Source organism: Haliotis rubra, unplaced genomic scaffold, assembly GCF_003918875.1.
Source record: "Haliotis rubra isolate DU_JTF1 unplaced genomic scaffold, ASM391887v1 Scf912, whole genome shotgun sequence".
Classification (NCBI taxonomy): domain Eukaryota; kingdom Metazoa; phylum Mollusca; class Gastropoda; order Lepetellida; family Haliotidae; genus Haliotis; species Haliotis rubra.
The window spans coordinates 16,483-88,571 of NW_025767649.1; the positions used below are offsets into that span (position 1 = coordinate 16,483).

At 41.1% G+C, this 72,089-nt stretch overlaps 4 protein-coding genes across 4 annotated transcripts in view; 1 reads left to right on the forward strand and 3 right to left on the reverse strand.

The window, feature by feature from the left end:
- LOC124264182 overlaps positions 1-896 on the reverse strand; it is a 3,909-nt gene extending 3,013 nt beyond the window's left edge. The window contains 1 exon segment of the mRNA XM_046698924.1: positions 741-896. Coding sequence (XP_046554880.1) covers positions 741-896 — 156 coding nt within the window.
- An 8,882-nt stretch (positions 897-9,778) lies between these two features.
- LOC124264200 (L-proline trans-4-hydroxylase-like) lies at positions 9,779-27,751 on the reverse strand. Its single transcript, XM_046698938.1, has 10 exons — positions 27,660-27,751; positions 25,546-25,575; positions 24,930-25,008; positions 16,453-16,534; positions 15,331-15,441; positions 13,541-13,632; positions 12,882-12,972; positions 12,291-12,420; positions 11,686-11,837; positions 9,779-11,346 (listed from the first exon to the last, which is right to left on the reverse strand). Exons 2-10 carry the CDS (start codon positions 25,556-25,558, stop codon positions 11,242-11,244), a joined length of 855 nt encoding a protein of 284 aa, XP_046554894.1. The 5' UTR covers positions 25,559-25,575; positions 27,660-27,751; the 3' UTR covers positions 9,779-11,241.
- Positions 27,752-35,307: 7,556 nt separating this feature from the next.
- Positions 35,308-47,467, reverse strand: LOC124264201 (L-proline trans-4-hydroxylase-like). The gene is made up of 10 exons (XM_046698939.1): positions 47,241-47,467; positions 46,328-46,357; positions 44,927-45,005; positions 41,981-42,062; positions 40,720-40,830; positions 39,092-39,183; positions 38,478-38,568; positions 37,528-37,657; positions 36,333-36,484; positions 35,308-35,535 (listed from the first exon to the last, which is right to left on the reverse strand). The coding sequence occupies exons 2-10, from the start codon at positions 46,338-46,340 to the stop codon at positions 35,431-35,433; spliced, it is 855 nt and encodes a 284-aa protein (XP_046554895.1). The 5' UTR covers positions 46,341-46,357; positions 47,241-47,467; the 3' UTR covers positions 35,308-35,430.
- A 2,541-nt stretch (positions 47,468-50,008) lies between these two features.
- LOC124264184 (cyclin-dependent kinase 9-like) lies at positions 50,009-58,788 on the forward strand. Its single transcript, XM_046698925.1, has 5 exons — positions 50,009-50,164; positions 50,976-51,057; positions 53,032-53,122; positions 55,013-55,025; positions 57,987-58,788. Exons 1-5 carry the CDS (start codon positions 50,058-50,060, stop codon positions 58,786-58,788), a joined length of 1,095 nt encoding a protein of 364 aa, XP_046554881.1. The 5' UTR covers positions 50,009-50,057.
- Positions 58,789-72,089: the final 13,301 nt, after the last annotated feature.

Sequence of the window (72,089 nt, forward strand, 5' to 3'; positions counted from 1 at the left end):
AGTAGGGTTGGTCTAATTAACTCTCATTACGTACCGCACGTGCATTTGTTTCACTGTTCCATCTACTGCGCTTTCCCTCGTAATACAAAGCAATAATAGCGATTTGAATCTATGATAGTTTGTTAAACAACTTTTATCCTAAGTTGAATAAAATTCTGAGATTTAAATGATTATTTGGCAAGGTCAAATTATGAGGATTCGCAATCTTAATTTCAGTTAATTTGATTTACTTTTTGTTAGAGTGAAATTCATCGGTACGTTTTCACTACAACAGACTATAGGACTTCTGTCCTGCTCCACAACGAAGCAAGTGTGTGATCACACCATCAGGACATAAAGACACGCATTTGGGATATGACGCCACACCTTAGGCAAATGAGTGTGTTCAATATCGCCTCAGTTCACCCAGCAGAAAAATGGGCACACGGTGAAATAACACTGGGAAAAGTCCACATTTACAAGCTTGGAAATGTCTTGGAAAGATGATGTTTCCAAGACATTTCCAATTTTGAAACATGATGTTTCCAATTTGGAATTTTTTTGAAATATGATATTTCCAAATTGGAAATTTTGAAATCACTCATTGTTTTTCTTGTGTAAGTCGTGCCTGACAGGCAGCTTGGGTAAAAATAATCAGACTGTGCGCTTTGAGCAGGATATCCGGGTTACAAAAGGCCAGCTATAATAGATATAATTCATATCACGGCCAGGTACACCAAAAAAATGGGCTTCAGACATACCATCCCTTTGGGAGATCGAACTCGGGTCGATTTGGCGTAACAAGCGAATACTTTAACCACTAAGCTACCCCCACGGTCCCGTCTCTGTGGTTTTAGCTGATACAGTGTCTGCCTGGAGGAGCGGAATACCAAGGGTTCAATCCCGACCCGCGTCATTCCAAACAGAAGATGGTACTTTGATCGGTTCGATTCCCCACATGGGTACAATTTGTGAAGCCCATGGTGGTGTTCTGGCTGTGATATTACCGGAATATTATACAAAACGGCGTAAAAACCAAATTCCTTCACTCACTCTGGACATGACGTCATCGGATTGCCAATACATTGTTTAACATACGGGTGAGTACACTAACATTGCGCACCGATGCATTTCGCAAGACGAGATATATTACCTTGTCACTGAACTCCCGCCACTTTGTCACAGCGAGTTACCATTCCCGTGACGTCATTTCCAGGATGGCGCCATATGGCCAGTTTGGACCTCGTCGTCACCGTCTGAGACCTGGAAACATTCAGTTAACGAAGAGTTATCAGATGCATAACGATGGATGTCGCCAGGGGGGCAATTAGGGTAGCCTGGTGGTTAAAGCGTTCGCTTGTCACGCCGAAGACCCGGGTTCGATTCCCCTACATGGGCATACAATGTAGCGAAGCCCATTTCTGGTGTCCCCGCCGTGATATTGCTGCCTTGAATATTTAGAAGCGGCGTAAAACAATACTCACTGACTGACTGACTCGTTTAACGTTAGGGGAGGCATAGCGTAAACGTAATGATAGTATATTACGTTCGGGTTAAAACAATGCAGAACTTGGGTTTAAACCGGTAACGGCGAACTTTCCATCAATCGATTGATCGGTCAGTCACGTATTCAAACGATCGATCGATCACTCCGCGATATAAAAACGATCGTTGAGTCGCGTAATCAAACGATCGATCAGTCACGTAATCAATCAATTTCCATCAAACAATCTGAATGCTGGGAATTCATTCTTTTACAAACTTTTCGGATTAATTACATCTGAATTTCAAATTGCCATGTCAGTTGAATATGTTTTCAAACATTTTCGCTGCCAGAATTCTTTAAAATCCTTTGAGAATGTTTTTTTAAATTCATCTGATTCCTCCAGTGACTTCTTCACGTGTGCTGCTTCCTCCGGATCCAACAGCCCCTGAAATCAGGTTTTTAGTGTTTCCTCTAAACATAAAAGTCTAGTATAGCCTTATTAATTGGGTGCAATAATGTTTACATCACTTGCAGTGGGTCGTATATAGGCATTCGTAACAACTCGTGTTATTCGTTTGACAAGCCGAAAGCTGATAGCTTCGGTATAGGTTACGGAATGTATGACGAATGATGGCATTCGTAACCACTGACCCTTTCCGTAACCTCTACGACATTCGTGACCAACTTCGTGTTATTCCGAGCCAGAATAGCGACTCGTGCCCCACTGGAAGGTTTTATATTGGCGCTCTGAACATCAGAACTACTTTAAACAAGAACGATAACTCTATTCCTGTTTGATCCCACTGGTACTTAACATCACCGAAGCTAATTTGTACGTTGTATTGTTATTTTGGTATTTTTACCTTTTCATTTAAAGGGAATTAAACGTATTTTGATGGACAACTAAAGAAGGGAGAAAAGACATATTTGTTCAAGACATATTCTAACGTAATTATTACCAGCTGTTCACCATATATTTCCCAATTATATTTCTGTAAATAAGGCTTAATTGTTACAAACAGGATTTTTTTTACTGAATGTGCAAATAAGAGTTTTAAAAGTTCAGCTAAATCAAATTCCAAAGCAGATACTCAAAATTACTTTTAAAATATTTCTCACACTGAACATTGGTGTAACCTTTGCTGTCATAGCCCAAGTCGAATTTTAAATGATTTCACTGGAAAAATATATGAAAGACCAAAAAGTCAGACTAAAAATATTCCCAGAGATGTGGAAATATGTGCCCAATGTTAAAGATTAAAGTTTATTAGTTACATACAGATATAATATACATGTAGAGTTTTTGAAAACTGTAAGCGATTTATAATTACATTTCCTAAAACCGTTGGAAGTGCAAGCACAAATCCACAACAAGCCCACAAGATCGTCAGAAATACACTCAATTGGGCCCATGAGAGCTGTTACGTAAACAAACGCACGTGCGTGGATTTGAATCTCTCACCTTCCATGGCAAATATCTTTACTAAAAACTACACATAAGCTAAAACAAATTATGTTACCTACATTCCTTGTACTTTCAATATGATGATACATATTTTTCAAGATTTTTTTAAAACAATGACATAATGCCATAAACGATTTAAGTATTCGGGATTATTTTTATCAAAGCACCGCCTTCATTACGCGCATTCTGATTGGTTTTGTCGTATTTTCGCACATAACAAGCATCGAGATGGGGACGAGTCTTCTTGGAGGTTACGGAAAGGGGCGAGTGGTGACGAATGCCTCTACGAACCATTCGTAACAACTGGCCTCTTCCCGTGACCTACAAGAAGACTTTGGTACCTGTATGGTTCGCCATTATTGCCAAGAATCGTGGCAAACCAATCAAACCGCGCGTAGTAAAATGTGAAATGAGGGTCAAATAGTTTCTTTGCGATTATTATTTCCGTGATAATATATTTATCTTGTTACTGATATTTGTTAACGAAAAAGAAACTTACTTAAAGTGACTTTCATGTTGTATTATATAAATTTCTAGGTGTCGCTATGTTTGGAAATTCAGAGTTATCTTTCCTTGGAAATAGTACTAGACTATTTTCATCTCCGTACCCGTTTGCGCTTAGACAAGGCCCAGTCATGAACATGGCCACAAAGAGGGATATAAGTCGCCATCCGGCTTGCCGGAATGACACGAGTAGTTACGAATGCTCCACGAACATCGCTATTCGGCTTGTCCAGGAATAACATGAGTTGGTTGCCGAATGGAATGGTGTTAATCGTCGTCCCGAGAGTTAACGAGCATTGTTGCCATCACATGACCTGACGTCATCACGGAAAGTTGACTTGGAGTCGGTAGATACTTCCAGTATTGAGTCCAGCGTTCTCCATGGCATCAACAAATAATTACACCAATAATAATCTTGAATATATTTCTGGAGTGTGTCTACAACCAAAACGAACCCAAAATTCCTACCTGATCAGAATGTAGCCATTTTCATCGTAGGCCTTCTTCATGTCTTCAGTGATGTCAAACGCTTCGTGGTACTGGAATTCTAACGAAATATATATATGCGTTGAATAAATTCTGTCATGCAATTTTACAATTTCCGATTTTTCATGTAGGATATTTATTGAACTGACATGTTGTGTATAGTTTTCTCACTCTGTCGTGACAGGATGTGAAGAACAATCATACTATTCCCCTATTCTCACTACAAACTGAGAAAATGTCTCACCTTGTTTCAAGCTTAGCTGTCCTGAAACGTTGATGGAATCCATCCCTCAGTCAAATCTCTTCAAAAGAGCGGCCTTCACTTCCCTCATATTTCTCCGCATCATTTTGAGAGTAAACTTCTAACGCCTTACCTTCCAGGAGTGTACTGCGATAAGCTACCCACTGTGACTCTGGCCATGCTTGTGTCTTAGCTATACGCTCAAATCTTTGCAAATAGGCATCAATGTTATCTTTTGATCTTCGAAGGGGCATTTTAGGCATTTTGGGGCTTACCTGGGAGAGAAGGGGTACCGTTCTCGTGAGGCCTCAATCATACTATTTTCTTTCATTAATTTCTCCAATTCTACTCTTTCAGTCATTTCTAACTGGGTTTTTTCTTTCTCTAACTCCAACTCCAACCTTCTCTTTCTCTGCTTCTATCCTTGCCTTCTCTAAGTCCATTCTCTCGTTTACTTCCCTCCTAACTCTTGCTCAAACGTTTTAGCTTCCTTTGCATTCGCACTCTCCTCTCTTTCTCATTCTGCCTGCTCTTTAGCTAGCTGCATGTCAATCTACTTTGATCAAAATCTGAAATCTTCTGTAGATCCAGGTGACTAGAAAACAAATAATAACAAAACAACAACCCCCAACAAAGCTCTGACTTCCCATCTACCAATCCTTAACACGTCCTTAAAAAGTGAATACAATACACTACTGCACGCTTCCCTGCTATGTCCCCCACTACCATCTAATGTCCTCTACTATCATCCAATGTCCCCCACTACCATCTTATGTCCCCCACTATCATCCAATGTCCCCCACTACCATCTAATAACCTCTACTATCATCTAATGTCCCCAACTACCATCTGTTGTCCTCTACCATCATCTAATGTCCCCACTACCATCTAATGTCCTCTACTATCATCTAATGTCCCCCACTACCATCTAATGTCCTCTACTATCATCTAATGTCCCCCACTACCATCTAATGTCCTCTACTATCATCTAATGTCCCCCACTACCATCTAATGTCCTCTACTATCATCTAATGTCACCCACTATGATCTTATGTCCCCTACTATCATCTAATGTCCCCCACTACCATCTAATGTCCTCTACTATCATCTAATGTCCCCACTACCATCTAATGTCCTCTACTATCATCTAATGTCCCCAACTACCATCTAATGTCCTCTACCATCATCTAATGTCCCCACTACCATCTAATGTCCTCTACTATCATCTAATGTCCCCACTATGATCTTATGTCCTCTACTATCATCTAATGTTCTCCGATATTATCTAATGGCCTCTACTGTCATTAATGTCCTCTACTATCACCTACTGTCCTCCACTAGAATCCAATGTCCCCCACTATCATATAATGTCCCCTACTATCATCTAATGTCCACACTATCATCTAATGTACTCTACTAGTAGTAGCGTCGGACCTCTAATAAGAGCCTGGAACTCCGTTGAAACATAGTTAGAGGAAATACGGTCCTTACAATGTCCTCTCATACCACACACCTCCAACAGTCGCTCACTGCTAGCAGCACTGCTCTAGCTTGCAACTCCTCACTCCAAACCTTATCACACCTCAAATATAAAATATACAACATACTTTATGCTAATTGTGATCTTGACAACCATATTACTAGGCAACAAAACCGTGTCCCTCGTTGTCCCGCTCAATAGGCGTTTGACCGAGTTCCTAACATCGCTAAAGCCAATGACCGCATTTCCCCAACATAAATCAAGATATCCTATGACATGGAGCTATATATAGAACTTAACTTACGCCCCATTGCACATCAATGTTTGAAATAATTCAACATACACAGTTCATGAATCTAAAGATTCAATAAAAGCTTCACGTACCGGACAACATGGTGAATGCACGCTGAAAGACACTCAACGGCGAAATGATCCGCCTGTTTGGGGTCAAGGACAAGGTCAGGCCACATAAAGATACACTGGGGTTTTTTTTCACGTACTGTTTCTTACAGCCCTGTTTTTGTTGCATATTTTGTTTGCGAAAAATATATATGTTTCATTGACACTATTATGGGTTTCGTCTGTATCATGAATATGTGTTTATGAATCACTGTTTCACAGAAACAAAACTCGTAATGGGCAAGCTTTCTGCTCTGAAGGGCGATAACTCTCCTTTTGAAAATGTTGTAAGCGATGGTCCAACTTCTCTCTTCCGGTCTGGTTCCACACTACAGGTTACACACCACCAAATGTTTTCCCATAGACTTCTGTAGTAACCTTATATTTTTTGGTTAAAAATATCCAGGCTATCAACAGCCATTCCATGTACACATGGGTACACTCTGGCCTTTAAACTACAATAAAACAAAATATCAGGCCAACTTGTCCGGCTCATTTTGCGAGCACAGGAAGCGGAACACATCAACCCTAGTTCCGCACAAAATGTCACCTACTGGAAAATATCTGTACACACAATAAGTATGAGTGATGGTGATAAAAATGACAGCACTAAATACTTAAAATTGTGGTCAGTTTTAATTACTGGTTGGATGTCCTTTTAAAAAACAAACATCTTACACTATTTCATCCAATCACAGCTGTCACATGTCTCTGTCTCTCTTCACTTGTTTACATACGGCTCTCGCGCAGGAGCATGTGATACTGATTTAGTGTAGGGAACCTCAATGTGCGCTGCGACAACTTGCTACATGTAAAGACAGAGCCCAGCTCAGGAGTTGTCCTTCAGTACATTGAAAAACGATTGTGTACGACGAAAAACCTTAAACTGACACATGTGTCGAGGTAATTATTAGTTAATAGGTCGGGTTGGTTCTGAGTTCCCGTTACGAATTCGTTTCTATTTGAAAGCTGTACTTTTGACGAAACCTCAATGACGACAGTAAAGTCATTCTTAATTAATATTTAATAAAGGTTACTATCTACTATTTAATAAAGGTTATATATCTAAATGTAATAATGAAAAAGTAAAATTTTACCTACATCCAATTGTACTTTTAATAAATGATGAAAAATATGATTTTTTATGCGACCTTATAAAGACAGTGAGATAATTCACATATGTTACTTTATCTCATTAAAGGCTGTCTTTGTACAGTTCGACCACTGTATGATGTACTACATGTCATCACGACAACTACCCTTTTTGTGGTCTTACAGGTTTAGTTGAACTGTATATGCATGCCATGTTTATCTGACCTTGGCTTTTACAACACTATTTGGTATACATAGATAGGGACGGATTACAGTTTCTAACAAGCCTACGACTGTTCATGTTGTTCTCGATAAAATCCATATGTGTCAAAAGACATATGATATGTTTAATCACTCTCATGAAAACCACCTTGGCTAGAATTAATCTCCAGCAACCCATACTTGTACAAATATTTAATCGACCCGTGAAATCCGGTGTAGAATAGGTCTTCAGCAACCCATTCTTGTCATAAAGGCGACTATGCTTGTCGTATAATGGGTACAATGTGTGAAGCCCATTTCTGGTGTCCCCGCCGTGATATTGCTGGAATATTGCTAAAAGCGGCGTAAAACTAAACTCAGTCAGTCAGTTGTCGTAAAAGGCGACTAACGGGATCGGGTGGTTAGGCTCGCTAACTTGGTTGACACATGTCATCGGTTCTCAGTTGCGCAGATCGATGCTCATGCTGTTGATCACTGGATTGTCTGGTCCAGACTCGATTATTTACAGACCGCCGCCATATAGCTGGAATATTGCTAAGTGCGGCGTAAAACCAAACTCACTCACTCACAAATATTTAATCACTCTCAGGAATCCCACCATGCAAACATCCTGGTTAAAATTAGTCTTCAGCAACCCATGCTTGTCGATAGTTTTAATCACTCTCATGAAAATAACTCTGCAAAGATTCTTGTTAGAACTACTCTTCAGCAAACCCATGCTTTTCGTTGCTTTTAGCAATATTCCAGCAATATCACAGCGGGGACACCAGAATTTGACTTAACACATTGTACCCATGCGGTAATCAAACCCTAGTCTTCGGCGCCCCTGGTAAAAAGGGATTAACGGGATCTGGTGGTCAGGTTCGCTGACTTGGTGAATCCATTTCGTCGTAGACAGATACTCATGATGTCAGTCACTGGATGTTCTGGTCCAGACTTAAATTTACATTTGATAGGTTTAAAACTTTATATTTCTTCTCAAAGTGGTGTTAACACACGTAGATCGAAGCTCATGCTGTTGATCACTGGTCTGGTCCAGACTCGATTATTTACAGACCATCGCCATATAGCTGGAATATTGCTGGGTATGGCGTTAAACAGGCGTCAAACAGACAAAGAACCAAAAAAGTCTAATAAAGTACCCGTCTTTGTCAATAATCTGTCTGGGATGTATTACTGGGGGTGGGATAACCTTTTGGGTAAAGCGTTCGCCCGTCACGCCGAAGACCTGGGTTCGATTCCCCATATGGGTACAATGTATGAAGCTGGAATATTTCTAAAAGTGACGCTCACTCACTCATTCACTCACTCACTCACAGCAGTGGTGATCTAAGCAGTGGTGTGGAAGTTAAAGAAATATCGACGGGATCAAGCGCATATCTCTGTCATCCTACACAACATCGATTCAAGTCAAAACATTGATTACAAGGCAGTCTCGTTTCCTGCCGACTGGGTTCCGTCCTATTGCGCAAGTCAGCACAATAAGTTCAATAACAAGTACAGAATTTTGAGACCAACTCATTCAACTGGATACGTAAATATTCATCAGTATTATTTGATACATCTAATCACTTGTTTGTTGCAACACTACGCTCCTTCTACTCCTTGCAAACACGCCGTGCAGCGCGCTCTGTCGAACAGCGAGCTCTGACAAACGGAAATCTGGAAATCATGGAAAACTCAAAACGAGGCTCTGCCGCTAGAAAAGTTTGGCGGTCTGGTGCGGACTTGATATTATATCAATCACATTGTACGTTACAAAAACACATGTAATAAGCGCAAAGAACACATAACAGGTGTAACCAGTGAGCCAGATGAATTGTGAATCATTGTACGACCAATCAAACAGGGGGCAGTCTGTGACGTCTTAGTTAAAGACATGCTGCCTAAACCTCGACATAAAATATAGAAATATGATTGTTTAAAACTTTAAAATTAAAATTAATTTATAAATATCATTTTCTTATGAAACAAGGAACTGGAATTCAGTGTAACCCTCGTTGTTTGTAGTGTCTCTTTTCACTTTCATACGAGAAAATTCGGACCGGCTGAAAAGTAAGTTATTGTCTGAATTAGTAATGAGACTCAAGTTTCGGTTTTTGTGAAGATCATACTCTCACCCTGGATGTCCAGCCTGAATAAAGGCTCGCTGTCTTGGTTGACGCATGTCATCGTATCCCAATTGCGCAGATTGATGCGCATGCTGTTGATCACTGGATTGTTTGGACCAGACTCGATCATTGACAGACCGCCCCATATAGCTGGAATATTTCTGTCTGCGGCGTAAAACTAAACTCACTCACTCATCTCCAGTGAGGTATCCGCCTGAGCTGGGACATTAAGGAAACCAGGGATATTGCATTGTCTATCAAATGACATATCTCTGAATAAAGTTTCACAAGACAAGATGTTTGACAAGGTGACTTCAATTTTCAAAGTGTTTATTTTCCCTGTACATCAAGCAATATTCCAACACTTCAATCTTTGGCGTTTACATTTCACAAGTACATTTTGAACTACAATCAGATTCAATAGAGGTTCATTCGGCTCTTTCCCAAAAGCTGTTTGATCACGGTTACGATATCGTAGGCCTCAGTATCTGTTTGAAAAGGCTTCATGTAACATGGGAAGGACGGTTTCAATCTTGACGCATTTGCGACACCTATTTTAGCCTGTACCATATACCCGTTTGTTTCAGGTAAACAGCAGGTTGCCTTTGCATCTGTTTGTTAGTTAGGAAAGGCTCACTCCCCTCCGAACACCTGGTGTCATAACTGTTCGACTCTTATTCATAAACGTTTGCTCTTGATATAGACAGAATTAAGGATTAAGCAGCGTTTGGAATAAGCGCTTGATGATTACCATTCACAAAATGCACATTTCCTCACTACATCCGACATGACGCCAAAGAGAAAGACGTCCGCCATATCCAGCGTGACACCCCATATTTCTGAACCGGAACAAAGAATAGGTTCAACCATACCATCAAATATTTTGAAATCTACACATGACAAATTACCTTCTCCTTTTTGGTATTTATAGATAGCCTTAAGGGTTTTACTGGCCTGAAGAAGTCTGAGCTTTTAGTCCATACTAGCCTAGGAGTGAACACAATACCCAAATACCTGCAGTATAATACCTAGATACCTGTAGTATGAAACAGCTTCCAGCCTTTTGATCATAATGACACCACTTTTCATGCTGTCTAAGGGGCCCAGTATCGGAGACTGAGGACACATCATCCGCAAACATTAGAGCATATAGATTATTACATCAGGTAAATAAATATACCACAGCCACCAAATTGATCCATACTTCCCACAAGCTGATTAATAAAGAAATAATCAAAATTACAAAACAACTGAGGACTGGAGATACAGCCCTGGCAAGTACCAATACTACAATCACAATGACTTGAAAGACCATGAGGTTTCTGACACAAGCCGATAACCTATCATACATTGGTACAAGAATGTTATAGAATTTATCACCAACACCGACTTTTCAGACTTGACAGAAGAATTTTGTGATTAACTGTATCAAAGGCCTTTGAAAATCTATAATAGACAATAAAACCTTCCTTTCTTCTTACACGAATGTGCCATAGCTTGAAGTGAGAGCTTATTCATGAATAATATTCATGTATCTGAGATATCGGGTATGTCTGGGATACGACGTCAATGACCGAGGTTCTGGGCACCCAAATGTGAATCTTCAAAAACCGTATAATATATTTCTCATCACTATCATGCCTTTGGGGCAACGAAAATTGCAATGTATCAGTAACTCAATCATCATTAATGAGATGAAGCAGCAAGCAGCAAATCAGTCATGAAGCACTATTGAAGCAGTCACGAATCAGCGGCGAGGAAGCTTCAGGGAAATCCCTATCCTCTGGAAGCCTCGATCGTCTTGTTGTCTGAAGGATCCAGGAAGGCTTTGCCATCCATGTCGGTGACATTTGTGCACTCACGAATGGCTTTGTCGTCCACCTGTCAGAGTGAGTGAGTGGGTGAGTATGGTTTTACGCCACTATTACCAGTATCACGGCGGGGGACACCAGAAATGGGCTTCACACATTGTACCCCTTTTAGGAATCGACCAAGGTCTTGGGCGTGACGAGCGAACGCTTTAACCACTAGACTACCCACACCGCCCCATACCTGTCGGTAGACACGTGACGTCCTAGCATGTTTCTTGCAGTTACTGACTACCGTCATTACTTAGATACACAGTCTTAGTTTGACAAACGCTATTAATATAAGTCAAGGCATATCGCGGAGATGATCTATAATCTGTTAAACGTGATTTATATTGAAATTATTTCTTACGATATCCAGCTTGTTATAACGAGGGTAGTGGTGCTCAATAACGGGGTCATTGCTGGCTTTATTATAGCAGGCGATGAACACCCAGCGTCTTTTGTCGCTCACGTTGGCGGCGTTGGTGTGGAGAACGTTGCAGTGAAAGAAGAGGGCGTCACCTGTGAAAGAGTTGTAGCTGGTGAAAGAAGATGGTACTATCTGTGATGTAGTGATAAGTTAAAAGCGTGTGTCATCTTGTAACCTTGCTGATGTGAATGAAATTAATGCGTTTGTAGTTAGTGAAAGGTGTTACCTTGTAACCTTGCTACTATCAGTGAAATTCATGCGCTTGAAGTCAATAAATGGTGTCACCTTGTAACCTTTCTGATGTCAGTGAAATTAATGCCTTTGTAGTCAGTGAAAGGTGTCACCTTGTAACCTTTCTGATGTCAGTGGAATTAATGCCTTCGTAGTCAGTGAAAGGTGTCACCTTGTAACCTTGCCGATGGAAATGAATGTGTTTATAGTCAGTGGGTCACCTGTAAATGTCGTAGGTAAAATGCTTCATGAAGAATAGTCGTTTCTGAAGCGTTATTTTCTGAAACTGGAATTCAGCCGTTGTGTAGCTATACCTGGATTCATCTCCATATATTTATGAGGCAGTCTTGATCTCAGCTGTTCCACCCTGTCCATGTCTGCCCCCATCTGACCTCCGACCCTGCTGTGTTCAATACGACCGCATTTGTGAGAACCTTCCAGAACCTAAAATGAAAACGTACGTTCGGTAACTGACCATTCTCCCATGGCAAGGGAGATGACATGGACTTATTGAGGTCTGTCTCAGTTTTATCACAACCGCGTAACAAAATCCACATCCAGTTGAAAAACGACAACATGGATATACAAGGGACATAAGTGATAGTGGCTACGGATGGGTTTTTTCGATCAGCCTACCAGTTCCAAATTTGACTTTTACAATGAGTTAACTCCCTTGCTTTGAGAACATGCTGATTCACTTGTGATGTTAACGGTAAATAAATCACTTATGTAGAGAACAGTTCCGCCAGTGAGAATATGTCCGGGTAATCCGTCTCAGAGTCTTGATTGACCATCATCGGAAATCGTGGTACCAGACTCGATCATTTATCGGCAACGACTGTGACGCAACTGCAGCATTGCTGGCGATGACGTAAACAAGATAGGACAATGGTGTTGGTGTTTACCTGTAGACATCCGTTAGCCTTCTCACACTTGTCGATGGCAACAAACACACTCAACATGTCAGGATACAGGTTCCCGTTGTTGTACCAATACCTGTAACAGTATCTGATACAGTAGTAGTGATACACCACACATGGTACATATGTACCGTACACGTATCCTAAGTGTACAGCATAGTTATTAGTTGACATCCTCACGCGTGTGGCAAGAACTAGCAGGTGACTTTCTGTTGAACAAAGGAGAGGGCATGGTGTGTTCATGATGCACATTTCACGAAAATATAAAAACAAACAAACATTTGTTTTAATTTGCTAATAACACTGCTAATAATATGTTCTGAAACATCAAAGGCATAACTTATACACACTAGTCCTATTTTCATTTGATGTTATGTGTTAGGGTTCGAATCCATGTGCATCTGGAAACTGTTGATCGCAACCATTTCACAATTACTCCAGTAGAGATACGAGTTAAATTTGGTCTTCGGTAACAAATGCATATTCATGAAGCGACTAACGGGATTCATGTAATCGTATTCCAAATCCGTAGATCATGTTCTTGAGACTGAACACTCGATGTTCTGATCCAGACGCAAGAATGGATGGAATGTTGCTCAACGCCAAGTAAACAAACAAGCAAACAAACAAACAAGCAAACAAACCCATAATCCTGATGCCACACAAATCGTCCGCCAGTCCGGGCCTCCTTCATCATCAGCTTCGTGTAGTAGTGATACACCTCTCCCCCAAGCAGCTGAAAGTCACAACCCAGCAAAGGTAAAAATCAAAGTGACGCTGCCACCGAGGCCTGGGTAGTACAGTCCCGTGGAGCGCTGAAAGCTTTGTGTCTTTCCCTCTGTCTGTGTCTACTAACGAACGTTTAACGTCGGTGCCAGCTGCCTCGCCTAGCGCTCGGCATTGAGAGGATAAAATAAGGACTACTGGTATGTCATGGCCTGCGTCGGTTTTAATATCTGTGGCATTATTTTTATCATTTGCCCCTAAGGCACAAAGTCATTTTAAACCAAATGAAGCGTACATTCTAACAGATGATGAGTTGATCATGCCGAAAGTCAAATTCTGTACGTTGTTTACGTGCGGCTGACAAACCATCGTAACACTCCAATAGGGATTCGAATCCAAGAGCAAGGGGCGTAACTCTAATTATTTAGCATGGTTCCTGGGGGTGCATATAGGGCTTTTAAGGCCCAAGGTCGCCCTAAAACCTTACCTACATACCTACCTACCTACCATGGTTCCTGGGACCCTAATTTCCCTCTACAAATAGAACAGCATCAATGCCACATGCGCACATTGAGTATGAAATTGGATTTTCAAAGGTCCATCCTCGGTAGTGCAGTGTATAATATCCCCAGGTTGTTACAATAAATACCCTGGACCCAGTCGTCACCAAACGTGACGTCACTAACACATCACAAACACATGACGAAGTGGGTTAATAACAACGTACAGCGACGATGATCCGGTTTACATTCAATAAATATATATTCAGTAAATATCTAAAATCTAAAAAAGCACCTTTGATACGATAGTTTTCTATTAAAGATTCCATTGATAGTAATCCATTTTCATCACTTATATCCCTAATATTCATAATCCCTTGTTCTGCCCAATTCTTTATAAAATGTGTAGAGCTTTTGAAATTGTGATTCAACCATAGTGGCTGCGATGGAATTTCATTGATGTTATTTGGGTCAACATAACTTTGTTTGTGAAATAGTTTCAATGCTTTTAGCACATCATGTAAAAGAAAGTTTTCACTCTCAATAAAAGTTTCAGAATTTGCTCCAAAATTAAATATATCTTTGAAAGGTATATTGCATGGATTTCTTTTCACATTTTTTAAAATAAAGTCTTAAGGTGGATAATTTCAAAGCATCAATCAATCTATTTGCATCCATCACTCTCAGTCCTCCTTCTTGTTCGTTTTTTATTACACCCTCTCACTTTTATCATTTTCATCATTTTACATGAATTATAAAAATAGTTTTTCAAGCGAAGTAATACATTCTGCTGGTGGGTTGGGCAAAGAATTGAAAATATGAGCTAGTTTGGAGATTGCTAGGGATTGTATCACTGTTATTTTACCAATATGTGTTAATCATCTTCTTCTCAAAGCTGCTAAGCGTCTATTAATTTCTCCCAGTCTCTTTCTGGTGTTGAATACCCATAATCTTTTAAGATCTGGTGTAAAAATACCAAGTACATCAAATTCACCAGTTACCCATTGAATTTTCAGGTCATTACATATCTTATCAGTAGATTTAGCTTTTGATACAATCTAGATTGCTTTTGATTTACCTAAATTGATTTTCAAACCTGACATTTTGACATCAAGAAATAGTTCAGTATCTTCAACGTATACAGCTGAAAGAGTTAATTATCTTGAGGAATTACAAGACTTTTATCAATGTATTTAATGATTTCTTACTTCGGCGGAGGTTCCAGCAACTCTTTGACTCCGGGACAGCATTCCCGTGACGTCATTTCCGGGTTGACACCAAAGTGACACGCGGGATTTTCTCCCTTCACTGTCATCAGTCTGTGAAACAAACACATCGATTGTTACACTTTCAAGTGATATTATTCACGAAGTCTCTCTTAAATACCCATGGTATTAATGTCTGTGCGCGGAAACGTAACGGACCATTCGTATCGTTCCGAATTCTAAGCCATTTAGAAAGCCTTTTGTTTTGAGGTTACCGAAAATGGCGAGTGGTGACAAATTGTAACAAAAAAAGCGCAAATATATAAAATCAATGTTTCGCGCTGTATAGTAAATGGATAAATTTTACGAAATGCTTGACGTCACGGGTTCAATTCCCAGAATGGTTTAACGTCTGAAGACAACCACTGGGGCCTCCCGTGGCGATATCACTCAACTGTAGCTTCAGGCGGTATAAAACTCATTTCAGTCACTGCATTTAAACACTAATTAAACTAGCATTAAAATCATTCGATTTGTTTGTCTGTTGTTTAACGTCACACTCCGATATTCCAGTTATCTGGACCAGACAATCCAGTGATCAAAAGCATGAGCATCGATCTACGCAACTGGGATACGATGACATGTGTCAACCAAGTCAGCGAGACAGACCACCGATCCCGTTAGGCATCGCCTGATTTGATTCTGACTTGCGTTAGTTTACATGTGTCTAGTAACTATCTCAACAACAACTAAAATATGAAACCTTAACACCAGTTAGGACCGTGCTCAGCGTATCATTATTTCAGACAATAGGACCAGTGTGCATTCAATTTACATTACAATAAGGTTACTTTCTCAGCTCCCTGGGGAACATTAAACACATACTACAACCCTTCCTTCTGTGTATCCCTTGGCTTTGCTCATAGAGTATCAGTATTTCAGACAATGGGTCAGCGTGCATTCAATTTACATTACAATAAGGTTACTTTCTCAGCTCCCTGGGGAACATTAAACACATACTACAACCCATCCTTCTGGGTATCCCTTTTCTTTATGTGCAAACAGCATTGATGTGGCATTTGTCCCTTAAAAGAAATAAAATTGAAAGACACGAAAGAATCTCACAACAAAGGAATGTCGTTGGATTTCTTCGCTGCCTTCTAATGTTGATTTTATTTTCTGTAGTTCGTCCTTCTCCAACAGACCCCTGTAAAACATGTTCTAACCATAAACAAAAACATCATGGAAAGTCTTACATCGGAAAAACTGAGACAAAAATATATCATGGAAAGGCTTACATCTGTGAAACTGGGATCAAAGCATCATGGACAAGCACAGAGGTTTACAACCCGATCAAAAACAAAATGGACACTCACATGCTTACATGTGTAAACACATAACCACACACATCGCGGATTCTGGCAGGCTTACATTGTAAGGATCATAAAATAAACGTCATGGACGGGACTACATGTGATAATCATTTTCACAGATATCATGGACCAGATTGCATGTCTGTAGGTCTACAATCTTGATCAGAAACATCATTGACAAGCATACAGATCTACAACCTTGATTTGAAACATCGTTGACAAGCATACGGATCTACAACCTTGATTTGAAACATCATTGACAAGCATACGGATCTACAACCTTGATTTGAAACATCATTGACAAGCATACAGTTCTACAACCTTGATTTGAAACATCATTGACAAGCATACAGTTCTACAACCTTGATTTGAAACATCATTGACAAGCATACGGATCTACAACCTTGATTTGAAACAACATTGACAAGCATACAGATCTACAACCTTGATTTGAAACATCATTGACAAGCATACAGATCTACAACCTTGATTTGAAACATCATTGACAAGCATACGGATCTACAACCTTGATTTGAAACATCATTGACAAGCATACAGATCTACAACCTTGATTTGAAACATCATTGACAAGCATACGGATCTACAACCTTGATTTGAAACATCATTGACAAGCATACAGATCTACAACCTTGATTTGAAACATCATTGACAAGCATACGGATCTACAACCTTGATTTGAAACAACATTGACAAGCATACAGATCTACAACCTTGATTTGAAACATCATTGACAAGCATACGGATCTACAACCTTGATTTGAAACATCATTGACAAGCATACAGATCTACAACCTTGATTTGAAACATCATTGACAAGCATACAGATCTACAACCTTGATTTGAAACATCATTGACAAGCATACGGATCTACAACCTTGATTTGAAACAGGGGCGGTGGGGTAGCCTAATGGTTAAAGCGTTGGCTCGTCGCGCCGAAAACCCGGGTTCGAATCCCCACATGGGTACAATGTGTGAAGCCCATTTCTGGTGTACCCCGCCGTGATATTGCTGGAATATTGTTAAAAGCGGCGTAAAACCAAACTCAGTCAGTCAGTGATTTGAAACATCATTGACAAGCATACGGATCTACAACCTTGATTTGAAACATCATTGACAAGCATACGGATCTACAACCTTGATTTGAAACATCATTGACAAGCATACAGATCTACAAACCCGTACAAGCATGCAGGTCTACAAACTTTGATCAGAAACATCGTGGACATGCATACAGATCTACAAAGCTGGTCAGAAACATCGTGGACGAGCATACAGATCCACAACCTTGATCAGAAACAACCTGTACAGGCATACAGGTCTTCACACCTTGATCGTGGACAAGGATACGGGTCTATAAAGGTGATCAGAAACATCGTGGACAAGCATATAGGACCACATCCTTAATTAGAAACATCGTGCACAAGCATACAGATCTACAACCTTGATCAGAAACATCGTGGACGAGCATACAGATCTACAAAGTTGGTCAGAAACATCGTGGACGAGCATACATATCTACATAGTTGGTCAGAAACATCGTGGACGAGCATACAGATCTACAAAGTTGGTCAGAAACATCGTGTACAAGCATACAGATCTACAAAGTTTGTCAGAAACATCGTGTACAAGCATACAGATCTACAAAGTTGGTCAGAAACATCGTGGACAAGCATACGGGTCTACAACCTTGATCAGAAACATCGTGGACGAGCATGTATTACATACGTAAATCATGGATGAAAACATCACAGATAAGCTCACATGTGTAAAACCATGACGAAAATATATACATCATGCAAATGCTGACATTTAAGAAAGATAAAGTACTTTATCGATCACAACTTTTTTCTTATGTTATGATGCAACGTTTCGGTATACTACAGCACAAGACAGATTCATGTACACCAACAGGGATTGCATGCAACCACATGTTGTTTTACTTAATCCCTGTTGTATGTAAGTCTGTTATGTGCTGTTGTACTTACTCTTGCTTGACAACGTTATAAGAATCTATACCGAAATGTCGCATCATAATATAATCATGAAGTTGTCATATAGTCCAGGAGGAGGCAGCTGAAACATTTCAAATCGTAGCCTCCCCAGTACTGATTTTGTTTGACACTATTTTCAGTTAGTATGATGTCTTGGGCTCATGAAAAGGCCTGTAATACTCTCAGATTGTGGTATCAGTGTTTTTTTACAGGCCATTATATGTGGTGGGGGTCTGGGGGCATTTTCGTCACATTTGGTTTGCTGCCCGACAACACCTCAAAGTTAATCATTAATAGTTTTACTACTATAAATCTGATCACTTTCATTTTGACTTCTGTGTACTGCTAAAGGATGTAGAAATTATTTGACATAATTTTGTTTGAAAAAAAAATCAAAATGGCCGCCATTATGGCCGCCATTTTGTTTTGTCGTGTTTTGCCTTCTCAGCACTTAAATCTACATAAAAATGAACACCGAATGTTTCCATTTGCACCCAAAGTTTAATCTTTTTGATGTGTTTTGACACTTGTTTCTCCTAGAATGATGGCTTGGGCACAAAACAAGTTATTTTGTATGGTCATAGCATGGTAATTTAATGTTTTACAGCTTCTTCTTTGAGACAGGGGTATTTTGGCATTTCTCAGACTTTTCATGGAAATGTGTCAGAGTGATTTATTTAATGGCAGTTAACATTATTTTTGTTACTAAAACAAGTTGTTTTTGTTTTCTCTTTACTTCTAGAGTGACGGCATGTTATTAGGAATGTTTACATATTACCCAGAATTCAAAATGGCCGCCAAAATGGCCGCCATTGTAGTTTAACTACATATACTTAGTGGAGGACTAAATTTGTACTGATATGAAATCCAAACAAATCATTTGGTGTCTGATGTTGAATACAGTATAGGAATAGAGCTAAATTTCAATGATAAGGTCAATCAAAGCTTCACACTCCTAAAATATTTGATGAAATAACATTATCCAAAAGTGTTTGAAAACTATGCTTCATGGCCAATAACTACGTCTAAGTTTTGGTTGTAGGTATTCAAATTGTTCTATCAGATAACTCTTAATCACTTTTGATACATCCATAAGCTTGCAATTAACCCTCCTTTTCACTTTCTTTCATTTCATATGTTACTTCATGTCACAATCGGATCCGGGTTAGAATGGACCTTCAATAACCCATGCTTGTCGTAAGAGGCAACTAACGGGATCGGGTTGTCAGGCTCGCTGACTGGGTGAACACATGTCATCGTATCTCAATTGCACAGATTGATGTTCATGCTGTTGATCCCTTGATTGTCTGGTCCAGACACGATTATTTACAGACTGTCGCCATATAGATGGAATATAACAGAGTGCGTAAAATTAAACTCACTCACTCACTCATGTCAGAATCGGAGTCATCTACTGGCAACAAGTCAAATATGTTCGGGCAACAATCATCTGCCATACAAATAGACATGTCTCTGTGCACACTATATCATTCTTTCTGCTGGCATGCTGACTTTTTGCATTTACACGATGTCAGTTCAACCAATCCACGGGGAGCAGGATCTCTCGACATCAGAATAGCTGACCATCACAAATGCTCCAACAATGGTCAACTGGTGAAGGGATGTTCATGATTGGTTGCAGAGACTGTTTCCAAACATGGACTTGGTAGTTTACTCTTTCAATGTGATGTTTTAGACTGTTGGATGTTGGTGGGAGGTTTTCATTCAATATCTTGTGTCATCTACAGACATCACTGGATTATTTGGTACATGCATAGAACTCACAAACTGGCCACAAGATATAATGAGTGTTTCTTGAACATCCAAATTGTCATCCATTTGTTGTGTGAAGCTTCTCATCCCTGGGCTTTACATCCTTTTTTGGATGTCAATGTCAATTGTGTCAATGTTTGTTGGTGATTTTCAGAGGACTTATGTAAGTCAATTCCCCATGTCGAACGTTCTACACGTTCTAAAATGGGACGGAGTAATAACGTACGTAAAATGAGATTGCCATACTAAGAACGGAATTGCCATACTACGAACGCAATCGCGGCGCTTCAATTTTACTTGGTATGTGTGAGGACGTAGTGCAGTCTGGCATCAATTGCAATACGTTTGTACACAGTTTCCACCTGGTCCATCCCGTTTGCAGAACTCTACTGAACTCTAGTTAGTCGCTATTCCAAGCAAATATGTTCAAAACAAAATGAATCGTTCTGAAGAAACTTGTAGTACACGGTTCTAACAGTTTGCAATTGGTTCTCATCACATTCTACTCGCTGTTAGTATGTTTATGTAGTTCTCATGCAGTTCTTACTATGTCAACTCTGTGTGCATTACGATATGACAAGGTAGGGTATATATACATGCGTTTTTAACATGGTCGTCATTTGGGATAGAGTTTCTATGAACAAGTTTGCAGCTGTCAGAATATTGAATGCTGGTTTCCTGTAATTTTTATCGGAAGCAGAGCAAGAGTACAATGAGTTGGTAGAGCAATAAAGAAGGGAAACACAAGAACTTGTTGGGTGAGGAACTGGCTTAAACCTGAGAGGTGAATAGCTGTTGGACATTATCATCAACTGATGGAGGAGCTCCGCCTTGATGATCATGAGCCCTTCTACAACTTCTTGAGAATCACCCTACCCATGTTTGATGAACTTCTTGAACGCATTGACCCCTTTATAAATTAGATGTTCACCCTTCTTCTTCCTTGGAGGCATGGTGATGTCAATGTTTCCACCTTGAAACTGAGAACGGAATAAGAATGGGCAGGGTATTTATATAAATCGAACCAGGAAGTGATTGCTATTACGATTGCACACACTAGAAACGGAGTGAGAAAGTAGTGAGAATGGGAAGAAGTGCCTGAAAATGAGTTGGTTTAGAAGAATGAGTTAGAACGGGGTTGTGCGCATTAAGAACGAGATAGGTTTAGTTCAGAAGGGATATAAAGTGACTATGGACAGGATTGGACTGCTTGAAAACGTTGTCCACACGGGGTGAACGGGCAATTTTTCTGTCTGAGGACAGGGTAAAGACGAGACAGACGTACTGAGAACTGTTTATGATCAAACTAGCATTGTAATTTATACAAAAGTTACACGTTCTATCCCGTTCGCGGTCACTTAACAGTTATTGTTTGGACAGGGCAGGACGTCCTAAGAACTACATTGGTGTGACTCAGGCCTTACCAACAGGTAGCATGGCTGGACAAACAGAACACCATCGTTCGTTCATACATGCTACAAGACTTGTTGACAGGACTGCTGATGTTTTTTTCCCCATTGTCTTGGCAGTGGTTTGTTTTTGCCAACAATCTTGACTTCTAGCCCCGTTGGCGATCCTCTTTTGATTTGCTCCCCTGCTTTGATTTACTCTTGTCTGGCATACCTGTCCCAAACAACATCAACTCTAATACAGTCTGTTCGATTCAGAATTGAAGTGAAGTTGTCTCAATGCATATCAGCCAAGTGTCCAAATGTGGAAGCAGCTCCCTTTCTGAACATTTGCAATTTTGCCATTCCATCAACTATATGAACTGGCAACATTCTCTCTTCTGCTAGTATAAGCAGCGAAGGACCAAAAGCTTTTAAAGTTCATTTAACAAACCGCTTTTGATGTTCTTTCTTAATGTTCCATCTGAATGGGCCATTGTAAAATGAACACTAGAAATGTCCATGTTCACATCAGGGTTGATGACAAATCCACTCAATCTTCCAAATGAATGATGTCTGCATCTTGTGAACATTGGAAGTGGAGTTGTTGTCCCAAAGGATATGATTCACAGCCTCTTGCATGTTAAACAGATTGGGGCAGAGCAAAGGGATAACATCATAAGTAGTCGATTGAACTCTTCCAGGACAAACTTGTGGTCACCTTTACATCGACTGAACCTGAAAACCTTTTCTACATTGATTCCAAGAAAGGATGTAAAGCCCAGGGATGAGAAGCTTCACACAACAAATGGATGACAATTTGGATGTTCAAGAAACACTCATTATATCTTGTGGCCAGTTTGTGAGTTCTATTCATGTACCAAATAATCCAGTGATGTCTGTAGATGACACAAGATATTGAATGAAAACCTCCCACCAACATCCAACAGTCTAAAACATCACATTGAAAGAGTAAACTACCAAGTCCATGTTTGGAAACAGTCTCTGCAACCAATCATGAACATCCCTTCACCAGTTGACCATTGTTGGAGCATTTGTGATGGTCAGCTTATCCTATTCTGATGTCGAGAGATCCTGCTCCCCGTGGATTGGTTGAACTGACATCGTGTAAATGCAAAAAGTCAGCATGCCAGCAGAAAGAATGATATAGTGTGCACATAGGCATGTCTTTTTGTATGGCAGATGATTGTTGCCCGAACACATTTGACTTGTTGCCAGTAGATGACTCCGATTCTGACATGAGTGAGTGAGTGAGTTTAGTTTTACACTGCATTCAGCAATATTCCATCTATATGGCGACAGTCTGTAAATAATCGTGTCTGGACCAGACAATCAAGGGATCAACAGCATGAACATCAATCTGTGCAATTGAGATACGATGACATGTGTTCACCCAGTCAGCGAGCCTGACAACCCGATCCCGTTAGTTGCCTCTTACGACAAGCATGGGTTATTGAAGGTCCATTCTAACCCGGATCCGATTGTGACATGAAGTAACATATGAAATGAAAGAAAGTGAAAAGGAGGGTTAATTGCAAGCTTATGGATGTATCAAAAGTGATTAAGAGTTATCTGATAGAACAATTTGAATACCTACAACCAAAACTTAGACGTAGTTATTGGCCATGAAGCATAGTTTTCAAACACTTTTGGATAATGTTATTTCATCAAATATTTTAGGAGTGTGAAGCTTTGATTGACCTTATCATTGAAATTTAGCTCTATTCCTATACTGTATTCAACATCAGACACCAAATGATTTGTTTGGATTTCATATCAGTACAAATTTAGTCCTCCACTAAGTATATGTAGTTAAACTACAATGGCGGCCATTTTGGCGGCCATTTTGAATTCTGGGTAATATGTAAACATTCCTAATAACATGCCGTCACTCTAGAAGTAAAGAGAAAACAAAAACAACTTGTTTTAGTAACAAAAATAATGTTAACTGCCATTAAATAAATCACTCTGACACATTTCCATGAAAAGTCTGAGAAATGCCAAAATACCCCTGTCTCAAAGAAGAAGCTGTAAAACATTAAATTACCATGCTATGACCATACAAAATAACTTGTTTTGTGCCCAAGCCATCATTCTAGGAGAAACAAGTGTCAAAACACATCAAAAGTATCAACTTTGGGTGCAAATGGAAACATTCGGTGTTCATTTTTATGTAGATTTAAGTGCTGAGAAGGCAAAACACGACAAAACAAAATGGCGGCCATAATGGCGGCCATTTTTTTTTTTTTTCAAAACAAAATTATGTCAAATAATTTCTACATCCTTTAGCAGTACACAGAAGTCAAAATGAAAGTGATCAGATTTATAGTAGTAAAACTATTAATGATTAACTTTGAGGTGTTGTCGGGCAGCAAACCAAATGTGACGAAAATGCCCCCAGACCCCCACCACATATAATGGCCTGTAAAAAAAAACTGATACCACAATCTGAGAGTATTACAGGCCTTTTCATGAGCCCAAGACATCATACTAACTGAAAATAGTGTCAAACAAAATCAGTACTGGGGAGTCTACGAAATCCTATTTCTAGGCCCCTTTTGAGATTCTCCTCCTGGACTAATATACGAAATACCTTTCTTATTATTCAACAACTTCAAAAATTGCCAATCAAACCTATCACATTTACATTTGTAAAACCATAACCAGGAAAATCCTTGCCGTAGCGAATTCTAGTATAACAGTAAATCATTTGATTTTTTAAGATATTGCAATGAACATGGCATATGAGCTCCGAAGATTCTTTAAAAGCTGGGTGAAATCTGAAAAATTTGGCAATCCGCTGCACACAAACTGAACAATGGCTGATTGTCCTGGTATAGGTTCAGTAACATATGCTGGTGCCACCTCAGAATTGCACATAAACGGGCTTAAACGACAAAATGATAATTTCTCATTCGTTCATTCCTTATAAGCAAACAACGGTGGGAGTTATGTCCCCTTGGAAACACTCAAGCAATCTTTTCACGCGTTACAACTAGGGATGCCTTTGTCTTTTATTCAAATTTACAACCTACCTTATAAGGACATAGCCCTTTTCCCCAAACGATTCCTTCATTTCATTAGTAACCGTAAATGGGGCGCTATAGTTGAACTCTGGGAAAAAACAAACATTTACAACAGATTGGCTTAAGAAAAGATTTTTTTTATTTTAACAGGGAAAAAATGTTCCACAGCTGCAAATACTAAATGAAATAGACTCTCTGATATATTCATAAAACTCATTTATACAGAGTGTTTTGGTGTATAAATTTGCTGGTTACATCTGCAAAAAATGTCTATCGTTTTCAAAGACAAATTTCATTCTCTTTGTACATAATGTCAAACAATCTGTCGGAACATAAATGTTACATTTCACTGTTATTCATCTTTTTTTACAGGTTATCACAAAAATGAATTTATATTTGACATATACATTGTCAGTCATATGAGTGAAGGGTAAGGATTGCATAGTGATTTAAGGCACCGCAAATTATATCAGGGATCGAACTCTAGTTTCCCATTGATTTGGTTCCCTGGTTATTACTTGTTCACAATCAACATTGATTGATGATATTACTGACACTCGTAACAGATCGAGTAACAACCGCAACATGCTGAAGAAGATATGACAGATAATGAAAGTATGATTACCTGATCTTTCCATTGTGGTTGCGAAATACTCTGCAACGAAAACTATCATCTTAATGATCGGCAATTAAACCTGTCCAATGTAAGATCTAAGGTTTGGTATTTATCTACTAATACAGTTGGTTGAACAACGACATAAACTGAAAAGTGAAAAACGTAACTCGACGGAAAGCCGGCGCTGATACACTGCAAACTTGAAGTCCAAAACGAAACTATGGTACCTTTATTTTCTTTTTCTGCCACCATCAAATATTCATATTATATGCCGTCTTTAGCCCGGCAGTTTGAAATTTTGTGAACGATGACACTGTGCAGCGTGTGACACCGATTAATGTGAGTGAGTGAGTATATTTTTACGTCACACTCAACAATATTCTAATATTAATAATGTGATTTGTTATCTGTCAGCAGATCACTATGTGCAGAGGTGAGGACATGCTGCTTGGCTGGCAAAAACCTGACGACTACAAGTACCACGGCAAGGACGGGTTTGGAGACGTTCCTGACCCCGCCCCACACAATCCCGACCAGATCCAGGCCAAACACGAGGTACAAAGCCTGATTGACGTCACCAAACAATACTCAGGTACCAAAGCCAGGGACGCATCACGGTTGCAATTGGTCTGTTTGTTATTTAACGCCGCACTCAGCAATACTCCAGCAATACGGCGGCGGTCTGTAAATAATCGAGTCTGGACCAGACAATCCATTGATCGAAACCATGAGCATCGATCTACGCAATTGGCATACGATGACATGTGTCAACCACATCAGCGAACCTGACCACCCGACCCCAGTAGTCGCTTCTTACAACAAGCATGGGTTACTGAAGATCAATTCTATCCCGATCTTCACGGGTCACCGATTAATGTACACTCCGTTAAATGAAACGTTATGTAATTGATATATCAACCATATCCGGAGATTACTTAAGAAGCAAGCCAACATAGATGTTGTGTTCCAGAGAGGCACATCAATTCAGCATATCCTACAAGCCAACGGTAAACCACCTACAAGCAACAAAGAAGACCCTTCAGGCGTTGTCTACCACATTCAATGCGACTGTGGTGACTAATACATAGGAGAAACGTGCCACCCCCTAAACCTACGAATCAAGGAACATCAGACATCTGTAAACAAAAAAAGATTCCAAATCAGCCATTTCCGACCACACCCAAGCCCACCCGAACCATACCATACTTTGGAACAATATCAGCATCCTAGAAGCCAACCGGTCAGATTACAAGATAAGAAAACTCTTACAGGCTATCAACATCAAACGACTCAACCCAGCAATCAACAGAAATCAAGGTTATTACATCCCCACGGCTTACGATCAACTAATCAAGCCTAATCAAGAATAACCCACCCCTTTGTCTACTGGCTTCAATCATTCCTATCTCAACAAGTCTCATGTCAACACACCGTACATCAACCTCTTCTACTGTATAAACCCAATACCCGCCATGTATATATTTCTCCTTGTGCAAATGTTGTGTATCAGTTACTTGATAACGGTGTCAGGATCTACACCGAAACGTCGCAACTACTACTGCAACAAAGACGTTGTCTATCCATAAAAAGTGTTCCACTTCATCATACCAGCTTCTAAATGCCACTTAAGGAAGAAATAGAAGAGGTTGATAACACAGAAGCTATACAGGATTAAGTAGGTGATCGGAAGCCAGTAGAGAGGAAGTACTTGGCTGTATACATAAAAGATTAAGGATGTTGATGGGCAGCCGGTAGGGAATGATGTACATAGGTTGATTACATACGTAATAAAGACACTGTTAGGAAGCCAATAGTGAAGTGATGCTACACAAGGGATAATGTACAGTGGTTGAGTGGGTTACATGAAATTACATAGCAAGTGATGATAGGCCTGGTGTCTTTCATCTCTGTTAATAGCATAATCATGTTGACACAGACAAGAAATCAAATGAGAAAACTACGTTTTGAAAGTCATCAGACCCAAGACCGTCAACTTCACTAGGCAAATCACACCTGCGGCACTACGACGTTTGGAGGACCACCCATGAAACATGGAATGGTCAAACATTCGTACGATTCGATATCGATTTCGATATATGATATTCGCGTATGGCAATACTTACAGAAATTACGATAGAGTAATTCTTGTGACGCGGTGGTCGGTTCCGTCGCCTTTTCTATCTGGGACGCGGGCGTGACTGTGCAAACTGTCAAGGATATCTTATCACCAAATTAACAACCTATCCCAGGACTTGTTTCATTTGGGGCGTTTGCATTACAGGCAGTGCTGCGCAGTAGGGATAATAATTTGGTTCAAGGTAACCGAAAGCATTGCGGAGCCTGACGATATATACATGTGTATGTGGCATGCAAGCGAGACATTTCAAAAGCGAGATCTGCTCCCCGAAACTTGCTAATTCCAATGCTGAGTTCAGGTTTGGTAATCTTCCTTAGACCTATTCCAAAGTAGTTTAAAGGCATCATTTTCCATGACGCTATGGACATGTAATCCGAATATATATACTCACCAGCATTGAAAACGCACCAGTCTAAAATTGTCCATAGTCACATCAAGATGGACTTCAGCATGACAGTTATCAATGAATATGACTAACAGGAAGTCGCAGGGCATGTCTTGTTGCAAAAATGTTTCAGAAACGGGTTCCTGTTCACGGTATGAATCTTAACTCCAAAACGCAACAACATGAATCCATGCCATGAAGAAAACGAATTTGGTTCTGAAATCATGCTTACTGTGACTTTAAAAGCAGGTGTATCAGAAACGATTCTCATTGCTTCACTAACGATTGTGAAATGAGAACAGGAAAGCGAACGTGCACTAGGCATGATTCAGGTTGGCACCAACAGCAGGGATATTGCTCGACGACTTGAATGTAGCCACTCAACATTCGTTAGGCTTCATATACTACATCAGCAGACAGGCAACACCTGTGACCTTCCACGACTTAGGCCACAACGTGTCACGACGCCCCAACAGGATCGCCATAATGTCCGTGACCATATCCGTGATCGATCGCTGCCGGCTGCCAGGACTGCTGCACTAGTTCAAGGTCGACGTGGGGCCATCAGCGCCGACACCGTGCGACGCCGTCTACACACTGCAGGGCTCTATGCTCGACGTCCTTACATTGGACCAATTCTGACTTACAGACACCGTAATAAGCGTATACAATGGGCTAACAGGCATGTTTAATCGAGGTTACAACAATGACATGGTGTGGTATTCACTGAGGAGTTTTGTTTACAACTATGTAATATTGATGGCCGAAGATGTGTTTGGTGTAGATGTGGTGAAAGTTATGCTGGTGAGTGTGTGGTTCAGACAGACCTGTAGGGTGGTGGGAGAGTCATGGTCTGGGGTGAAATAAGTTACAATCACACGACTGCCCTTCATGCGTGTCAAGGGAGAGATGATGACCTTTTCTACCGTGACCAAATTCTTTAGAATCACGTCGTACCATTCTTCAAACTGGTCAAGATGCCCATACTTTTCAACAGGACAACGCACGGGCACACACAGCTAGACATTCCATGCAGTATCTGACCCAGCAACACATCCAGGTAATTCATTGGCCAGTACAGTCGCCAGATGTATCCCCCATTGAGCACTTGTGGGACGAAATTGGTCAAGGTCTTTCGCGGCGACAACAGATGCGAAACACCCGGGAACGTCAGGCTGCACTACTGCAGGAGTGGAATGCCATCTGCCAGAACTCTATTCGGACGCTTATTGACTCAATGAGGAGACGTTGCACTGCATGTGTCAATGCAAATGGCAGTCACACGCGATATGGACTTTTCGATTTGACCCCACGTGTTTAATCCTTTCTGCCTGTGGAACAATTAATTGAATGAGCGTCTTTTCTGTGTTGTTGATTTCGTCCATCTGTTATGATCCACTAAGAAAATATCACGTGTTTGTAATACTTTTCTGAAAGCTCTGTGGGACTTATGGGTTATTGAACACACTGAACTGAAAATATTTATCATATTATTAAACACTGATTAATTGTTCATAAAATGTCATATTTGGTGTAAATATCTTAAATTTTCGGATAGATTGTTAGATGTTTAATATACTTCAAACTCCAAAATGCATGACATATACTACTCCAAAAAAGAAACGCATAGACAGTATTTTTCCATGTAATGTTTCAAAAATGAATCATAAGTGTGTGTCTATACAGTATGTCTATGGTGGACGTTCCCTTCAACCATTTATGAGTTTGAACCCATTACCATTGAAAACCTGTCGCCCAAACGCAACCAAATCTGTTTTTTTCTCAAGAAAGGTAATAAAGCATGAATGTGATTCGATTCATGCGCTTTCTTTTGCATGTACAATCCGTGCAACATTTGCAATAAAAACCAAGGGGTCTGATTGTTTTAGCGGCAATTGACAAACGTAAATCTTGAAGTGAAGTGCCTAGACTTACCGCGGCTCAGCGCAACATTTGGAAGCTGGTGAGTGGCAGTCAGCGTTCTCAAAGCAATTTTATGTGTCCCAGAGTACCGTACGAAGGCTTTGGCATCGGCACCAGCATCGTGGAACGAAACGTGATCGTCCTCGGTCAGGAAGACCCCGGGTGACCACACCCGCCCAAGGCAGGTTTTTCCGTCTTCAACACTTACGGAACAGGTTCACTACCGCATCCTCTACATCATCTATAGTGCCAGGATTCCAAACAATCTCGGACCAAACTTCGTGAGGCTGGTATTCGTCCTAGGAGACCATTGCGGGGACCCATATCTACACGACATCATCAGCAACAAGGTAAACAGTGGTGTCGAAACCATCTCCAGTGGCCATTACAAAGATGGAGAACTGTCGTGATCAGTGATGAGTCGCGGTATATGCTCAGGCTTCTTGACGGAAAGTGTCACGAACGGTATGCTCCCAGTTGCGTACAGGAAGTGGACAGATTTGGTGGAGAAGTGTTATGGTTTGGGCAAACATCTCATACAGTGGAAGAACCGATCTTATTCACATCAAAGGCAATCTTATAGCTTGACGTTACTGTGATGAAATCACCAGGTCTCATGTCATTCCATTCATGAACCGTCAGAACGTCATTTTCCAGTATGATAATGTTCGACCGTACACATCAAGATTAACCAGAGATTTTTGTGCTCAGCACAACGTTCGGGTTCTTGAATGGTCGTATCGATCACCAGACCTGAACCCAACTGAACATCTGCGGTACGAAATGATCGACGTGTGAGACAGCGTGAGCCTCAGCTGCAGACCTCAGCTGCGTTTTCGTTTCTGGCTTTGAGGGAAGAATATCAGAACATTCCTAGACAGTTCATCCAGAATCTGATCCAATCTATAGTACGCCGATGCCAGGCAACCATGAATGTTACTGATGGTCACACATAATATTACTGCTCTGTGACCTTGACCTTTCTGCACGTGTCATTTGTTACATCCCACCTCTTGGACAATACATGTTCAAGAGTGTTTTCTTTATCACTCTCCTGTATCACTCAAACTTATATGCATAAATATATGACCATTTTCAGCTATGCGTTTATTTTTTTAAGTAGTATATGTTGGACAGTTAACCTCAACAGTGGGGGAACAGTACCCACGTTGTTCTTCGTGTGTTTATCAAATTCAAATAGGGGAGGTAATCACACAGTGGTCAGAAACATTTTGACACGTGAAGGACGTTTCCAAGTTTGACGCATTAGCGACAAAACTGATGCTCATTGTATTCACCTATTTTGGCTTGTACCATATACCCGTGTGTTTGTTTCGGGTGAACAACTGGTTGCCTTTGCATCTGTTTGTTAGTTAGGAAAGGCTCACTTCCCAGCGAACACCTGGTGTCATCACTGTTCGACTGTGATTCATAAACGTTTGCTCTCGATAGACACAGAATTGTACAATCCTTTTTGCCTTCAGCGGGGATTTCGCGTAAATAGTGTTAAAAGAGTGTGTTTTTTGTAATTTGTGTTAAAGCGGGGATTCTGAAAGGGAAGTTTTCACGCAATCAGTTCGATTTGTGTCCCCATCGTTTACTTACTGACCCTACAAAGAGAGTAACACTACGTCAGGCTGTACACATACAATCCAACTGAGGTGGACAGGGATATGTCCGGTGCAACTGTGCAGGTTCCAAGAGATGTGGGACGGATAGATGCAAGTGTTTCAAAAACAAAATGAAATGCTCCAGCCGTGGTCACAGCAGCCAGTTGTGCAAAAACAAGTGACTTGTGAAATGAAGTAGTCAGATTGTGACAAGTGATTTGAGAGTTCAACTGAATGACTTCTGTGATATATGATTTAAATTTTGTGATGAAAGACTCAACTTTATTACGCTTTTGATGCATGATTTAGCTTTTGATTTGAATATAGGACTTTGTTGTGATTGAGTTGGCACAGTATTCTCAGTGTCCTTTAATAGTTAAATAAAAACTCTACTTTATCTTGATGTGCGACTTGTAAAACATTTTTATTATAGCGTCAATAAATGCTTTACACTGAACTTTTGTGGTCTTGACAGCATTTCAGTCATTTCACGGAATGCATGACCATGATTTTTAGTCATTTCGTGTAATGACTGGAATTTTCATTCATTACACCAGAGACCATATAATAGTGTACATGTCATTCTCATCACGGTCCATGATTATTCCCAGAATATTGCGTGGATTACCACGTCCCCTATCCACCAGAGGGATAGGTCCAGCTACGTTGTCTCCCACCTGGCCACTGGCTAGTTCAACTAGACTCCTCTTGACCATACGCTGAGCTTGTGCCATATGATGTTTTGTAAACGGGCATTGAGTATATCCGAGGTGACAGCAACTGGAGCAGGACTCATTGGTGATGGATCTCTGTACTCTGGTGCGGACTGTGAAACTGTGGAAATCACTGTGAGCTCTGGCATGTCACTGTCACTGTTCCCCTGATCAACTGGGCTAGCTGGGGGTGCAGAGTCAAAATTCAGACTGAGAGTTGGTGTCAGTTCTTGGCTGGTGGTTGGTATCGGATCCTGGCTGGTGGTTGCCGTTGGATCCTGGCTGGTGGTTGGTGTCGGATCCTGGCTGGTGGTTGGTGTCGGATCCTGGCTGGTGGTTGGTGTTGGATCCTGGCTGGTGGTTGGTGTTGGATCCTGGCTGGTGGTTGCCGTCGGATCCTGGCTGGTGGTTGGTGTCGGATCCTGGCTGGTGGTTGGTGTCGGATCCTGGCTGGTGGTTGGTATCGGATCCTGGCTGGTGGTTGGTGTCGGATCCTGGCTGGTGGTTGGTATCGGATCCTGGCTGGTGGTTGGTGTCGGGTCAAGATTGGTGCTTGTTGAGTCTTGCTGACATGATAATGCGAAAACAAGGTCAGTTTGCATCTGTTCAACAACCTCGGTCGGCAAAGATGATGATGTTAAGCCAACTTTTGTTTCTCAAAAGGTCTCAAACCTGAAAAATAATATGAGAAATATTTTAAAAACTTATAATATGACAAAATCAAGAAGTAATTGCATGTCATGAACAATACAAAGTGAGCGTAATTAGCCTAAACTTGGTACTTACTTTTACAGGAGGTAGTATCCATGTCTGTCCTTTGTTCCACCAGTTTCTGCTGCTGCTCTAAGATCCTCTATCATTGTGAAATACGCCTCCTTTGGAATTAAAACTCTCTTGCAAACTTCACATTTCTTGTAAAGCTCTGCTTTAAACTGATTCTGCCATGATGATACAAAATGATTTGTGACAAAAGCAAGAAACAATGCTGGTTTTATCGAAATTGAGTGAAGTCACTTTAGTGAAGTCACTTTGGGGATGTCATTCGGAGGAAGCCACTTGGGGGAAGCCATGTTGTAGTTGTACTTGTAGTAATGTTTTGACAACCACAAGCAAAGATTTGTGACAAAAGTCAGAAACAATGCTATAAAAAATTCCCAGAAACAATGCTATTAAAACAACACCCCAACACACACACACACACAAAAGGAAAAAAAACATAACCAAACCAAAACAAAAACAAGAAAAAACACAACAGTGATTATAGACTGCATTTAATTACAGTAAGAAAAAACCTTTGAAATGAACAGGTATGTCCATCACACAATGAAAAAATTGTCATTTTGTGTTTTACACATATTGCCTGATTTACAAAATCTTCAGTCAGGCATTATGTGTAAAAAAAGCTATAAATTTTAGTCATTTCGTGTAATGACTGGAATTTTCAGTCATTACACGTATTGCCTAGTGCTCACAGGCACTTCACGAAATGACTGATTCATTTAGTCATTACACGAAATGACTGATTACACATATTGCCTGTAACATATATAAAGGCTGGTTGTTGTGTTGACACACAAGGGGACTCTTAAACCTTTTGTCACGGCAAGTATTTAACCGTAATAATAGTAGAATGAATTTGTCGCCTTTATACGTATGTAAATATTGACATGGACATGTTATTGCAGGACCTGTCACTTACTGACGTGGGCGTCACGCAAGTAGGATGACTGATGACCAACTATACACAAAGAACTTAATTAAGCAAGCCCTGTATTTTTGCAATGATTTTCAACACATACATAAAACCTCTCGTGGTGACCACGATTTTCTTTCTTACCCGTATGCTCCCTTGACTCATAAAAATCAACAAAATGATTGGAATCCCTTTTGATTTAATGATGATAATTGCTCATTTACAAAAACACTGATTTTCATACAAAACCACGTCTGTACGAGTATGGCCTTGGAATGTTTAATGTTGATTTTTTGTGAATGTGAACATTAAAAATGTCATTTGTGTGCCTTACACGGTTACAGGTCAATACTGAGTGTAACCTCCATGTGATTGTATGACAGCCAGCACTCTCCCTGTCAGCCTCCGGATCCTCTGAAGGGGCAGTATACGTCATTCTTCGTTTATGGCAGCTTCCAATTGGGCCAGGTTCTGTACAGGAGGTTCCTTTGTTGCACACGACGACCAACCATGTACCAGATATGCTCCAATGGATTAAGATCGGGGCTCATTCAATCGTGAGATATATCAGGGGGTGCTTAACTACGCTCTTTGTGTGTAGATGACCAAAATCCTCATCTAGAACACCTTCGTGTGGTATTTAGCAATGTCTGACACGATATGTTCCAGGTAAATACTATAAATGTTCATTTGTATTTAAACGCTGACATTTACTTATAAATCCAAGTGCAAAATACGACCTTGTGAATATTTTTGTTTTGTACATGTAGTAAAAAATGCCTTATAATGAATCCACATTAAGGTTCTTAAAATTCGAAAACGCCTTCAATTATTCTGTTTGATGACGTTTGTATCTCGCTTTATGGATTGCGATCATTGCCTTGAAATGTGTGATTTTTACCTTGAAAAGTCCTTGAATGGTCTTTTGGAATTTGATCACATTTGATGTTAGTATCGAGCTTGGAAGTCCTAAGTCCGTCACTACTGTGCCTCTCTTCACATTACAGGTATATCACGAAGGACAGAAAAAAGCAAGGATTAAGCAGCGTTTGGAATGAGCGTTTGATGATTACCATTCACGAAATGCACATTTCCTTGCTACGTCCGACGTCACGACGCCAAAGGTAACAACGTCCGCCATATCCAGCTCGAAGATTCGATGTAAAAGTAACAAAAATATGTTGTTCGCGAGTAAATGTGTGTATCTGGGATATGACGGCAATGAACGATTTTCTGGGCACCCAAATGTCAATCTTCAAAAACCGCACAATATATTTCTCATCACTATCATGCCTTTGGGGCAACGATAATTGCAATGTATCAATAACTTTATTCATTAAACACATGAAGCAGCAATGACGCAGCAGCAGACACGTCATGAAGCAGCAATGAAGCAGTCACGAATCAGCGGTGAGGCAACGTCAGGGAAATCCCTACCCTCTGGAAGCCTGGATCGTCTTGTTGGCGGCAGGATCCATGAACGCTTTGCCATCCATGTCGGAGAAATTGGTGCACTCACGGATGGCGTTGTCGTTCACCTGTCAGAGTGATTGAGTGAGTTTAGTTTTACGCCGCCTTTAGAAATATTCCAACAATATCACGGCGGGGGACACCAGAAATGGGCTTCACACATTGTACCCATTTGGGGAATCGATCCGGGTCTTGGGCGTGACGAGCAAACACTTTAACCACTTGGCTACCCCACCGTCCCCCACCTTTGGAGGACACGTGGCGTCCTAGTATGTACGTGACGTCTGCCATCACGTTGAATTATATTAGTAGCGTTTCTTACATTTGCCGATTACCGTAATTACTTAGATACACGATCGCCTCCGTGGTGTAGTGGTTAGAGTGTCCGCCCGGAGAGCGGAAGGTCGCGGGTTCGATCCCCGACCGCGTCATACCGAAAGACTTTAAAATATGGTACTTGTTGGTCCCTGCCTGGCGTTCGGCATTAATGGGTACAACAAGGACTGGTCGGCTCGGTGTCAGTATAATGTGTCTGAGTGGGTATTCATACTTCACTGCGGCGTGGTATCTCAGTGGGCTAGCACTATAAAACCAGCTTCAGTCTGGGCTAGTACAAGCAGCCGCACATACACATACACACGCATGCACGTCGTCATATGAGCGAAATATTCTCAAGCACGACGTTAAACCCAATTTCACCTCACCTCACCTCACCTCACCTCACCTCATCACCTCACCTCACCTCACCTCACTAGATACACAGTCTTAGTTTGACAAACGCTACTTATATAATTCAACGTAATGGCAGATCGCGGAGTTAGCCAACAGTCTGTTAAACGTAATCTATATTGAAATTATATCTTACGATATCCAGCTTGTTATAACGAGGGAAGTGGTGCTCAATAACGGGGTCATTGCTGGCTTTGTTGTAGCAGGCAATGAACACCCAGCGTCTGTTGTCGCTCACGTTGGCGCAACTGGTGTGGAGAACGTTGCAGTGAAAGAAGATGCCGTCACCTGTGAAAGAGTTTGTAGTTGGTGAAAGACGATGCTGTTATCTGTGATGTTGTTGTAGTCAGTGCAGTAAGATGACGTCACTTGTAAGGATGTAGTAGACAGTGCGAAAAGACTCGCCCCTTTCCGTAATCTCCAAGAAGACACCGGAATAATACAAGTTGGTCACGGTTGCTTGCTGATATCAGTGAAATTAATACGTTTGTTGTCAGTGAAAGGTGTCACCTTGTAACCTTGCTGATATCAGTGAAATTGATACGTTTGTAGTCAGTGAAAGGTGTCGCCTTGTAACCTTGCTGATATCAGTGAAATTATTGCATTTGTAGTCAGTGAAAAGTGGTCGTCACCTGTAAATATGTTGCAGTCGGTAAAGGAAAGGAGTGTCTTTCATAAAGACGTTGTAGCCTGCTAAAGGTAGATGGGTCACCTAGAAGTGTGATTTAGTCAGTGAATGAAAATAGCGTCTAATATAAATCTCTCGAAGTCACCCGAAAGACTATTGTAGTCAATTGAAGAATCTTTAATCCAGCAACAAAAAATACAATACTTTCCTACAATACTTCCGTGTGTTCCAATAGTTTTACTTCCAGTAAACAACTAATTTTACGAATAAGAGCAACATACTGTAAATATGTCTATGTGATTCACATTCGTAGAAAACAGTAGCGTGTAACACTAAGCATCAGCTTTTTGTTACATTTGAAAGTCATTCTACCATGACTACGTGAAATACTCGTATTTGATTGGACAATCAATAAAATTAGACACTATCAAATTGGATTGAAAATGCGTCAGATTTTATGACCTCTTCACTGCGCAACGCGTTCGGTTTCAAATGAAATTTTGAGACTGTCAGTTCGGCCAAACATTCGTCCAATTTTCGAACACAGTATGTTTATCTCCAAAATGAATTCCTGGCTTCTATTCCGCAATTACAATAGCCTAATGCCATCATGAATGTTTCATTGTCATTATGATGATTACATGCGCCTAAAGATAATTATGATGACAATATTCCTGGAGCACCATTTTATAAGTTGCTCTACCTGGATTCAACTCCACATATTTGAGAGGCAGTCTCGTTTTCAGCTGTTCCACCCTGTCGATGTCGGCCCCTGTCTGACCTCCGACCCTGCCGTGTTCAATACGACCGCATTTGTGAGAACCTTCCAGAATCTAATAAAAAAAAATGCATTCGATCACAGAGTATCTTCCCGAGGCAAGGGAGATTTCCCCCTCGGTCTACTAGTCTGAAATTAGGTATAGTGATTGAGTGACATATTTCAAATAAAATCGCGCAACGAAATTTACATTCGGTTAAAAAGACAAAATGGCGATTGCCTTGGACGTTGCTTTTTCGACTGCAGGGTATGCAGCGCTTGTACACCGTCATCTGGGCGCCGACAGATATTTTCTATATATATATATAAATGTTTTTAATCACTTCATTGATTTAATGCACTTTGGGACGTAGGACATGCTTTAGTACGATAACTAAAAATCGTTTTTGTCGATCAGATCGTCTTGACTGAGCGTAACAATTATATTTGAAGGGATATGAAAGGTGGAATCTGATTGGATAGTTGGAAGGATGTAGAAGGGACGTAACTCGTATTGGCTACTTGTGGCGCTTCAATAGAAATTCGAAGCTGGTTCGGTAAGTGTGGAAATTGAGCTTTTACGATTAGTTAACTCTCGAGAAGATGCTCATTCACTTGCATTATTAACGGAAATGAAAATTTGATTGATTGATTGATTGATTGATTGATTGATTGATTGATTCTTGTTATGCTTGAAAGAGGTCTGCCAGTGAAAATATGTCCCGTTCATCTGCTCACGCGGCGAAGATGGATCTGGTGATCCGTCTCAGAGTCTTGTTTGACCATCACCGACATTGTGGTACCAGACTCGATCATTTATCGGCAACGACTGTGACGCAACTGCAGCATTGCTGGCGATGACGTAAACAAGATAGGACAATGATGTTGGTGTTTACCTGTAGACATCCGTTAGCCTTCTCACACTTGTCGATGGCAACAAACACACTCATCATGTCAGGATACAGGATACCGTTCTTGTACCAATACCTGTAACAGTATCTGGTGTAATAGTATCCTTCTGTGTGATACATGGTACATATGTACCGTACAAGTATCTTATGCGTACAGCTTGCCCGTTCAAAATTATTAGGTGACATCCACACACGTGTTGCAAGAACCAGCAGGTGACTTTTCCTTGAACAAAGGGGAGGGAATCACGCGTGTAGCTGTTCAAGATGGAAGTTTTACAAAGAAAACATTTGTTTTAATTTACCACAAACCACTAATAAATGTTCTCAAACATCAAAGGCATCACTTAAACACGCTAGCCTTATGTTCTAAAGTCCAAACTTTTGATAAATTTCATAAGTGTTCGGGTTCGAACCCAAATGCATCTGAGAACCGCAAGCCATTGACAATTACATCAGTAAAGATTCGAGTTACATTTGATCTTCATCAAATTGATGCATAATGAAGAAGCGACTTACGGGATGCGTGTTAACACATCCCAAGTCAGTTGATCATGTTCTTGAATGTTGCTGATGCTGAGTAAACAAACAAACAAACAAACCCGTAATCCTGATGCCACACAAATCGTCCGCCAGTCCGGGCCTCCTTCATCATCAGTTTAGAATGGTAGTGATACACCTCTCCCCCAAGCAGCTGAAAATCACAACCCAACGTGGATAAAGTCAAAGCGACGCTATCACAATGGTCTAATGGATTGGGTGGTGACGGTGGGTTTAAAGCCTAGAGTTTAAAGCGTTGGATCGTAACGCCGAAGACGTTCGACCCATTTGGTTCGATTCCCCAATGTGTTAAGACCATTTCCGAAGTCCCGTGCCGTGATTTTGATGCACTAAAGCTAAAGCGGCGTAAAACCTTACTTGCTCACCCACTCACTCACAATCTACTAGCAAACGTTTAAAGATGGTTCTTGTTGCCTTGCCTGGCGCTCGGCATTGTGGGACAACTAAGTATGAGTGGATTCAGTACGCTCATCGTAAACAATGTACATTTTAGACAATGGCTGACGTGAGTTTTAACATCTGTGACATTATTGTCACCGGGGCGGTGGCGTAGCTTAGTGGTGCAAGCGCCCACTCGTCACGCCGAAGACCCGGGTTCGATTCCCCACATGGGTACAATGTGTGAAGCCCTTTTCTCGTGTTCTCCGCCGTGATATTGCTGGAATATTGCTACAAGCGGCGTAAAACCATACTCGTTCCCTCACTCAGTATTGTCACAACTTAAGGACTGGTTGGACACGGCTTAAACAGTAAGTGTCTTTGTAAGTCTTGACATCAATGGATATGCCACTATATTACATCGTGGAACACCAGAAATTGACTTCTCGAATTTTACCGATCAGATGAATCAATCCTGAGTCTCAGACGAGACGAGATACGAAACCACTTACTACCAACGGTGTACATCGTCAGTCATGGCTTAAACTCATATTACAACAGATGAACAGTTTTATACCAACCCATGAAAAGTGGATCATGCCAAAAGGAAAATTATGCCAATTGAGTATATCGGCCTGACAGATCATTGTATTATTACAGTGGGGAGGTGAACCCACGACCAAGGGTCATAACTCTAATTATGTATCATGTTTCCTGAGACGTAAATGTTCCCTCTATAAATAGAACAGAATAAATGCACATTGTGTAAGAAATTAGATTTTCAAAGGTCCATCCTCGGTGGTGCAGTGTATAATATCCCCCAGGTTGTTACGATAAATACCCTGGACCCAGTCGTCACCAAACGTGACGTCACCAACACATCGCAAACATGACGAAGTAGGTTAATAACAACGTATATTATGCACTGCATTAGATGCTCCGGTCTACATTCAATAACAAGGATTCGATGAGGAACGACCGTGGGATCTTGAGTGTACACGATCAAAACGAATTGTGCAAACAGCTGAAAGAGTTTATTATCTTGAGGAATTTATCAATGGCAGTATATTTCATAATGCCATTATCAAATTCATATTTCGTTAAAAAAAGAATCCCGCTTGTATAACCTCGTTTGCGTAATGGGATTGTATACTAAGTAAAAATCCTCTGCATGCTTTCATGAAATATACTTTAAAACAAAGGACATTTTAATTGAATAAATTCATAAAATATAAAGATTATTCGCACGATATAGTATTTAGAATAAATTTACTGTTTCGAAGTTTCTTACTTCGGCGGAGGTTCCCGCAACTCTTTGACTTCGAGACAGCATTCCTGTGACGTCATTTCCGGGTTGACACCAGATTGTTACTCGGCTTTTTCTCCCTTCATTGTCATCAGTCTGTGAGATAAACACATCGATCGTTACACTTCCAAATGATATTATTCATGAAATCTTCCGGTAAAAACGCATGTTATTAACGAAAGATGTATTCCGAAGTGATAACCTCAATTGTTCGTAAACCTGTGACGGAATCATTCCTGACCACTCGTGTCTTCCCGAGGCAGGTCCAGATCTATTGTCTGGAGCATTCGCAACTACTCGTCCCTTTCCGTGACCTACAAGAGTAAGTGAATGAGCGAGTGAGTTTAGTTTTACGCCGCACTCAGCAATATTCCAGCTATATGGCGGCGGTCTGTAAATAATCGATTCTGGACCAGACAATCCAGTGATCAACAGCATGAGCATCGGTCTGCGCAATTGGGAACCGATGACATGTGTCAACCAAGCCAGCGAGCCTGACCACCCGATCCCGTTAGTCGCCTCTTACGACAAGCATGGGATACTGAAGATCAATTCTAACCCGGACCTTCACGGTTAAGTTTCTGCTAGAACTATATAACAGGTATATAAAGATGGTTGTTGAGATGAGGGATTACTGCTTTGGATTTACGCTCATCTGTCTGCTAATATCACCCTTTCAAGACCAACCGTTCATCTGGCCTCGTCTACACTGAGCTTTCAACAGCTGTCAACAACCTTCAATCAGTGCATATGTTTACAGGAAATATCCAAAACTTTGGTGGGTTAATATTTTACATTTGTGACCCAATTTTTTAGATTTGTGACTCAATTGTGTTGTTTTGGAAATCTGTACTGTCATTCATTGTAACCTTGTTTATTGTTTTTTAAATATGTTATTGAATATCAGAGACTTGTCTGTGTTCTGTTTCGCTGGGTTAAAGGGGACTCAAAAGCCTTGTATCTCATTAATTACATTCTCAGCTCCTGGGGACATTAAACACATACTACAGCCCATCCTTCCGGTATCCCTTTGCTTTGCTCATAGCGTAACAGTATCATTATTTCAGACAATGGGTCAGTGTGCATTCAATTTACATTACAATCAAGTTACATTCTCAGCTCCCTGGGGAACATTAAACACATACTACAACCGAATGGTACCCCTCCCTTTATGTGTGAACCGTATTGATATGGCATTTGTCACGTTCAAGACATAAAACTGAAATACACGACTTTAAAAACTCACAATAAAGGAGTTTCCTTGGATTTCTTCACTCTCTTCCAATGCTGATTTTATTTTGTGTAGTTCGTCCTTCTCCAACAGGCCCCTGTAAAAACATGCTCCAAAGACATACATGTTTGAAAGTATGACCAAACATCATGGAAAGGTTTACATATGTAAAACTGAGATCAAAAACATCATGGAAAGGATTACATCTGTAAAACTGAGATCAAAAACATCATGGAAAGGATTACATCTGTAAAACTGAGATCAAAAACAAAATGGATACTCATATACTTACATGTCTAAAAACATGACCACAACGTTGACCATCGCGGATTCTGGCAGGCTTACATTGTAACGATGATAAGATTAACGTCATGGACGGGACTACATGTGACAATCATGTTCACAGATATCATTGACCAGATTGCATCTCTATAGGTCTACGGGGCGGTGGGGTAGCCTGATGGTTAAAGCGTTCGCTCGTCACGCCGAAGACCCGGGTTCGATTCCCCACATGGGTACAATGTGTGAAGCTAATTTCTGGTGTCCCCGCCGTGATATATTATTGCTGGAATATTGCTAAAAGCGGCGTAAAACCAAACTCACTCACTCACTGATCAGAATATTCAAATGCCATGACGAAAATAAATGTACAAGCTTACAGTTGTAAAACCATAACCAAGAATATCTTTGACATGTCGAAGTCTCGTAATACATTTGATTTTCTTTGATATTGCAAGAAAATTGGTTTTGAGCTCCGAAGATTCTTTATTCGAAGGGTGAAATCTGAAAAAATGTCATTCCGCTACACATAAACTGAAGAATGTCTCCGGTATGAGTACCAGAAGTGCCTTCAAAGCATGCCTTGTGACGCAATTCTGAAGAAACCAACACTTGATCCAGAGACTTGGCGAAGAGCTTTTGGGCCGAAGTGTCTGGAAAAGAATTGTTTATGGGGAACATGATCATCTTCACGCTAACAATCTCTTGGAAATTTATCAGTCAGCATATAAATCTAAACACTGCACAGAGACAGCTCTTGTGTACATTCACAACGATATCATGACTGCAATGGACCATCAGCAAGTTACTCTTCTTATTCTCCTGGGGCCCGTTTCACGAAGCTCTCGTAGGCCTAAGATCTCGTAACTTTTCTCGTAGCACAATCTTACGATTTTATGGGCGTTTCACGAAACTCTCGTAGGCTTACGATACCTTAAATTTACGAGAAAAATTACGGTAAGTATTTGCTCTCGTAAATGAGCTTTATTCTCGTAAGTCTAAAACAAAATGGCGTATTATGTTGTTAAAGAGAAACTCAGCTTAAAGAAAAGTATTCATCGAACATTACACTGGACATCAAGTGACGACGAACTGTTTATGAACTATCGTATGGACAGGGCCTCTTGTTTGAGCGCGTTCCGTGCCGATTTCACCAGAAATGATACCGCTTAACACTGCGATTTTTATTAGTTGGCCAAATGCATGGTATTAGTCCCAAGTGTTTCGCGTATCCTGCATGCTACCACAGATGCCATTTGTGATTCGTTGGACAATATCCTTTCCGACCTCTGTGAGTGAGCAGCGCGTTGTGAAGAAGGTTCCATAAACTGGCTGGTTTCCCCGAGTTCTCGGATAATATTGACGGCACGCTTTCGTCCCTATCAAGCTCGACTGGTGACGAGGAACCCACTCCTACGTGTGCCGGAAAGGATATCATGATAAATACTGGAAGCTGTGTGCGATGACAAACTCAGGTACAACACTTATTGGTAGAGTCACTTCACTTCGTCTCCAATCAATGTGTCAATAACGTTAGATCTATCCCCAAACAAAACTGGAGTATTAAGTTCCAGATTTATTTGGTTCATTTAAAAAATGGATCTCTAAAATGAAAAAAGATTTAAAAAGAAAAACAGTAAGGTTAATGTCTTTATGTCATAGTTTCAGGTCCACAGGCCCATAGAACATATTTACGTACAATATGCTTCAAAACAAGCCCCACACTTCCTATATACATTTGCAAATGCACAATGAAGCTTCCTGCCGAATTATCATACTTGGTGACTGTCATTGCAAAATAAATTTAGAACATTGCATAAAGAAGGTATCTAGTCACTAGTACATTACAAACTAAATCAAAAGATGCTCAGCAAAATATAATTTACAGTTATATTTTAGGAAAACAATGAAGTGATGCAAAATAACTAATAAGTATATACATTGAAATATGAAAAAGTAACTTTTATCTTCACAAATAAATGCTAAAGACCTAATGATTTAGAGTTGATGATAACATGAAAATTGTAGAAGTAATTCTGATTTAAAAACTGTTTGTAAACGGTCACAGAAAACATAGTGACGGCGTAAAACCAAACTCATACTCACTCGCTCTATAGGTCTACAATTTTCAGAAACGTGTACAAGCATACAGGCCTATGATCACACTTGTTACACATAACATTAAGGAATGTTTATTCGGTGGGTTTTTAGCGGTAAATCAGTTGGGAGTTCAATACGATAGCTGAAAAACATAATAGACAAGCTCAAATGTGTAAACCATGACGAAAATACATACATCATGTACAAGCACAGTTGTAAAACCATAACCAAGAATATCTTTGACATGTCGACTCGTAATACATTTGATTTTCTTTGATATTGAATTGGTTTTGAGCAAGATTCTTTATTCGAAGGGTGAAATCTGTGTCATTCCGCTTGCTCAAACACACATAAACTGAAGAATGGCTAATTTTTCCTGGTATGGGTTCAGTAACATATGCTGGTGCCATTTAAAATTATTGTCACCTCAGAATTGCACATAAATGTGTTCACTGACAAAGGGATAATTTCTCATTCGTTGTATGCAAACGCGAGAGTTATGTGCCCTGGAAGCACTCAACCAATCTATTCAGATGTTACATCTTGGGATTCCTTTGTCTTTTATTCAAAATCACAACCTACCTTATAAGGACATAGCCTTTTTCATCAAATGATTCCTTCATTTCTTCAGTAACCGTAAATGGAGCGCTATAGTTGAATTCTGGAAAAAAGCCCATCTTTTTATATAGATTTGCTGAAGAAAAGATCTTTTTGATATCAACAAGCAATTTATATTTGCATTAACAAGGAACAAATGGTCTACAGCTGCAAATAATAAACCGAGTAGACTCTCTATATGTTTGGAGTTGCATAATGTCAAATAAACATAGATTACATTTCACTTATATTGAACTTTTCACAGGTTTTCACAAAAATGGATTATATACTATTCAAAAAAGGAACGCATAGCCCAGAAATCTTTTGCGAAAATATTGTATTTTCAAACATGTATAACCCGTCCACAAATAGACTTTAGTACATACAATTTTGCATCAGTTTAGAAGAAGGAAATGTCTCTACAACCAAGTGGATAATTGTATATAACGGAGACGCTCAGCGCCATAGTAACGACGTAGAACTGGCCCGACGTCGGATCTCCGGGTTCTTACTCGAATCTCTCTCAACCTATACCCTACAGTTTGACCGGATATCCTCCGTAGTCCAGGCACCTGGCTGCTGTGCCCTCACCCGTGGCAGTACGATCACGCAAATGTAGTACCCGGATGTACCGATCTTAGACTACAGTGGTGACTCGATGTCTGCCTGTACGGAGACGGCCATTTGTTATGCCTGTTTGGTTGTAACGAGCTGCAAGCCGTGATATTGTGCTCAGACTAACATTCAGACGCCTGGCAACAGAAGATTGGTAATCTCCAGCGTGCATTCTTTCAATGACGATGTTCCGTGTCGCAGCGTCAAGACGTGGCGTAGTGATTTGACCTTGAAACTCCTTCAAAACGAATGCCTATTTACGAAATTAATCTGTTTTTTTATAGCCAGACAGTGCATCTTCTTTGCTGCATAATTTCAACTGGAAGGTGACTTCTGTTGCGTTGTGGTGATGCCTTTTTAATCTTTGTAAGAAATCTCAAAAGCAACATTTTCAAGGTAAAGTCGATTTTCTACTTGTGCAATTGTGTAAAATCATGTTATTTTGACGATTGTTTGAACACAATAGGTAATCAATTTATTTTTAAAATTACAAAACGTCTATGCGTTTCATTTTTGGATAGTATATATATTTGACCTATACATTGTCAGTCATATGGGTGAGGGGTACGGATTGTATTGTGATTTAAAGCACCCCAGATTATATCAGGGATCGAACTCGGACTTTCCCATTGATTTGGTTCCCTTGTTGTTACTTGTTCACAATCAACATTGATTGATGATAGTACTGACAATCGTAACAGATCGATTAACAACCGCAACATGTTAATTCGCTGCTGAAGAAAACATGACGGATAATGGAAATATGATTACCTGATCTTGCCATTGTGGTTGCAAAATACTCTGCAACGAAAACTATCATATCAATAATCGGCAAACCTGTCCAATGTAAGATCTAGGGTTTGGTATTAATCTACAAATACAGTTGGTTGAACAACGACATAAACTGACAAGCATTCAGTTATTAAGCATACAAAGTATGGTTGGTTAGCCTTGTGGTTAAGGGGTTAGTTCGCCATGCAGAAGTCCTTGGTTCGATTCTCCACACGGGTTCAGGAAGGATGGTCAATGGTAACTCCCGACGCGAGTGAGTGAATTTGGCTTTACGCGGCTTATAGCAATATTCCAGCAACATCAAGACGGGGGGACACCAGAAATGGGCTTCACACATTGTACCCATGTGGGGAATCGAACCCGGGTCTTCAGCGAACGCTGTAACCACTAGGCTACCCCCACCCCCCTCCCGACGTGATAAGTCTGAAATAGCACTAAAGCCTGTTATTCACTCACTTACCAGCTCACTCACTCACTCGCAATCTACAAACATTACTCCAGTGACGTTTCTGGAACTTTCCGCACCCCTATTTTCTAATGTGATCATTGGCCAAATCTGACAGAACAGTCGATATCAGACCATTTCACACGAATCTTGGATCCCAGAAGGCGTTTAACTTGTAACCTTAGCACCTTGTCATGAAGAAGCTTACATTTATAGATGTGCATAATCAGGTTAACACAGACAAGAGATCAAATGAGTAAACTACGTTTTGAAGGTCATCAGACCCAAGAGGGTCTGGCTAACTGGGCTTATCACACCTGCTTCATTACGAAGTTTGGAGGACCACCGATGAAACATGGAATGGTCAAACATTCTTATTATTCGATATCGTTTTCGATATATGATTTTCGCGTATGGCAATGCTTTGCGCAATATACATGTACTTACAAAAAATACGCCGAAGTAATTCTTGTGACGTGGTGGTCGGTTCCGTCGGCTTATCTATCTGGGACGCGGGCGTGACTGTGCAAGCTGTGAAGGAGACCTTATCACCAAATTAACAACCTAACCCTTGGGATTACGTTATTTATAAATTAGATAAAATATATCGAGTACAGAAGGTACGGGTTGTCCTGGCTCAGTCTGTTTGGGGTTCATCAGCTCTGGAGCCCTTCCACACGCAGCCCAGGCCACAGGCCCTCGTGTCTTTGTGAGGATTTAAAAAAAAATGAAAGAAACTGAGATGACCCCCGAGTCGAAATGCTTCACAGCACAAAAAATCATGATTTACTGTACTGGGCCTAGATTTTCGAAGCTCTCTTAGCTCTAAGATAGTCGTAAGTGCCATACATTAACATTAACTTACGACTATCTTAGCGCTAAGAGAGCTTCGAAAATCTAGGCCCTGTGAAGCATTTCGAGTGGGGGTCATCTCATCTTTATTTTAATTTTCAAGCCTCACAAACCCACGTGGGTACAATGTGTGAAGCCCATTTCTGGTGTCCCCCGCGTTGACATTGCTGGAATAGTGCTAAAAGCGGCGTAAAGCCAAATTCACTCACTCGCGTCGGGAGTTACCATTGACCATCCTTCCTGAACCCGCGTGGTGAATCGAACCAAGGACTTCTGCATGCCGAACTAACCCCTTAACCACAAGGCTACCCAACCATACTTTGTATGCTTAATAACTAATTCACTCACCCCTCAAAGACACGAGGACCTGTGGCCCAGGCAGCCAATGTAACTTTTCTCAGGAAGCGCTGCTTTGTTGGACCCAGCAATAACGTTTTTTGAGAATCTATAGATACCCCATACTAATGCTTAGTCTATGAATATAGATAATGTTGGTAAAAACACATAATTCATTTAACTTTGAAAGGAGCCCCAGTGAAATCTAGACTTGCTTCATTTGCGGCATTTGCATTACAGGCAGTGCTGGGCATTAGGGAAAATAATTTGGTTCATGGACTGTGAGACAGGCTGCAGATTTCCCAACACTGCAGCCTTCCGTAGCTCCCAGAGTGTCAGAAGAACCGTGGACCAGTGGACAGCCGGGCACACTCCTCATCTGCGCCAAGAAATCAGGAGGCACCGAACCAAGGGCACCGGGAACAATGGGGAGCCTGACGACAGTGTACTTAAGATGCGAGCGAGACATTTCAAAGGCGAGGTCCGCTTATCATGCTTTTCCTGAATCTTGCTAATCACTTTACTGTCAAAATGGACATTAAGCAAGATCAGGTTCGGTGACAGTAATTTTCGTTAGGCTGTATATATACCTGTTCCAAAGTACTTGGTATGTCATACTGAACCTGAAACAAATATATCCAAGAAAGCCCATGCAAGTCTAGAAAATGTGGCCGGTCTAGATTTCCAGTTTCAGTCCCTTGGTACTTATTATTTTTCAAAAACGGTATTTTCTGTTAAATATGTTCATTTCAGAGACTAGATGTTGGTCTACAAAGTTGATTAAAAGCATCGTTTTCGATTATGCCTTGAACCTGGGCATGCTTGTACAATGGATGGACCTCGGTGTAAAAGCCATAGACATGGCGAAAACTTAAAATCTTGATTTAAAGACTAAAACTTAAAAAGATTTATTTTAGCCATGCATCTCCTACGTTTTGAAACAAATATGTAAGCCGGATAATTAGAATTTAAATAGAGGTCCTATATATAATTATAGGTTGTATTGTGAACATCTACATTATAGTGGTGTTTTAAACAATAACGGCTTTCGGTACACACAAATTTCCTAAAGATCCGATCCCCTATCTAGGATCGTTTGGTTTGGCTTTAAGTTCGTTTTTACTTACTTACTTTCTGACTGACTGACTGACTGACTGACTCACTCACTCACTCACTGTTTGTGTTTGTGTGTGCTGCCTCACTTGACTATTTCAAATGATAATATCAAGCGCCCGGTGGGGTGTCCACCTTCACTCACTGTTCTGAAGTTTGTGTTTTTGTGTGTGCTGCCTGTTTGACTATTTCAAATGATAATATTAAGCGCCCGGTGGGGTGTCCACCTTCGTCTCTTTGTAATGTTCTTAAAGTTTGTGGGACTTATGGGTTTCTGAACAAACTGAACAGAAAATATTGATCATATTTTTAAACGATGTTCATAGAATATCATATTTGGTGTAAATAACTAAAGAAATTGGATGTATTGTTAGTTGTTCAGTGCACTTTTTAATTCAAACTCTGAAATGTATGAAATATTTGGACAGTTAACCTCAGCAGTGGGGAAACAGTACCCACGTGGTTCTTCGTGTGTTTATTAAATTCAGTAAATAGGGGAGGTAATCGCATTTTTACAAAATGACTCTATTGTTACTTTATAGAGTAATTTTGTTACTCTATTGTTAATTTGTTTGTTTGGTTTAGCCAATTTAATAAAGTCACAATAATTTGTTGTTGTGATTATTTCTTGCGCAAAAGTTTTCTTGTTTCTTTGTCATTCTGAAAAAATGTAATGTACGTGTAATTAGTCTGAAGTATTTTTGACACCACCCCCACTCACGCCGAGAAACATTGACAATAACAAACAACATCTCACTGACGATTTAGTCGACCAACAGTAGCATGAATTTTAACTAATATAATGCATATTTTGTGTGTTGACTTTCAGCCTTTCGCAGGACTGGTTCAAGCAACATGTTTATTGATTTTAATTTGTTGTAAGCGAGCCAAACTTCGTCTACGTAAGACCCGGAAGCGCATGGCCATAGAGCGCCGGTGTGAGCTGTCAAACACGAAATACTTATGACGGCTTCGCTACAAATGAGCAAATACGAGGATTTAGTATTCCCCTATTGCGAAGATGAAACAAAATATGAAAAACTTGCGAAAATTGGACAAGGTACATTCGGGTAAAATATCTTTTTCTGTGATAAACTTTCTTTTTTTTAGACTGAATGTCATGAATGAAACTAAACAGATGGTGAAAGGTAGACTTATATTTTATCACTTTTAATTGTTCTTCATCAGATTTCAGACCAACATTCCTAGATATTAATGGTAATAAGTTGGTGCCGAATATAATGAGAAAATTAGAACATTCAGTGATTTACCTGGAAAGTTTTAAGGACATTTAAATAATTTGATTTGAACATATTCAACTCTGTAATTACGAAATTTAAAATACAATCATCATAATTTTTTTTATTGACAATCAGTCAGTGTCCTCAGAAAATGTGTCAATGTGGCTGAAGGGGTCGGTGTCAACACAGGCACAACAGATGTGTATCCAGGTGCGTTTCAGTATAGAGAAATGTACCCTAAACAAAGCAAAAAGACAGAAACGTACCCGTTACCCTAAACAGGGGACAAGTCCATATTCTGCAACCCAAAACTAAAGCCGGGTGTGACCGGGTGTCAACTTTGGAGTCAACTTTGTGTGCAGACTCTTTCAGTGTTGTCACAACCCCTAGTGTACAGTACACAACCCTGTGCACTTTAAAGAAACCATTAATTCGTTGGTAAATGACCAGATGGTGGCCACATGAGTACGTGCAAACACATAGCTGTGGGTACAGCAACGTGCATTAAACATGGACGAAGTACGGTGACTATGTGTCACAGTCCACCCAGCTGTGAATGGGTACCTCGAAAAGATGGGAAAGCCACATACATTAACCTTCACTCTATTCAGTCATGTTTAACTTTTATTTTACTTTTCAGTGAGGTTTTTAAAGCCAAGGACAAAAAGACGAAACGACTTGTGGCCATGAAGAAAGTGCTGATGGAAAACGAAAAAGAGGGAGTGCGTTATAATCATTTGAAACTCTTGACATTTCAGCATTTCATTCAGAATGCAACCCGTGAAGATCCGAGTTATAATTGGTCTTCCGCAACCCATGCTTGTTGTAAGAGTCGACTAACTGGATCACGGTGTCATTCTTGCTGACTTGGTTGACTCATGTCATCGCATCTCAATTGCATAGATTGATGCTTATGGTGTTAATCACTGGATTGTCTGGTCCAGACTCAATTAGTTATAGCTAGAATACTGCTGAGTGTGGCGTTAAACAACAAACAGTGGTCTAGTGGGTAGAGCATTAGCCTTTGAGCAGAAGATTGGTGGTTTCATCCCTGTCCCTGTCATACAGAAAATGTTAAACAATGCTGCTTGTTGTTGCATTGCCTGTGATTCGACAATGAGTTGACAAGAGAATATCTGAATGGTATTGGTATTAGATGACAGATTGGGCTATCCCCCTCAATGCATTTTGTTATCCCCCGCAATGCGTTTTGCAGGGGTTATTAAAATGCACTCCGTCTGTCCGTGCGTCCGTGTGTGCGTCTGTGCATATTTTTTGCGTTTCCATGGCAACAAGTTTGACTTTGACTGAAATTGGAGTTGGTGCTCTTTTCCGGAGCAGAACTTTAAAACTATTCAATATTTCTTCACCCAACGTGGCACATAGATAGGCCTGGTGGTGTACTGGTGCCTTTAGGTAGTTTTGGATTTCTGATCATGATATTTTTTGCGTTTCCATGGCAACAAAGTTGACTTTGAGTGAAATTGGTAGTAGTGTTCTTTTCCGGAGCAGAACTCTAAAACCGTTCAATGTTTCTTCACCAAACTTGGCACATACATAGATCTGGTGGTGTACTTGTGCCTTTTGGTAGTTTTGGATTTCTGAATGAAATATTTTTTGCGTTTCCATGGCAACAAGTTTGACTTTGACTGAAATTGGTGTTAGTGCTCTTTTCCGGAGCAGAACTCTAAAACCATTCACTATTTCTTCACCAAACTTGGCACATAGATAGATCTGGTGGTCAACTGGTGCCTTTTGGTAGTTTTGGATTTCTGAATAAAATATCTTTTGCGTTTCCATGCCAACAAGTTTGACTAGACTGAAACTGGTGGTAGTGCTCCTTTATGGAGCAGAACTTTAAAACCTTTCAATACTCTCCTTCCACTTTTCTATATACACACCAAAACATTTGACATAATCATAACTCGTAGACATATTCATGAAGAGTATTTTGCCATTGCAGTGGATTTTGATGACTTTGTCTTCTTGTTAAGTTTTAGCATAAGTTTTAGCATGGCGTCTGAGTCGTCTTGTACTTTAAAACTAGCTTTAATCCGAATTAGTTCACAAAGACAAACACATGCATGCTTGTCACTACGTCTTTAAGGCAACGTTAAACCAGATTTTACCTCACTTAACCTTACCACACTGTAATATGAGTGAAATGTTCAAAGCATCACAGACCATTGACAGATATTTATATTGCCTGAGCTTATTATTTATAAATACTACTCACACTTTGATAAGGATCACAAAAATTCACATCTTTACTCAAACGTAGATTTATAATTTGAAATTGTATCCATTTAAATCTGGATAAATAATGATATGGTAACACATCTTTAGGAAAACAGCCACTTTAAGCTAACCATATGCACTTGATACATGAGTAACCATAAAAATGGTTTTCAGGGCACCAATCAACCATTTTGCAAATCATGGAACGAGTCATTGACAAGTACACAACACCTGTCAATAGCAGGTATGGGATCCACAAGATGAAACCTCGGATCCATCACATCATCCAACATCATTGTTGAATCAATGATTTGATCCTTAGCAAATTGTGAATAGTATACAACACTCACTGTCATAATATGTCTGAAATACTGCCAATGTGACTTAAAATTTTAACTCCCTCACTCAAAGCATCACAAAACTAAACTCACTCACTCTCTCATTTCTCTGTGTTTCAGTTCCCGATCACAGCTATCCGAGAAATCAAAATCCTGCAACTTCTGAAGAATGAGAATGTCGTCAACCTAATTGAGATCTGCAGGACAAAAGGTACACATCTCATCGTACGTCATAAATCCACAAATGTGATAAGTCCCCACAACCCATTCTGGTCGAAACAACATGGTCGGGCTTAGTGAATTGGTTGCTCACATTTAAACCAAGACCGCATGAGTTGATGCTCATGATATCAGTCACCTGATTGCTGAGCCTGATTATAATGTTTCCAGGTCTCCGTCATTGAGCAGAAATAATGCAGTGTTAAAGATACATGCAAAAGACAAACAAAACAAATTCTCAAGCAGGGATTTACCTTGATACCTGTATTTGAGGGTCCCTAGGACTCATGCTGTTAATTTTCAGGGGTCCTGGACAACAAAATAGGGGTCCCAGACACTTAAATATTATCATTAATACTGTTACTGTATTGTGTATCATGATCATCACATTGTTACAGTAATTAAATTGCAAATAATACCAAACCCAGCTAGTAGCAAGCTCAGTGATAACTTATTGTCACTTGATTGGAATTTTTACAAAAAGTGTTTGGACTTTTTCTGAGTCCCTGTGGACGCGCTAATGAATTTTGTTGCATCCACTGTCAATTTTTATACGTATAGGACGCAGGAATTCGCGTCCTGTAAATCCCTGCTCAACCAACAGTCCATCAGAGCTGAACACACTCTGTACTTGTAGTGTTATATTTGGATCAGTGCAGACTATTTAAATATGTTAATCTATAGTTGCATTGCTGCACAAACTGATTTCAAAACTGTACCCATTACCTTAGCCCTCCAACTCCGAAACTCTTTGGATTTCAGCATTTCATTCAGAATGTAACCCGTGAAAATTCAGGTTAGAACTGGTCTTCAGCAACGCATGCTTGTCGAAAGAGGCGACTAACAGGATCGGGTGGTCAGGCTCGCTGACTTCGTTGACACTTGTCATCATATTCCAAATGCATAGATCAATTTTATGCTGCTGATCACTGGATTGACTTCTTCAGGCTCAATTATTTACAGACCGCCGCCATATAGCTGGAATATTGCTGAGTGCGGCGTTAAACAACAACCAACCAGCCAACCAACCAACCAACCAACCAAACAGCCAGCCTCAGCCCTCCACAATAATTATGTAGAAACACCGTTGTGACAGTTTCAAACTCTTGGGTTGCCTCGAAATGTCAAGTACCCTCAAAGATGATTTTGTTGATATTTCTGGGCCGAATTCTGTTGCCACATTTAAAGTTCATGGTGTTTTGCTATGCACATTCAGTTAATCTTGTTATATACTACCTCAGTGGAATACTGCAGGGGTGGAAATAACTTTAAAATTGCTAGTGTTCTCCGGTACAGTGGCACATGTAAAATCACTTGCCCTGATAAGTTTTCCACTATACCCGCCGTTTTCTTATTTAAAAATAAACAACATAGTTAATATTGGAAAGTCAACTGGACACCGGTACAGTGTGATATACAAATTTGCTTGCCCACCAGAAAAAAAACACTGGACTCGGGCGTCGGGCAATGGGTTATTTTCACCCCTGTACTGAACAAGTACTTTACTACTAGATGCTCATGATGTTGATCACTGGGTTGTCTGGTCCAGACTCTGTTATTTACAGCCCACCCTGATATTGCCGTAATATTGCTGAGTGCAGTGTAAAACAACAAACCAAACCAATACTTTCTAACTAATGTGACAGTCACATTGGTGGGTCATTAAACTTGATTTACCAATCAAAGGACGCAGTATAATAGTCGTTTTTTGCTCTTTGAGGGAGAGAGGGGCTGTGGAGTAACCTAGTGGTTAAAGCGTTCGCTCATCACGCCGAAGGCCCGGGTTTGATTCCCCTCATGGGTACAATGTGTACCCATTTCTGGTGTCCCCCGCCGTGATATTCTTAGAATATTGCTAAAAGTGGCGTAAAAACCCACTCAGTCAGTCAGTCTTTGTTGATCACTGGATTGTCTGGTCCAGACTCGATTATTTACAGACCGCCGCCATACAGCTGGAATGTTGCTGATTGCGGCGTAAAACTAACCTCGCTCACTCACTCACTCAGTCAGTCTTTGAGTGAGTGAGTATGGTTTTACACTGCATGTAGCAATATTCCAGCAATATCATGGCGAGGGCTTAACGGTGTCATGTTGGCATGGGTACTGCAGATATTTACCTCGCTTACATTTCTGTACGAAGACATCTGAAGCTGAAATCAAAACACAGAATGGCACCAGATACTTCTAAAATATGGATTGGTCTTAGCCTGAAACAAACTGATTTGTTTAAAAAAATTATAAAACAGGTGAAGTCCAGTGCACTGTGGGGAATGGTTGGTTGGTTGGTTGGTTGGTTAATGCTGCACTTGCCAATACTCCCGCTACATGTAAATAATCAAGTATGGCCCAGAGCATCAGTGTGCAAAATAGCCACTGGCCCGCTAACCCGTGGCTTGTAAAAATCCAGTTGGGCCAGTAAATCACTGGCCCGACTGGCTAGTGAATTTTCATGGGGGTCGTTTGTTTTTGATGGTATTTTACCTTTTTGTAATCTTTTGCTTAATTTCTACATTCAGATTTTGGGCTTGTGAATTATTTTGTGGGCTAGTAACTTTCAGGCATAGCTAGCCCGACTGGATAGCAGAATTTGGAAACTATGTCACACAATGCAGACAATCCAGTGATTAACAGTATGAGCATCTGTCTACGTAATTGGGATACAAGGACATATGTCAACCCAGTCAGCGAGTCTGACCCCCGATCCCGTTAGTTACCTCTTACGACAAGCACCGGTTACTGAAGACCAATTCTAACCCGGATCTTCACGGGTCCTGTGGGGATTGTATTCATGCTAGAGTACTGATGTGTGTTCAGAATTGGCTTGGGGTATTAATTTGTGTTTGTTTCAACAGGTGGTAAACCTCTCCGATACAAAAGCTAATGTGCAAACTTCTAAAATAAGAACAAACATTCACTGGAACCAGCTGATAGTCTAAGGGAGATAACTCTAGTTACTGGTATTGATAATAGATCTACAGGTTACACAACACCAAATGTTTTCCCATAGACTTCTATAGTAACGTAATTTTTTTTAATTATCCAGGCTATCAACAGCCATTCCATGTACACATGGGTACAGTCTGGCCTTTAAACTACAATAAAAACACAATTTTCGGCTAAATTGTCCTGCCAAGTCTCCAAGCCAAGGAAACTGAACACATCAACCCCTGTTCCGCACTAATGCCACCTACTTGAAAATATCTGCACAGACATAAGCACAACTCATGGTGATAAAAATGACTGCATTAAATACTTAAATTTTATTACTGGATTGATGTACTTTTAAAAAACATGAACATCTTACACTATTTCATCCAATCACAGCTGTCGCCGGTCGCTATCTCTTCAGATGTTTACATACGCACTGGCTCAGCGAGAAAGTAATTCTGATTTAGTAGAACCGAAATAGCTCCACAGCTTGATGTTTGAAAATGTGCCTTGGGATTCGGACTGAATAGGATGTTATCAAGCTCAATAAAGATACAGGAGATATAATGTTTTGTCTAGTTTGCAGTGAAAAGGCATACTCTAGGCAGGGGTGGAAATAACCCATTGACCGACGTCCGAGTCCAGTGTTTTTTTCTGTCGGGCAAGCAAATTTGTATATCACACTGTACGGGTGTCCAGTTGACTTTCAAGTGTTAATTATGTTGTTTATTTAAAAAAATCAGAAAAAGAAAACGGCCGGTATAGTGGAAAAATCATCAGGGCAAGTGATTTTACATGTGCCACTGTACCGGAGTACACTAGCAATTTTAAAGTTATTTCCACCCCTGCCAGGTGGGAAGTCAGATCAAAGTCTTTTTGATACACTACAGCACCAGTGAGCACACCTGTATAACTTTGAGAGTGTCTTCAGGCACAACTGATACAAATTCAGTCCTGTATATGATGTTGTTACCTTAGGCAAGTGACTAAAGCTTTGGATCACCTGGTAGTGAATGAGTATTCACAGCATTCAAAATTAACGTCGGTCCTTTGGCCTGAACCTGATTGAAAACCACTCGGACCCACAATTTTTGTTTTCAGCAATTCCTTATGGCCGACAGCTTTTTCATCCCCAATAACTAAGAGCATTATTTCCATATTAAAATATAGGGCCTACACATTCTGATCATTTTACAGGTCTGGGTTCTTACAGCCTCCATGGTGTCAGTGGTTAAACGTCCATGTCAGAGAAATGGTCGCCTAGTTCGATCCTGGCGTAGCGTGTCATAAAAGAGCGTTATAATATGGTACTTGTTGGTCCCAACGTGCCTTTATCTTACCGGCCATGTTCGGCATTAATGGATCGTACATCAAGGACAAAATGACATTCGGCTCGGAGTCAAGTATAATGTGTCTGAGTGGGGCAAACCACTCTCAATGTATTCATGCTTCACTGCTCAAAACATGGTATCTCCAGTGGGCTAGCACTATAAAACCAGCTTAAATCTGGGCTAGTACAAGCAGCCGCATATTAACATACACATGCAGCTGGATGTATCTTCCCTTGGGAACTGATATGTACGAAATATATTCTCCAGCAGAGAATCAGATGACGTTAAACCCACTTTCCAAAATCACCCTCACCTCTGAAGCATTATTAGGATCTTGTCAAAAAATTTGCAGCCTCTTCAGATTTTACTGACAGACATTTGATTTTATTTGTTCATTTGGTACAGGGGCGGTGGGGTAGTCTAGTGGTTAAAGCGTTTGCTTTCAAAGACCTGGGTTCGATTCCCCACATGGGTACAATGTGTGAAGCCCATTTCTGGTGTCCCCCGCTGCGATATTGCTGGATTATTAGTAAAACGGCATAAAACAAAGTTACAAATTAAATATGAAAAGGGCAATAACTTTGTTTTTTCGTTCAGTATCCCCTACAACAGATTCAAGAGCACATTCTACCTTGTATTCGAGTTCTGTGAACACGACCTTGCTGGCTTGTTGAGCAATGCCAATGTCAAGTTCACCCTGGGGGAGGTCAAGAAGGTCATGCAGCAGCTCCTCAACGGCCTCTACTTCATCCACAGCAACAAGATCCTCCACCGCGACATGAAGGCAGCCAACATCCTCATCACTAAAACCGGCATCTTGAAGCTGACCGACTTCGGACTTGCCAGAGCCTTCAGCGCCACAAAACCAGGCCAGCCAAACCGGTACACCAACAGGGTGGTGACACTGTGGTACCGGCCCCCGGAACTCCTGCTGGGGGAGAGGAACTATGGGCCAGCTATTGATATGTGGGGGGCGGGGTGCATCATGGCGGAGATGTGGACTCGGAGTCCGATCATGCAGGGAAACACAGAGCAGCATCAACTGTTGCTAATTACTCAGCTATGTGGCTCGATCTCACCCGAAGTCTGGCCAGGCGTTGAGAAGCTGGAACTGTACGATAAACTGGAGCTACCAAAAAGTCAGAAACGGAAGGTGAAGGAGAGGTTGAAGTCGTATGTGAAGGATCAATATGCCCTTGACCTTTTGGATAAACTTTTGACCCTTGACCCGTCAAAGAGGATTGACAGTGATACTTCTCTGAATCACGATTTCTTCTGGATGGATCCGATGCCAGCGGATCTGATGCCGATGTTGTCGCGGCATACAACGTCAATGTTTGAGTATCTGGCACCGCCGAGACGCAGGGTCCGATTCGATTCCACAACCGATGCCGAATAAACCAGTGGCCCAGACTCAACATTTTGAGAGGATATTCTGAGATAATTGGAAAAGTGTTGTGAGGGTGTATCACGAACAAGTCTTGGCGAGGGTGTATATAGACAAAATGTTGTCTGGGTGTATTTGGACCTTTTGATATCTGGGGGTGTTTGAATCAACTGTATTATCAAGCCTGGATCATTTGTGATAGGTGGACCAAGTGATATCTAGTGAAAGCTGGACCAAGAGTTCGACAGTCTTTGGATCAAGTGTTATCTGGTGCTTACTTGGTGATATCTAGTGATGATTGAATAATTTGTTATCTGCTGATAATTGGACCAAGTGTTATATAGAAATAGTTTGATGAACTGATAACTGGTGATAGTGATAACTTGAGATAGTTGAACCAAATGTTATCTTGACATGGTGGAACCATGTGATAACTTGAGGTATTTGGACCAGGTGTTATTTAGAGATGTTTGGACCATGTGATAACTTGAGATAGTTGGACCAGGTGTTGTTTAGAGATGGTTGGACCAGGTGTTATTTAGAGATGGTTGGACCAAGTGATAACTTGAGATAGTTGGACCAAACGTTATGTAGAGATAGTTGTACCAAGTGATAACTTGAGACAGTTGGACCAAACGTTTTGTAGAGAGTGAGTGAGTTTAGATTTACGCTGCACTCAGCAATATTCCAGCTATATGGCGGCTTTTGTAGAGATGGTTGGACCAAGTGACAACTTGAGATAGTTGGACCAAATGTTATGTAGAGATAGTTGGACCAAGTGTTATCTGGTTACAATTGGAGAATGTGTTATCTAGAAATAGTTGGACTAAGAGTTACATGGAGGTAGTTGGACCAAGTGTTATCTGGTGATGGTTGGTCCATGTGTTATCTGGTGATGGTTGGTCCATGTGTTATCCGGACATAGCTGGTCCATCTGGACCATGTGTTATCCAGACATAGTTGGACCATGTGTTATCCAGACATAGTTAGACCATCTGTTATGTAGACATAGTTGGACCATGTGTTATCAAGACATACTTTGATTGAGTGTTATGTGAAAATAGTAGGACCAAGTGTTATCTGGTGATGGTTGGACCATCTGTTATCTGGTGATGGTTGGTCCATGTGTTATCCGGACATAGCTGGACCATCTGTTATCCAGACATAGTTGGACCATGTGTTATCCAGACATAGTTGGACCATGTGTTATCCAGACATAGTTAGACCATCTGTTATGTAGACATAGCTGGACCATCTGTTATGTAGACATAGTTGGACCATGTGTTATCAAGACATAGTTGGACCATGTGTTATGTAGACATAGTTGGACCATGTGTTATCAAGACATAGTTGGACCATCTGTTATGTAGACATAGTTGGACCATGTGTTATCAAGACATAGTTGGACCATCTGTTATGTAGACATAGTTGGACCATGTGTTATCAAGACATAGCTTCAAGAGGACCATCTGTTATGTGTACATATAGTTGGACCATGTGTTATGTAGACATAGCTGGACCATCTGTTATGTAGACATAATTGGACCATGTGTTATCAAGACATAGTTGGACCATGTGTTATCAAGACATAGTTGGACCATGTGTTATGTAGACATAGTTAGACCATCTGTTATGTAGACATAGCTGGACCATCTGTTATGTAGACATAGTTGGACCATATGTTATCAAGACATAGTTGGACCATGTGTTATGTAGACATAGCTGGACCATCTGTTATGTAGACATAGCTGGACCATCTGTTATGTAGACATAGTTGGACCATGTGTTATCAAGACATAGTTGGACCATGTGTTATGTAGACATAGCTGGACCATCTGTTATGTAGACATAGTTGGACCATGTGTTATCCAGACATAGTTAGACCATGTGTTATGTAGACATAGCTGGACCATGTGTTATGTAGACATAGTTGGACCATGTGTTATCAAGACATAGTTGGACCATGTGTTATGTAGACATAGTTAGACCATCTGTTATGTAGACATAGCTGGACCATCTGTTATCCAGACATAGCTGGACCATGTGTTATGTAGACATAGCTGGACCATGTGTTATCAAGACATAGCTGGACCATCTGTTATGTAGACATAGTTGGACCATGTGTTATCAAGACATAGTTGGACCATGTGTTATCAAGACATAGTTGGACCATGTGTTATCAAGACATACTTTGATTAAGTGTTATGTGAAAATAGTTGGACCAAGTGCTATCTGGTGATAGACTGATAAGGTGTTATTTAGTGATAACTTGGTGATATCAAGTGATGCCTGAACAACCAATTATCTGGTGATAGTTGGATCGAGTGTTATATTGTGATAGTTGCACCAAGAGTTGGGTAGGGATTATTGGGCCAAGTGTTGGGTGGGATTATTGGGCCAAGTGTTGGGTAGGGATTATTGGGCCAAGTGTTGGGTAGGGATTTTTGGGCCAAGTGTTGGGTAGGGATTATTGGGCCAAGTGTTGGGTAGGGATTATTGGGCCAAGTGTTGGGTAGGGATTATTGGGCCAAGTGTTGGCTAGGGATTATTGGGCCAAGTGTTGGGTAGGGATTATTGGGCCAAGTGTTGTGTAGGGATTATTGGGCCAAGTGTTGGACCAATTGTTAAAACAACTGTTATCCAGTGATAGCTGGACTAAGTGTTTCTGGTTTCGTGTGAAGCTCCCAGAGTTTTTCTGTCCAGCACTAATCTATACAGAATTGTATGCTGTTGTGTCTAAAATATCTAGGTTTGGGGAGATAGCAACCACAGTTTGTCTATTTTCATGATTCCTGAATCTACAGACTTCTGTTCAGTTCTGTCCCTGGTTATACATGGCTTGTACTTGTAACCCATGTCATGTGCAGAACAGCATTTCCATTATATTTCAACCCGTGAAGATCCGGGTTAGAATATTGATCTTCAGTAACCCATACTTGTCGTAAGAGGCGACTAACGGGATCGGGTGGTCAGGCTCGCTGACTTGGTTGACACATGTCATCGGTTCCCAATTGCGTAGATCGATGCTCATGCTGTTGACCACTGGGTTGTCTGGTCCAGACTTGATTATTTACAGACCCCACCATATATCTGGAATATTGCTGTGTAATACTAAACTCACTCACTCACTCACTCACTCACTCACTCACTCACTCCATTATATTCAGGTCTTCAGCTTTGGGGTGTCACTCAATGGCTACCTTTAAGGATAAAAGATATACTGTAGAGGTCACAGACTTTGACATTATATGATGCAGTGTTTGAAAAAAGACATAATCATGGGTTTGATACCCTGTATGCATACAGCGATACATTTCATTTTTTTTTAAACTAAGCATTGACATTGAGTATTCAGGGACTTGTAATTTATTATCAGTGTTTTTCTAGTTTGGGATTGAGTCACAAAAAGTATGTCTAAATTATGTGGTTTTCCAAAGGATCATCACAAGTAGGGGTGGGTACGGGTTGGAGGAGTGCATTAAAATTAACACTGGTTTATATATGTTTTTCAAATAATGAAATTTACGTTCAGACAATAATTATATTATATCATTTCAGGCACAATACATTTTCAGTCAGCAGTCTGAGCGAGAAAGACACAGGTGTTTTAAGCCTCAAAAGCATAACAAGGGTATTTGGAATGAAATGGCCGATATTATTTGTATGTAGGGTCATGGCAAAATGTTACACAAAGTTGGAGGACTGTATCACTTTGCTTGAAGCATTATTGTATATCGCAATGCATATCCAGATTTCATAGAAAGTAGTGGTGATCCGATTAATTGAAATAATCGAAGATTGGTCGCAGTGACTAAGCAATCAAGCAATCGATCATGTTTTCTCATAATCGAACACAAACAATTCTGGAACACTTGTTTTCATCAACAATGTTTTTCACAAGATTGGTTTTGTCTGTTACATTTCATAAGCACTACAAGCTCATGATTGAATTTATCTTAAAGACACCAAGAAATTTATGTTCCTAACATACTAGTCATCCTTTAAAGATGTGAAATTTTGCCAAAAAAAACAAAAATAACTGCTTTATTTTTTGTGCATTAACAAATTTCATAAATGACGCTAACCAATTATTTTCGATGATTGATCGGTGGTAATGAACCAATCATCAATTATGAGATTTTAACCAAATCCCAACACTAATAGAAAGTAACATTTCAACAATTGTTTGGTATTTCCATCATCACCATGCTGACTAACATATACCACTATGTGATGAGTATTTCACACTGCCACATCAAATGTCAATAAGTGAACTGTATTACAAATTTTCAGAAGATTGTATTTTTAAGGGAGAAATCAAGGTTGCAAGAGTCATCATGGCCATTGTCAAAACCCAACCAACGGATAGTCGGTCTGAGGAATCTGTACACAATTGAATTGATAGAGGGGCGGCGGGTAGCCAAGTGGTTAAAGCATTCGCTCGCCATGACCAAGTCCTGGGTTCGATTCCCCACATGGGTACAATGTGTGGAGCCCGTTAGTGGTGACCCCCACCGTGGTATTGCTGGCATATTGCTAAGAACAGCCTGAAACCCAACTCACTCATTTGAATTGCTATATTATAATTATCAGTAACAGTAATTAGCTTACAGATGTTTTGGGGTTTTTTTAAATTTGACATTCCTAAAACCGCCTACGAGAAACGTGTTTTCAAATCATTAAATTTTTAAAAATGTCCACAGGGACGAATGCTTCTGAATGCTAGCCATGGGCGGATCCAGGAATTTTGAAAGGAGGGGGTTCAGGGGTTCCAAAAAAAAAAATAACCCATCCGAACCCCCTACCCCCCCCCCCCATTGGCTCCCGCAAATTTCTTCAATGTGATCTTAAGTCATTTTCAGGGTGTGGGTGTGTGTGTTCGAACACCCTGAACCCCCCCTCTGGATCCGCCACTGCTAGCTCATGGACAGATCCGCCCTTGATCGCGTTGCCATTTTGCCGACCAGTCAAACGTCGAGATTAGGAGAAGGGGCAAGGGCGGTAACTCGTATGGCCTTGAAACCTAAATAAACCTAAGCCACTTCTAATGGACTTTCCCTTACAACATTTTTAGGACTTTCTTTTTGCCTATGCGTCAGGCAAACATGGGCAGTTAGTTTGAGATCGCGAGAACCTCATGGGTTAGTGTAGGTTTATAGAAATACCAGCCCGGTAGATCTAGCAACCGCTTACATGTATTGTGGACGTTAGATGCGACCAAACAAGTGGCCATCATCAGTGACGTGATTGATAGCGTGAACGTTGCCCTTTATATAAATCACCAGATCGTCTGGTCTGAATATTTAAAGCATCCTCTCGTCACGCCGAAGACCCGGTTCGATTCCCCTCATGAGTGTAGTGTGTGAAGCCCATTTTTGGTGTCCTCTGTCGTGACTTTGCCGGAATATTGCTAAAACCATACACACTCACTTACTCTAATTTCAGGCCACTCTGTGGCGTACTTGAAATGCTGTATAGAGATAATGCTAATTCACTCACTCACTCTAGTCTGCATGGAAACCATGCTTTAAGGCATTAAACAATTTCGTATTGTGTTTGTATTGTGATTACAGTCAGGGGCACGGGTGGCCCAGTCGTCTCAGGTTCCACAATTCGAGTTGCCTCCCTTGAGATTATGGATTCAAATCCTCCAAGTTGAAGTCTATTAATTTATAGCTTTTCAAATAGCAAATATGTGTGGAAATATATGGTAGAGAAATTGATTTTCAACATTCCACATGTTGGTATAAGTGTGTATGGTACTTGTGAAGCAATATGAACTGTTTTATGCTTAAAGTTTGCATGTCTATGGTCTGTTTGCAGTGAAAACGTACCGATGAATTCATTTTAAACAAAAAAGTTTGCGAATCCTCATAATTTTACCTTGCCAAATGAACATTTAAATCTCAGAATTTTTTATAAACTGAGGATAAAAGTTGTTTAACAAACGATCATAGATTGAAATCGCTATTATTGGTTTGTATTACAAGGGGTGAGGGCAGTAGATGGAACAGTGAAACAAATGCACGTGCGGTACGTGATGAGCGTTAACTTTACACCAACCCTACTTGTTCTCGGTGTTTCATTTAAAGTGCATACCCCTTGTAATACAAACCAATAATAGCGATTTGAAACTATGATCGTTTGTTAAACAACTTTATCCTAAGTTGAATAACATTCTGAGATTTGAATGTTCAATTGGCAAGGTAAAATTATGAGGATTTGCAATCTTAATTTCACTTTATTTGATTTACCTTTTTGTTTAGAGTGAAATTCATCAGCACGTTTTCACTGCAAACAGACTATAATTGTGAATCCTTGTCATGATACTTCAGACTTATTTTGCCTGGAAGAGCCGGGCGTTGCTGGGAGCAAGATGTTCTGTTGGAAGCATGTCCAGATGACTGGAATATCAATATTTTCACTTTGTCAGTGAACTTGACTGATGTAACTATACATGTATATTAAACTGTTTTCTTTTCTTGCCAGTGGTTTGTTATTTTGAAGGGGCGATGAGGTAGCCTAGTGGTTAAAGCGTTGGCTCGTCACGCCGAACACTTAGGCTCTATTCCCCACATGGGCCATTATACACCGTGTAGGCACGGGTGGCCCAGTCTACGGCACCAATATTCACCGTGTAGGTACGAGTGGCCCCGTCTATACCACCACTATTCACTGTGTAGGCACGGGTGGCCCCGTCTATACCACCACTATTCACTGTGTAGGCACGGGTGGCCCCGTCTATACCACCACTATTCACTGTGTAGGCACGGGTGGCCCCGTCTATACCACCACTATTCACTGTGTAGGCACGGGTGGCCCCGTCTATACCACCACTATTCACTGTGTAGGCACGGGTGGCCCCTTCTATTGCACCACTATTCACTGTGTAGGTACGGGTGGCCCCTTCTATGGCACCACTATTCACTGTGTAGGTACGGGTGGCCGAGTCTATGTCACCACTTTTCACTGTGTAGGTACGGGTGGCCCAGTCTACGGCACCACTATACACCGTGTAGGTACGGGTGGCCCAGTCTACGGCACCACTATTTACTGTGTAGGCACGGGTGGCCCAGTCTATGGGACCATTATTTACCGTGTAGGTACGAGTGGGCCATTCTATGGCACCACTATTCACTGTGTAGGCACGGGTGGCCCCGTCTATGCCACCACTATTCACTGTGTAGGCACGGGTGGTCCCGTCTATTGCACCACTATTCACTGTGTAGGCACGGGTGGCCCTGTCTACGGTACCAATATTGACCGTGCAGGCACGAGTAGCCCAGTCTACGGCACCACTATTCACCGTGTAGGCATGGGTGGCCCAGTCTACGGCACCACTATTCACCGTGTAGGCATGGATGTCCCAGTCTACGGCACCACTATTCACAATGTAGGTACGGGTGGCCACGTCACCACTATGCACTGAAAAATGTGTGCCTTTTTCTTGCAGAATATATGACCAAAGAAAGCTGTTTGTCATTATTATTTATTTCACACTTAAAATAGAGCGGATGTTTATATTGGAAAAATTTGAGTTACCGCTCAGCAAAATGCTGATCTTTGGACCCAAATCACAAACACCCACATGAAATGTATGCTCTCTTTCTGCTGACTACGTATTCACATAACGCCTATCTCAGTTAGTGCAACTTGATCACATAACCCACCCATCCCTTTAAAAATGTTGTATCCGGGAATCACCAGCTTGCCTATCAACACAAGCACTCATTCCGACAGGGTTCCTTGTGACTTGGGCAGCGGGTCGACATACAGACCGAAGTCGCTTGAGAGTTACCATCCTTATCGTGGCCCAGCCAGCTTCGTAGAAACACCTGTCTGTTCACTGTCACCGTTGGACCTGAACATAAGGTGAGAACTCGCTTTTATTTACCACTGTACAAAACAATCTTAGCCCCACGACAGTCGTAAGTCTGTGTTAGGGTACGTAGCTACGATCATCTTAGTGCTAAGATCGCTTTGTATAACCGCACCCAGCGAGAATGCTGTTGGCCAAGAATATTAACTAAGAGAAGGCTCTGATCCTTGCGTAACATGAATCAAATCTCTTTTCTTCGAACAGTAAAATATTATTTCGATGAGAGAGAAGGGGTCCCCTTATCGGGGGGATTTTCATCCCCACACGCTACCGAGAAGAGTGTCTTATGTAACTTCGAAGCATTAAATGGGTGTCATTTCTGAAGCTGACAATATCTTGAATAGGAAGCAAAGGGCAATAAATCAGGGCCTAGATTTTCGAAGCTCTCTTAGCGCTAAGATAGTCGTAAGTTAATGTTAATGTATGGCACTTACGACTATCTTAGCGCTAAGAGAGCTTTGAAAATCTAGGCCCAGTTCTTGAAGTAGCCTCGACCCATGATAATGACGCACGTGTCAAGACTGTGCAGCGCACGTGCTGCACTAGTGTCTCGTACACAGCTGCAAAGTGTTGAATGTCACGAGAATCTCGTGCAGCATGTGCGTCATTCCGACATGACTGTCGTCTGCAAATAAAACTGCGCGAAAACGATAAACATGACAGCATAGCGTAATGGTTAAAGCGTTCGCTCGTCATGTCGAAGGGCCGAGTTTGATTCCCCTAAATGAATACATTGTTTGTTGCCTATGTGATGTCCCTTGCTATGGAATGCTGGAATGCTTTTAAAACTGCTTTAGATCCAGGGCCTAGATTTTCGAAGCTCTCTTTAGCGCTAAGATAGTCGTAACTTAATGTTAATGTATGGCACTTACGACTATCTTACCGCTAAGAGAGCTTCGAAAATCTGGGCCCTTATTCTCGAAAGGTTCGTAACCCTAAGAATTCTTAACTTTGATCGTAGCCCATGTGTTAAGAATGGGCTTACGAAGTTCGTAGGGCTACGAACATTTCGAGAATAGCTAGCCTATTCACTCTCTAATATTCCCTTTAAGATCCCGTGAATATCCGGGTTAGAATTGGTCTTCAGTAACCCATGCTTGTCGTAAGAGGCGACTAACAGGATCGGGTGGTCAGGCTCGTAGACTTGGTTGACACATGTCATTGTATCCCAATTGCGTAGATCGATGTTCATGCTGTTGATCCCTGGACTGTCTGGTCCAGACTCGATTATTTACAGACCGCCGCCATATAGCTGGAATATTGCTGAGTGTTGCGTAAAACTAAACTCACTCGCTCATTCACTCACTCACTCATTCACTCACTCACTCACTGCACTGAGGTGGAGGTTTGTTATTGCAGTCGCCGTGTTACGTAATATTCACTCACCGAGGAGAGAGGAGACATTATACTGTGACCTACTTGTACATCAGCGGAAAGTACAGGTTATCATGTACAAGGAATCTTGTACCGGTTATCATAACCTTTGTATATATAACCCACTTAAAGGCACACACATACTGATGCAGCACAGCAACAGCAGCCACCAACACAGCAACATCGCAGCGCACGACGTCAAAACAGCCTTTTTTCAAAACTCACATTCAGGCTGTTTGGAGCAGCGATTCAGAAATAGCTTTGAAGTTACAGCTGTTCAGAAAAAGTCTTGAAAAAGGATTGAAGTTATACCAATCCTAATTTACATATATATTGAATATTTCGTACATGGCAGTTTAACAGTTCAGAAAATCCACTGGGAAGCTTCTAAACATTAAAGGTGGGAAAACATCTGAGAAGAAAGTATTGTCGCAGATGTAAGAAAGAAAGAAAAAACAGCATGTCTACCATTTGCTGATACCCGTAAAGCTCCGGGTTAGAGCAGGTCTTCAGCAACCCATGCTTGTCGCACCGTGAAGATCCGGGTTAGAAGAATTGGTCTTCAGCAACCCATACTTGCAGCACCCGTAAAGATCCGGGTTAGAATTGGTCTTCAGCAACCCATGCTTATCGGAATAGGCGACTAACGGGATCGGGTGACCAGACTCACTGATTTGGTTGACACTTGTCATCGTATCCCAATTGCGTAGGTCAACGCTCATGCTGTTGATCACTGGATTGTCTGGTCCAGACTCGATTTTCTTACCTGTACACTGTCACCATATAGCTGGAATATTGCTGTGTGCGCCGTGGAACAACAAACTAACGAAGTTTGTTTATGTTAATCAGGGGTGGAAATAACTTTAAAATTGCTAGTGTACTCCGGTACAGTGGCACATGTAAAATCACTTACCCTGATAATTTTTCCACTATACCGGCCGTTTTCTTGTTGAATTTTAAAATAAACAACATAATTAATATTGGAAAGTCAACTGGACACCGGTACAGTGTGATATACAAATTTGCTTGCCCGACAGAAAAAAAACACTGGACTCGGGCGTCGGGCAATGGATTATTTCCACCCCTGAGGTAATGCTATTTGCTGCTTGTGGTGATATGGATAGTATAGCTCCTGAATACACACAGACGATTTTCGTTTTGACGACTGCTTCGCAGCGGTATTTCATTATGTTCAGTGCAGCTGCAGAAGACTAAAATTAGCTGGGATTTCACTTTACAAATATCAGAAACTTCCAAGCAATATAGCTGACATCAAAGGACTGACTGACTGAGTTTGGTTTTATGCCGCTTTTAGCAATATTCCAGCAACATCACGGCGGGGGGACACCAGAAATGGGCTTCACACATTGTACCCATATGGGGATTCGAACCCGGGTCTTCGGCGTGACGAGCGAACGCTTTAACCTCTAGGCTACCCCACCGCCCCAACATCAAAGGAGGTCTGTAAACATAGCTAGTAATTTTTACAGTAATTTAATGAAAATGTCAAGCAGGTATAAGCGTAGCAATGATCACGTGTTACGAGTCACGTGCCATGATGCCACAGATACGATGTAACACAGGAATCTGAGTAGTATACACAATGGGGGTACTAGATAATTTCCATAAAAGCCTCTGTAAAGCTTCATTCACGAAATAAAGCTTTTGTCATGCCCTTATCTCTCCCCGCTATTGCATATACCAGTTTTTAACCCCCAGTTAACTTCCTGGTCGCTACTTGGTAAGGTAAGTGTTAAATATTTTGCTTGGGGGGTAACATTGTGACCAATAATTCCTCTCTGACGAAACCTCTCCCTGGCCCATCTTTCAAGTAGTACAAGTTCGGCTCGTCGGCTTTGATGTCCACTTTATCTATGTTGTAAGTTTTGACTGACCATATCGGGTCGGTGGCTCGTTTCCGAGTGTCCCCTTCATGTTCTCTCGGTTGGTAGAGGTACCTCACTAGGACCCGGTCGGGTATCTGTTTCTGCTTCCCACGCAATGGTGCAGCCGGTTCGGCCGTCACTGATTTCAGTTTGATAGCGTCGGCCGGTTTCTTACCGGTGAGCCGAGTGGTTTTGTGGTTGATAGCCGACACCACTTGAGGTAGCCGCTCTACCCATTCCATCGATTTTTTTCCCGGTTGGCAATCTCTCGCATACTGGTGTCCGAATAAGCCCTCGGCCAAAGTCCTATTGAATCTCTCAACTATGGCTTGACTGCGATGAGCCCCGGCCGCGCCACGCCTGACCTGGACGCCGTGCTTGGCTAGCAGTTGTGACATGGCACCCATGAACTCCCGTCCGGGATCGACTTGCAGTTCGGTGGACCATGTCAGCGGGCTGCGCTTGTATATGCGTTCGAATCCACAGGCTACCTGGGCCGAGTCTTTCGCGGTTAAGGTTCGGCTTCTTTGTAGCGGCTGGCCACGTCCAAGACGGTTAGGGCATACTTGTACCTCTTGTCGTGGGGTAGGAACAGGAGGTCGGCCTGGTGGACGCTATTGGGTACGGCAATGCCAAACTTTCTTCTAGGCATGTAGCGTGGTGCCGGTAAATAGATCTGCCACAAGGCTTGTTTTTCAAGCCACGCTTTGGCCTTGTCCGGGGGTACTCTCGCCATTTCGGCAAGCTTATGTATGGCGCTCGCTCCTTTCCAGTACCCACGCAGGCTGTAGTAAATAGCCTTAAACTTTCTCTCTGTCCGTGACATCGTATATACACCTATGTTCTTGGTTCAATTTTCTCATGCCCTCACACGTACATGTTGATCCCGTCGATGGCTATCCAACGCTTTGTGTCCATCGGCGACAAGGACGTCTTGTTTATCGTCAGTCCGTATATCCTGTGTCCTTCGCTTCTCAGCGTGTTCATCTGATGCTTGAAGTTGCGGGCCCTGAACAGGGCCTCCTTGAACCTGGCGTGTTTGATGTGTTGTTTCACCACGTACTTCTTGACACCCTTCACCTTAGGGATCTCTCTATTGTCGGCTTTCAGGATGGAGTACATCTTGGGCCTCAAGCCTATGTACACTCAGCTATGGGCGTGCCAGCACACTCGTCCTTCATCTTACCGAGGACCTTTTTGTTAACCGTGCTGTGCATTGCATGGTCCTTGGGGTAGTCACTGGTGTCGTGTAAATGGATGTGTTTTACCATGTCTCCGTACACGTCTTCGGTTCGAATCTCCATCAGCAGGGAGTCCGTGTCCGTGTACAGCACTTCACACCGGTCACCGTACTGCTTCTTCAGTTCGTTATAGTAAAGTCGTACATCAGGTGCTTGGTGAGGTCGAGGATGCTCATGGGCTGCTGGGCCCGGCTATCAGTCTCCTGGGCTTGTCTTCCTCTTTCGCCCGGACCAGCTTCACTGTCACGCATTTTCTCAAATTCTCCATCGTCTTACCGAACACCGAGTTGTTCATGAGCTTGTAGAGACTTTCTCGAAGTCACTGGTGGCCAGCTTTCGCAGGTCCGTGTTCCATCTGATGTAGGGCTCCATCCACGGGCTCTGGTCGAACTTGAGCACCCTATGGGTTTTAGTCAGCCTCATACCCACCGACAGGTACAGCTGCAGGTTACGATAGTGAACGATGTACTTGGTCTTGTTCATCAAGTTGGGTACGAATTTTTCAACGTTGGCTAGCTTATTACCCCCCACCCTCCGTTGGTAGTCGGACATCCGGTCCGGGTTCACCATCAAACGTTCTGCGGCCAGGGGGTAGCTGTTGTGTGACTTATGTAATGCTGTTGGGTACTCCAAGTCAACTTTGAGTATGTAACCTACCCCCGAATCCGGCGGTATGCTCATGGCATCTATCTCAGGCACCCACTCGAATCCCCCCGTTGGGTAGATACTGGCTCATGGCCCAACCATACAAGTTGTTGGCTTCGAGATAGAGGAGATGATTAATGGGTTTGCTAGCATCGTAGCCCTTCACGTACTTATTGTTGGCTCTTGCGTAGCGTTTGGCAACCATGGAAATCCCACCTCGCAATCCTTTTTCGATGAACAGGTGCATATCGTAATCGGTGAGGAGTTCCAGCTTAACTCCGGTTATCT

Excerpts from the sequence above, each read along its gene's own strand:
- LOC124264200 (XM_046698938.1), bottom strand. Across the intron at positions 13,633-15,330 it reads TTGCTGGAACCTCCGCCGAA|CTGCTTGGGGGAGAGGTGTA; the intron begins GTAAGAAATCAT and ends TGTGACTTTCAG. Across the intron at positions 12,973-13,540 it reads GTGTGGCATCAGGATTATGG|GTATTGGTACAACAACGGGA; the intron begins GTTTGTTTGCTT and ends ATACTGTTACAG.
- LOC124264201 (XM_046698939.1), bottom strand. Across the intron at positions 42,063-44,926 it reads AAAGGCTATGTCCTTATAAG|GGGCCTGTTGGAGAAGGACG; the intron begins GTAGGTTGTGAT and ends ATGTTTTTACAG. Across the intron at positions 39,184-40,719 it reads TTGCGGGAACCTCCGCCGAA|CTGCTTGGGGGAGAGGTGTA; the intron begins GTAAGAAACTTC and ends TGTGATTTTCAG.
- LOC124264184 (XM_046698925.1), top strand. The coding sequence starts at position 50,058 with ATGACGGCTTCGCTACAAATGAGCAAATACGAGGATTTAGTATTCCCC. Across the intron at positions 50,165-50,975 it reads ATTGGACAAGGTACATTCGG|TGAGGTTTTTAAAGCCAAGG; the intron begins GTAAAATATCTT and ends TTTACTTTTCAG. Across the intron at positions 51,058-53,031 it reads TGGAAAACGAAAAAGAGGGA|TTCCCGATCACAGCTATCCG; the intron begins GTGCGTTATAAT and ends TCTGTGTTTCAG.